The 72,089-nt window shown below is 37.9% G+C and overlaps 1 pseudogene; it reads right to left on the reverse strand.

Moving 5' to 3' along the window:
- Nucleotides 1-6,188: 6,188 nt before the first annotated feature.
- On the reverse strand, nucleotides 6,189-51,964 carry LOC123591864 (annotated as a pseudogene).
- Nucleotides 51,965-72,089: the final 20,125 nt, after the last annotated feature.

The raw sequence follows: 72,089 nt of genomic DNA on the forward strand, positions 1-72,089 counted from the left end.
ATTGGTAATTGGATTATTAGTGATGCTAAATTATTTTCAGTATACACCAGCCTATCTTATAATAAGCATATAGGGCTTGCATATTCCACAAACAACTAAAAGCTATTGATAGATTTCCAAAATACAGTGATGTTTGGAATCAAGATGTGAATGCCTCCAGAATTTGAGGAGTCAGAAATATCTGATGATTTAAGAAGGAAAAAGGTAATATTAAAAGTAAATATAGATGATATTCTCTACCACATGAGTTATGCATCTTGAAAGATGTTTTGAAACAAATCTGGGAGACTTCACATCAGCTCATTCAGGATAGCAGTTTGTGTTTCAGCAGCAGACTATATGGAGTAATCTACGGTCAATATTGGTATCAATTTTGAAAATATGTAAAAGCCATAAAAATTGTTCAGGTAGTTTTGGTGATATTTCAGATATATATAGAGACATTTTTATATTAAAAAAAATCTCAATGTCCTTGATCAGTCAATTGTTTTCTAGTAAATAAACATAAGGGGAAAAAAATAATAGTTTCTCCACATGAGAATCCTATCACAAATATTTTCAAAAAGGAATGGATTTTTATTAAAGTAAAATGAGGCTTGGCACTTACTGTTTGTATAAGTTTTCGAAGTCTTATTAAGGATATTCATTCTGGCCACAAAAGATGATACGATTCATTAGATTAGACTCCATTAGATTTAAATGATCGGAAGCTGGAGACGATATTAAGCGAAGAAAAAGTTACATGAAGCTGTTTTTCCTTTATCTCAATCTTTCAAATTTGAAGTTTCACTTTTCAATTTTTAAACCTATTAACTAAAGTCAATTATTTGCCTATAAAAATAAGATTATGAATTATTACTCAAATGTTCAAAAGAGTCTTTTTCACATACTGGATACAAGAGGAGTTTAAATAAGATTTTAGCAAAAACAATGTGGATTGGAAAGTTTAAGAATAATTTTGTGGCAGAGACAGTCTATTTAACTTGACTTTAAATTAGGCGAGAGGAAAAATACATATTACAAAGGAGGTACAGACTCCTGGTTGTTTTTGGAAGGATTTGAGCTAGCCTAAAGTACTGGTCTCTTTCAAGATCCTCATTCACAGTTCTCCAGGGAAGACTGGTAACTGGGGGGACAGATGTGCATATGTGGAACTCAGGATCCCTGGCTCTCCTTGTTATCTGACAGAACATGTTGTGTACCTGTATTCAAAGGGAACTACTGCAAGGATAAAGAAAATGTTATTAAAAATGGCTTTCTAGGGGTGCCAGCGTGGCTTATTTGGTTAGGCATCTGAGTCTTGATTTCGGCTCAGGTATGATCTCACAGTTCATGGGTTAGAGCCCCTTGTCGGGCTCTACGCTGACAGTGTGGAGCCTGCTTGGGATTCTCTCTTTCTGCCCCTCCCCCACTCGTTCTCTCTCTCTCTCTCTCTCTCTCTCTCTCTCTCTCGAAATAAATAAATAAATAAATATTTTAAAAAATGGTTTTCTGTGGGGTGCCTGGGTGGCTCAGTTGGTTAAGCGTCCGACTTCGGCTCAGGTCATGATCTATGGTCCGTGGGTTCAAGCTCCGTGTCAGGCCCTCTGGTGACAGCTCAGAGACTGGAGCCTGCTTTGGATTCTGTGTCTCCCTCTCTCTGTCCCTCCCGTGCTTTCTCTCTCTCTCTCTCAAAAATAAATAAAACATAAAAAAATGGTTTTCTGTAAGAAAATAGGCAACAGAATAACAGGGCTACAATTAAAGTTTAACTTCTCTGAATGTCACTTGTCCATAATTTTTAAATTAGAACCACTTAATGTTGTCTAGGTTTTTCTCAAAAACTGTTAAATCAACAAAAAAAAAAAATCATTATAATTTGATGACAATGTGGATGACATACTATAAAAACTGCACAGATGAAACATGTTTCAAAACACTTTATTATTATTTTTTAGTGTTTATTTATTTTTGAGAGAGAGGCCGAGACAGAGAGAGACAGAGAGAGAGGGAGACACAACTCTGAAGCAGGCTCCAGGCTCTGAGCTGTTAGCACGGAGCCCGACACAGAGCTTGAACTCACAAACCGTGACATCATGACCTGAGCTGAAGTTGAATGCTTAACCGACTGGGCCACCCAGGTGCCCTTCGAAACATTTTAAAACACGGTATGTATTTACATTTCCAGTGGAATGTATTCTAAGAACAAAAAGAATGTAAAGGAAGTCTAAAGTCTATTCAGAGTGTTTTTATTTTTATTGGTTACATGTGTATATACATATATATTTGGAACTATAATGTATATATTGTAAGATATATTAAATAATTATGCTGAGAGGCGTTTGGGTGGTTCAGTCAATTAAACATCCAACTTGGGCTCAGGTCATGATCTCGTGGTTTGTGGGTTTGAGCCCCACGTCGGGCTCTATGCTGACAGGTCAAAGCCTGGAGCCTGCTTTGGATTCTGTGTCTCCCTCTCCTTCTGCCCCTCCCCCACTTGCTCTCTCTCTCTCTCTCTCTCTCTCTCTAAGATAAACATTAAAAAAATTAAAAATAATAATAAAAATATTTATGTTGATGTATTTAAATTAAGTCAAAATAAATTTCAAAAAATAAATAACACATCTGTAGTCTTATATTTGAAATGGAAATACCAGTATGAACTCATGACTTTTTTCAATAGAATAGCATTTCTCTGCTCTGTGCAGTTTAAAGTCCAAGAAGCAGTAACAACTCAGTTGTAACTAACTCACCTATCACCCAGATGATAATCTCTAAATATCATTTCCTACAAATAAATAAGGGAGTTCTGGGGGGTGGGGTATGATGGGGGGAAGTTCCAGGCCTGGAGAAGAAAATATGCAAAGGTAACTTAAAATTATCTTGCAGTTCCAGAAAAAAAAAAAAGGATGATGTATAAAATAACCGACTCATGTCCAAGGAAACAAGAGACAGTTTATAAGCTGACAAAGACTGGAGAATTTTTAATGCAGTGATCCAAACATATCAAATATGTACAAATCCAGAATTCATAATCTTTCAAATATTCAAATAAATTTAGGCACCAACTAAAACACTATCTTAAAAGTGGTAAATAAAGTGAAAAGAGAGGCATTGGTTTTGCTCTGTTTATACTGTTGGATAACCAATAGTTAATAAGGCAAAATCTTCTTCATAAAAAGAAAATACACAGGTAATAAATGCTGGAAGAATGATAGAATTTTTATATTACTATTTTGCAGTCTCTAATGAAATAATGGATCTGGGAAATGATCAATAGTGAATGCTAAAAGCATTTGGTGGAAGGTTGATGGGGAAATTTATAAAAGAGAAATAAATCTGATGTATTAGATTTCCATTGCTGTCATAATAAATTGCCACAAATTTAGTGGCTTAAAACAACAGAAATTTATTTTCTCACAGTTCTGTAGATCAGAAGGCTAAGTATAGCATAGCTCAGTTCTCTTACCTAAATTTCACACATCAGAAATCAGTTTGTCAGCAAGGACTACCTTTTTATTATTATTCTTTTTTTATTTTTATGGAGGTTCTGGGGTTGAACCTACTTGTAAGTTCATTCAGATTCTTGGCAGAATTCAATTCCACATGGTTGTAGGACTGAGGTCCCATTTACTTGCTGGCTTTTGGCTAGAGGTCATACTCGGTTTCTAGAGGCCCCTTCTATTCCTTAGCTCCTGGTCTCCTTCCTCCATCTGCACAGTCAGCAACAGCAAGTCTGTCTCACACTGTGATATCTCTGACTCCCCTTCTGTCATCTCTCCTGCTACCTCTTCTCTCTGACCCCAGCCTGAGAAAATTCTCTGCTTTCAAGGACTCAGGTGATTGGACTGGATCCAAGATCCAATTTCATGGAATCCAGGATAACGTCTTCATCATCATTAGATTGGCAAGGTTCCTTTACAGCAGTACCTAGGTTAGTGTTTGATTGAATAACTAAGCCCAGGAACTTGAGTGGCATCTTTAGAATTCTGCCTACCACAGCTGACAATATTTGAATCTATGAATCAATCCCAATCAAATCTGATTATGGTTTTGTACACAAAACAATCAGAAACAAATGGAAACTGGGTTTTCAGTTCTGCAGGTAAGGATCTCGGAAGTCACAATTTCGATCTAACAATAAGAAAAAAGCTGAACAGCCTGAAAAATCAACAACTCTTCCTGGTTTCATAGGAGAGGAGAAGTCATAATGTAAATCACTAGATTGAAGAGACAGGTGAGTAAAGGGCTCACAAAAGCAGACTCACAAGCAGAAACTTCTTCAAGAATCAGTGCCTGGGTAGGAAAACCTGAACTCTAATCCATGAATTGCTGGAAGCTCAGCATGGAGAAGTCTGAGGGCTAAAAACTCCAGGGAACCCAGTTATCAGTGTGGGTCGGGGGGGATGTTGGCATCCACCAAACCCTGAGATTTACCTTCAGGAGCTCGACCAGGTTCCCACAGTAAATATCAGAGAAAATCCCTTCCTGCTTTCAGCAGGGGGATGGAGAAGGAAAACATTTTGAAATACACCAGAGCACTCTAAACAGAGTCTGACCTCAGCAGAAGCTAGTTAGCCAGAGCTAACCTGCAGAGGTGTTATCAGAGCCTAACTGACCTGGGGAGGGGAAACACCAACTCCAGCCAGCTGCAGCCTACCATAAAGGAGAAGGGAAATACCCAAATCCAGACGGCTCTAATCTTCTCCCACCTAAGGGGTGAGAAAAAAACTGAGAAACACTTGTACAATTCACAGTCCAGAGGCATATGCTCATTAGAAGACTGGCCCTAATCGTAGGACTATGGTATGCTTCCTCTTCCCCTACACCTTCAAGATGTATTTATAGCAATTGCTTTTATTCAGTGCATCATATTGGCTCTCAGGAAGAAAATTACAAGACTTTCTAAAAGACACACGCACACACACAATTTGAAGAGACAGAAAAGGCATCAGAACCAGACGCGGCAGGGACGTTGGAATTACCAGGTGAAAATTTAAAACACCTATGATAAATATGCTAAAGTCTCTAATGGATAACAAGGGCAATGTAAGAACAGATGGGAAATGTAAGCAGAAAGGTGGAAATCCTAAGAAAGAATAAAAAATTCTAGAGATGAAAAATGGTGTAAGAGAAATGAAAACTGCCTTTTTCCCCCTCATGATTTTAAATGCAGGCCAACGTCTACTTCCTAGGCAGCTGGGGTAGGGATGTTTGTTAAGTCGGCATGCTGGCCCATAGTAAATACCCAAATCAGTCACTGATTTGTTTACTGGTAGTATTCCTGCTGTAGATACAGCTGTGAAAAAGCAGCCAGACTCCTGCTCTCCACCAGTTAGCATACTGGTGGTCCTTACTACGTGAGTACTGCTCTCTTACCAGTAAGCAGAAGTAGTGGTCCCTGTTCGAAGAAATCTAGATTAAAAATATTCTTTGGGTAATCTAAAAACCTTCAGGAAAAGATTCGTCTTTTATTGCAAGATACAGTTTTCACTCGATGAAACTATGATATTGTGATCATGTCATCAATCAACTTTTCAGAGAGACATTTCTCTCCCTCGGGATTATTTCGCCCTAGAAGTGTGCACAGCGACGCCAGCCCTTGGTTTCTGGGGGGAAACACGATCCGCCCAGGCCCGCAGCTGCCTTCGCGCTCAAGCTCAGGCATGTGTTTGGTTCCAGGTTTATTAACTCGTCTACGTGACAGGGGGAGCCAGAGAGGACAGTCTGAGCACCCGGAGCAGGAGCGGGCCAGCGTTCCCCAGGGGCCGTCACTGGAGAGGAACAGAGTCCTGGTCACCTGCCGCCCTCCCTGCGGGCCGCCTCGCGCGCTGGCCAGGGCCTTGACCCCCTTGGTGCAGCTGCGCAGCTCAAGACGGAGACGCAGGGGGACCTCCCTGGGACGCATGAGGCCACTGCTCCACGCGGAACGAGGTCGCCTGGAGCACCTGCACCTGGCTGAGGGCGCCTGGAAGCAGGTAGGAGGGCCAGCCAGGTGTCGCCGTGAGCTTGAGGGGAGGGAACTGAGACCCCGAGAGGGGGGAGGCTTTGAAGCCATGTCGGGAACCCAAGCTTTTCAGATGTGCTCCTTAGGGAGGTTTGCAAACCTCTCACTTGCAAACCCTCCCTCGCGTCTACCCCAACGCGGACGGAGAGCTTGGCTCCTAGACGGACTCAGCTGAGATGGGGCGGCTTCCGCTGGCCTGGGCTCAGTTCACGTTGTCGTCCTTGTTGTCCCTGCTCCAGGGCTGTGTCCCCCGCAGGGTCCTTGCGCTGTTCACCTGGTTTGCGTCGGGGTGGTTTTTACTCAGGACTCTCTGCTTGGCCTTCTGGGTGTGTCTGGACCCCTGTTTTGCGCCTGAGGCCCGGGTTTGCGTTAGGCGCCTCGGTTTGCGTCTGGATCCCGGTTTTACTTCCAGCCCTGGATTGAGTCTGGGTCGAAGTTTTACTCTTGGTGACCCGTCCTTGGGACTTTGGATGCGTGGCCTGCTCTTTGGTGGCTGGCTCTAGGGACATGCAGGACTAACTCTGAGGGCCCCCAGAAGACTATGTCTTTGCATACTTTTTTTTAAATATTTATTTTTGAAAGAGATCCAGTGCCAGCCAGGTAGGGGCAGAGAGAAAGGGGGTGACAGAGGATCCCAAGCAGCTCTACAGTGACAGAGAGCCCAATGTGGGACTTGAACTCTGACCTGAGATCATGACCTGAGCCCAAGTCATGGCACCAAATCCAGGCACCCCTAGATTTGTATACTTTAAAAGCTGCTGCCTGAGGGTATCTCAGCCTTCTGGCTTCTTCACTGCCTCTCAGACTCCTGACATTACCACTTGGTAGTTGGTGAAGCCAATCCAACCTTGGTATGGGGAGGGGAACCTGTCTCCTAATATCTAAATGGTGGCTGGTTATATTCACTCTTCCTAAGTGAATCTGTAAATGGAAATGGCCAGTTGTATCATTTGACATCCATTTCCAGAACTCTGGTTACAGCTTGCCAAAGAACCTGCCACCTCCCTGCGATTCAGTTTGCTGCAGCTGGGAAGAAGCATTTGCACTGAGTCCTGCTACATCCTGACCTATTTCCATTTTACAGGAGAACCTTGTTTCTATTCCTGTAATGATTTTAACCCCTCCAAACCTCAAAATTTGGCCCTTAAATCCATCTTAAATATCATCCTACCATAAAGAGGACACTAGTTTAACTTACCATAAATAGAAGGTAACTATAAAAATTATCAAAATAAAAGCCTAGTCGTGTTATTAAAATTTACCTAAGTCTCCACATCCTCTGGATTTAGAGCCTGAGTTGCTGCTGCAAGATAAAACTCTTCTCAGGTGATGAATAGGGACAAAGTCAATCCACTGTGTTTGTTACTTTGTGTTTTTTTTTTTTTCCTATAGTCACAATCACATTCACTTACATTTATAAAAATAGCATGTTTGCTCCTTTCCCCACCCCCACTCCCAAGACTGGATTACTCAATATTGTCCGTGTTCACCTTCCTGGGGATATGCGTTGATGGGACCCGAACATCCCTAAGACATAAGGAAACTCTAGCAAAAATAATTTGAATCTTAAGGTCTATATGATTTTCTGTTTCTTTCTGAGTGTCTTTTTCATTCTTTTGCCATAAAATGGGTTCGTTGTCTCCGTATGTTCTGGAGAAAATCTGTCATAAGGACCTCACAAATTGGCCTGGCCCCCTGTTATTACATTCATGGGCTAGCTGGTCTTTTGCTTCTAGCAACTTCATTGGTTTCTACCTAATCTAAAAATAATCTTCAGTTGGCTTAGTTTTCTGATTATAGTCCTCCAATCAACAGTCAAACTTGGTAAAACACATTCTAGAACTCGCTTAACAGAGGCTCTGTGTGGGGATAGTTAGATCTATCAAAATTTAGACCTGGAAGATGCCCTGAAGTAAATGATTTCAGCTAAACAGTAAATCTAGTAGTCAGAATGGAAGACAAGAGAAAGAAAATTAATTACAAATATTTAGAGGCTACCATCAACAGACAAACATTTTGAAATCTTTGTTTAAAAAGAACAGAGGAAAGAACAAAACAGTTATTAGTTTTCTAGTGAAGGTTTTTTATTCATTTACTTTTGTTCATTTTACAGTCAGGACCAAGGCAGACCTGCATATATTTGAAGGCATTTACTTGAAGGATAAAGGGAAAAAAAGGTTGGCGGTTTTGGAAAAGAAGGCAATATGTGATCCATTCAGAGTTAGGAACGGAATAAAATGTCTGCCTACTTTAGGTTTAAATGAGAACAGACTATTGAAGCTGTGAAAAAATACACAACTCTTGAATCTCACCAGAAATACCGCATTATAGAAAATTTTTGAAAAAATATGACAAACAGTACTCACCTGGAGGACTAGAATTGACACTGATGTAATAGTGGCTGCATTTATTCAGCAGCATAGGGAAAAGGATTGTTTTCAGTTCAAATAGTACATTATTGGTTTGGTTTTTATTTTAACTTGATAATAAATATGTATAAGTATATACACATATATAGTGTATGTAATATGTGTACAATATACATATAACACATACAATGTGTATAATATGTATATACATATAGGTATATATATGTACGTAGTACACACATACACAAACACACACACACACACACACACACACACACATTGGAATGTTCAGCCATGAGAAAGAAGAAAATCCTGCCACTTGTGACATGGACAGACCTTGAGGGCATTATGCTTAATGAAATAAAGTCAGACAGAGAGAGACAAATACTATATGATATCACTTATATGTGACATCCAGAAAAGCCAAACTCATAGAAACAGAGTAGAATAATGGTTACCAAGGTCCAGGGGCTGGGGAGAAATGAGGAGATGTTGGTCAAGTGGTACAGACAGACTTACAGTTAGAAGATGGGTAAGTTCTGGAGACCTCATGCACAGCATGGTGATCATCACTAACAATTATGTATTTGTATTTGAAAGTTGCCAAGAGAGTAAATCTTATTTCTTGTTCTCACTACAAAAAAAGAAATGGTAATTGTGTGATGCGATGGATGGTTACATAATGGTATGATGGTAATCATATTGCCATAGAAAAGTGTGTCAAATCAACAGGCTGTACACCTTAAACTTGCACAACGTTGTATGTCAATTACATCTCAATAAAACTGGGGGAGAAAGATAATATGTATTGACTCAAAAGGAGCATTAGACTTTACATTAAAGTAGCTACAGATCATGAAAGTTAAAAGTATTTGAATTTTAAGTGTAAAAAATATATAGCCCATTTTGACCTTGCATCATCAAGCTGATTTGCTAATATAATATATATATATATATATATATATATATATATATATATATACAATTAAAAAGAAAACCTAAGCCAGTAATTTGAGCATTTTGTGAGCTGATCCTGAAAGCCTGGTTTTCAAGAGGTCAAGGAAGTACAAGTCATCAGATTAACTCTGTGCAGATGGGGGCACAGAAGGGACCAGACAGGTGAGAGGGTGCAGGTGACAGTCTTTTATAAGGCTCATCACTTTGACTTGTGAAGAAGAAAAAGTCACCATCTGTGCTGTCATCCTTGTTAACCTTCTACTCTGAGTGGGAAAGATAACCTAAATACTGAGAATAGGTGGATAACCACAAAGCAATATTTGCGTCAAGGCTACTGAAAATCAAACTGAGGATGAGTAACCTTGCCTCTGTTTGTCAGGCTTATTATACATATTTTTGTAGACAGTTATCGTTATGACTGAGAAACTGTTTTGTGAGAAAATACAATCATCAACTCTGACTTAAGTTTGAAACTAGTCTAATTTAAGCATTAAAATTCCATTTTTAAAAGTTTATTTGAGATAGAAAGAAAGAGAGAGAGAAATAGAACAAGTAGGGGAGGGGCAGAGAGAGAGAGGAGAGAGAACAAAGCCCAAGTAGGCTCCATGCTCTGCACTGAGCCTGATGAGGGACATGGTTGGGGTTCAATCTCACGACCATGAAATCAAAAGTCAGTTGCTTACCAACTGAGCCACCCAGGCACCCCAAAATTACACATTTGGTGTTAGTGAGCTATTTATTCATAATGTATAACTATGGCTCTTATTTTTAATATCTAAGTAATTTTTAATAACCAATAAGGGAGACAGGAAGTAATTTTGAGTTTTATGTCATTGAACAAAAAGCCAAGGGGGCAATTTTTATTAAGTTAATGTTAAGTCATACAGATTTTTTTGTTTGAGTAAAATTCTGAGAATAATACTGTCTTTTGCAATGATATGCATTTCAGGTTTATACTATTTGATTTACTTTCTCAGAACTTTGAAGTCATTCCTTGCTTTCTTCCTATCATACCCTGCTTGAAGGAAGAGAACTAATACTACTCAGATCCTCCAAGGTCTGTGTAAATATACATCACCAGTCATAGTAGTTTCTTATTTCTCTGGTGCCTAGAATTTAGTGTCAAGCCATGTGTTTGACCAATCTGTATTTCCCTGTGATTCCTATATCTTACGTTGAACTAGATACATCGTTCATACTGTTTAACTTATATATCTACCCAGTTTCCTACTTAGATTTCCTTGTCTCATCTCTAATACATATGAATTCTTATTAAATGTGTGTTTTTATTTGATAGGCAATTTCATTATCCATAGGATAAAACTGACATTTCTTAGTGAAGCATGTAAGGTCTTCTGCGATTTGACCAAAGCTGGTATCCAGAGCCTCATCTCCTTTGATTCCATCTCATAGCCCATGTATCAGCCACAGCTATTGCCTTATAGTTCTTTACATACTAGTTTCTTAATCCAGAATGTACACATTTTACCCCTCTACTCTTCCAAGGCTAATCTTCAATACCCAACCCTGCTTAGCCTACATGCCTCTCTTATGGGAAACCTCCTGTAATTTTATCCAGCGCTCTCATTGTGTTAGAGCTTATCCTCAAGTAATATCTTCAGCAAAGGAGAGTAAATTTCTTGACTCGATGCATATTGAAGATATCTGTGTTATGTTCATATTTGAGATCAAAAGTAGATTTAGATAATTGTAAAGAGGCATTATTACAGATGAGGTAATTTTTTTTTCAGATTTACGTATAGGTGTAGTGTAACTCCAATTAAGTTGTAAAGTTTAAAGAGAAGAATAAAGAATGATGTGTGTGTGTGTGTATACACACACACACACATATATATTCTTTTGTAATATATATATCTCTAAGTTGATACTCTTATTTTTTATTGTAATACTTTATAAAATAATTTATTATAAATAAACACATTTTTTTACAAAGTTTTGACTTAAAAAAATGTTTAGTAGTTTTCTTTATTTTTGAGAGGCAGAGAGAGACAGAGCACGTGTCGGGGAGGGGCAGAGAGAGAGGGAGACAGAGAATCGGAAGAAGACTCCAGGCTCTGGGGTGTCAGCACAGAGCCCGACGCGGGGCTCAAACTCAGGGACCATGAGATCATGACCTGAGCTGAAGTCGCACGCTCAACCTACTGAACCACCCAGGCGCCCCTGAAGTTTTGACTTTTATGTCTTCCTCTCCATTCTAGAATAGAAGACAGTTGTTGACAAAAATTGTGTCCTATGTTTTTTTCTGAACATAAAGCGTTGCTATAAATATTCAAATACTAAACCACGGGTAATAATAATAATTATTATTATTGACATATTTCCTCATGGTCATATTTCTTAGTGTAGATAGATAATTTAATAGAATAAAGTAACATCTCCTAAGAGATAAATTCCTAAGTTATGAGTCATAACTGAAAATTCAGTAGTAGCTTCATCTCAGATTCTGAATGTGATCTTCTACTCTTTGGATACTGTAGCAATATCATATCTACTATCTACTACGTGCTTATTTTCTGATACCTTGAGACAAATATGCCTCTTTATAGGTGTTTTACAGAAAGTGATTAAAAATATACGTAGCCTTCAAGAAGAAAATATAAACTTTTACCTCAAGATTCCCGATGAGGAGCAAACAATAACAGGGAGTGGGTCCTGTCAGACCACACGTAAGAATTTTTCAGAAGTGGGAGATATAGGCCTATTGAGGAACCAAGGTTCAGTTGGAGAAAGACAAGACACAGTGTCAAGATTTAGCAATTTCAAGTTTTCATTTAGGAAAACGTGTAGGTTTATGACATCCAGAATTGTGGAAGAGACAATTATCTCATTATTTTATTTATCTGAATATCTGTTATGCTTGCTATGAATCAAGCAGGAAAGGCAACAAGAGAAGAAACTCCGGTTCAAAGTCAGAATGGTCAGAAGTTGAGTATGTGCCCCTAGGCAACAGAGAACCAGCTGCTATGAGAGCAATCAAGGGCAGTGTTTAGGGAGTTCAATCCTCAAACGAAGTGCTTACACAATTATCAAAGCAAGGGAACATATAAACATGGGTAGATAAATCATTTGTAACTTTTAAATTTTATTTAAGATCTTTAATGTTATTTTTATGACAGGTTGATAAAATTTTGATTTTCTCATGATCATGTACTTGAACAAAGGGAAAATTCGGTGGATTTGGTCATCTGTATGTTTTATATACTTACCTTATTGGCATAGTCTTGGCTATAAATATTACTTTTCTCTAAATCCTGTTTCTAGTCTTCTCAATGCACTTAACTCTTAGGAAGATTCTATCAAAAATCATTCACATGTGTCCAGACTTCTATTTCTATTTTTTTGACCTGAAATTTCATTTGGAGATGTCATGGAGATTAAACCAAATTTAGAACCCCAAGTGATTGCCATAATAGAAAGGCAGAAGAAGAAAATAAAGAATAGTGCTCCATTCATTCAAAATGTATATTTCAATTCTTAGTAAAATAAAATATAAATACAGGTTTTCCCCAATTATAGAGCCTTTCATGTTCACACAGAGGCGTTACTCAATGTAATTCATCTAAACCAGAATTCTAGTAGTATCAACCAAATCCATTATACACACATGAATGTTAAGGCACATTAAAATTTAATTCAAATAAGCTATTGTATCCTATTTTTTATCTATTTTATTAGAATGCTTAATATAAAAATTCATAAAATTATTGAATATGTTCGTATATATTAAATTGGAATTTTAAAACTTTAGTTCTCATTACTGCCAATGAAATTTTTTTTGCTATATTATGCTACCATTCAATATATTATAGGCTAGAAAATCATTTATGTAACTGAAATATAAATGCCTAGAAAGAAGAACATGCTAAGAAAAAGATACAGAAGTTCCTGCTTGTATTTTGCCTTTTCTGGTTTGGAATTCTGATATCTAATAAAAACAAATTTTTTGATACTGTTAACTATTGAGCATAACTTTTTAAATTGACTATGTTTTATTCATTACTAAAAGAAAGTCAAAAGAGAAAAAGGTGTTATATAAATCTTTTTAAGATGTATCTTCCTCCTCTTGATGAGAGATGAACTTCTCAGTACCCTTTATTGCCTTTAATATAAATTCTGAGTCTTAACAAATGCAGTATGTTGTTTCAACCTCTTTCCTCAAGACCTTAGAGTTGAAAATGCAAATGACCAGTTCACGTAGAGCCAAACTGCAAGCTTAGATGGCATGAAAGATTCATTATTGAGTCAAGAGGGAGTGAAAATGAGAAATGAGGAGAGACAGGTAGAGTAAGACCAGAATATTCAGAGCCTTGAATTTCAGTATGTCTTCCAATGACCTATAGGCAACAGAGAACTATTAACAATGTTAGTAGTGGGTAGCATGAAAAAAAGTGATTCATGAAGATTAACCTGGTAACAGTGTCTGAAACGATGCAAGGAGATTACAGAATAAACTCCTTTTCATTTGTATGGTTATGTGAAGTCTGTGCTTTCATGACAGCATTTCCCTGTCCTGCCACCTGTTGGTCAAGTTTAAAAAAATTCTCTTTAAAGCCTATTACTGTAAAGGAAATTATAGATAAACTGAGATTAAGAAGGTAATTCTGAGTCATCCTTAGTAGCTGGAGATTCAGAGTCTTCTATCAGTATACCTGGTCTTAAGCAATTAGCTTGGAGATCACACACAGAAAGAAATCTTTGGAAGGATGAAGATGACCAAATGATTTAACGAGGATGTTAAAATACTTACACATACATCATCTTTTAGGTACAGCTATACTATGAATTTTCCATTGACTTATTTGACAAACTACAATAAATAAGTCACTTATTAATATAGATAGAATGTAAGGATGCATAGTAACCAGGAATGGCTGAAATTGACTTAGGGGAAAGTGCATTTGCTATCAGCTCTGCAGATAGTGAGCCAAGTTCACTCAAGTCAATACCACTTTATCAAAAAAGTAGGGCATTTAAACAACATACCCAGAGTTAAAAGACAAGTGACAGTTTGGGTGAGAAATATTCTCAATTCTAAGAGGAATATTTTAACATTTTTAAAACTTAATAATAATTGGGGCACCTGGGTGGCTCAGTTGGTTGAGTGTCTGACTTTGGCTGAGGTCATGATCTCGTGGTCTGTGAGTTCGAGCCCCGCATTGGACTCTGTGCTGCTGACAGCTCAAGGCTCTGTGCTGCTTCAGATTCTGTATCTCCCTCTCTCTCTGTGCCCCTTCCCCGCTCATGCTCTGTCTGTCTCTGTAAAAAATAAACATTAAAAAATTTTTTAACTTAATAATTATTAAATCTTAATAAATATTAAATCTTAAAAAAAGAAAAAAAACACTTTAATTTTTAAATGGCCTAATAATGTTAAGAACTATTTTACAGGAAAAAAATACCACCTAGTTAGCCAATAAAATATGAAAATAAATTCAACCTCACAAGTAAACAGTGCTTTGCAAATTAATACACTGATACTTTTTTCCTCAACAAGATGAAAGCATTTAAACAGATGATGATATACACATCGATGAATTTTAGTGAATGGGAACTCATATTCAGTTTTGGTTTTCAGTGTACCTACTATATTTTGCATCATACTCATTAGTTGCATAGCAAATAATTTCAGTTTCAGGATCCTAATCTATAGAATTATTACACAGATGTTCCCTGTAGTGTTTTGTAATAGTGAAAACCTTTAATAACTTAAATGTGATGCTTAAAAGAATAAGATAGATCTGTGTAATTGGCATGGAAAATCTCTATTCTGAGTGAAAGGCTGATGTAAAGTACATACAATGTGAAAGGCTGATGGTAAAATACATACAATGTTATTTCATTTCAGCTCTCAAAACCTCAAAGAAAAAATTGTATGTGCCTGTACATAGGTAACTGTATGCACATAACATATACATGTAACTATGTGTGTATTTATTATTATTTGTATATATATACACATATGTATATCCCATGAATCTACACATATAATAAACATAGGGTTCTGGGAGAAATATACTAAAATGATAATAATAAATAACAGTCATTACTATATTTTAAAAAATTTTTAGTGTTTTTTATTTTTGAGAGAGAGAGAGACAGGGCACAAGCAGAGGAGGGGCAGAGAGAGAGGGAGACACAGAATCCAAAGTAGGCTCCAGGCTCTGAGCTATCAGCACAAAGCCTAACACGGGGCTTGAACTCACAAGCCATGAGATCATGACCTGAGCCAAAGTCAGATGCTTAACCCACTGAGTCACCCAGGTGCCCCAAAAGCCATTGCTATTAAGAAATGTGGTGCAGAGAGAAGAGTAAGGGGTAATTTGCTTGGCCTGTAATGTTTGAAGTTTTCACAAGAGTGGTTCATGTGTCATTTGTAAAGTTAAAAAAAATAATGCGCTTGTTGAACAATATTATCTGGAAAGTATCTGAATCGTCCAGATTGAATACTCCATTTACTGAGGTATGTCTTAATGTAATTTTTGACCATGTGTAAGCTTTGAAAATTGTAAACATTAGGCTGAATGTAAGACCAGCAATCATTGAAGAACAACAGTATTCTCCATAGCCATGAATTAATACTTAAAGTGTTGTATTTTAAATATTGTACAATTCCACTTAGATGAGGTCTCTAAAATAGTCAAATTCAAAGAAGCAGAGAATACGCTGATGGTTGCCAGGGGCTGGTGGGCAGTGGGGAAAATGGAGAGTTGTTACTCAAAGAGTATAAAGTTTTAGTTATGCTAGTTGAATACATTCTAGATGTACACCATGTACATCATGGTGCCTATAGTTCACAGTATGGTATTGTGCATTTTGAAATCTTCTAAGAGGATAGATCTCATGTTAAGTGTCCTTACTCTCCCCTCCAGGAAACTCTGGGATGTGTTGAACATATATGTTACCCTGATTATGGTGATGATATCATAGGTGTTGACATATGAGCAGACTCACCAAATGGTATACATTAAATATGTAGTTTTTCTATATCAATTACTCTTCAAAAAAGCTGTTAAAAGAAATTTAAATACATTTAAAATATAAAATGTGCTTTCATTAATCTTCTTCCCCTTTCCTAATTTTTAAAAGTAAGTATAACAGAGATATAGATGCTGTATGTCCATCTCAATGAATGAACTATGATGACTGACCTTTACCTTACAACTGGACTGTATTACTGCATGCATCTTCTGTGGTATGCATTTTTGGAGGGAAGGAACTTCCGATTCAAGTGACTATTTTCCTTTCCACTACCTTGACTTGGAGCACATATCTGTGGAATATCTGGTTTGTTTGATGTTAGTTTCCTTCTTCCATAAAGTGTGTATCTGTGCATTTTGTCATTGGATTTGTAGTCCTAATGCCATGTACGATGATGAATCCATTCTAGTCTATCTCTATCCTTTGCCAATCATATAACCTTGAGGAATTACTTTCTCTTAACGTGAGCTTTCCCAAATGTAAAAATAGGGTTCTTTACTCCTCTAATAGGAATCTCGTGGATCATAGAATCCATCTAAAGCATCTAGCATTGTGCCTAATTGCTTTTATTAATCATTAGATAATTCACTTTTGCAACCCACTTCTTTCTTATTATATTTTCTGTCAAATACCTTATATTAATTTTTAATTGAAAAGGACCTTCATTTTTACATATATTTCAAATTAATTAAAGAACTCTTTTCCATCCATGTTACCGATTAACAATATATGTTCTTTGGCTTCTCAAAGATGTCATGGCTGCCTGTTTACCAGCAAAGACCATTTGGGCTGGGCTGTTTCCCAAAATGTAGCCCCTTAGAAATTAGCTTGCTCTAAATACTGTTTTTTAAGCATTTGAGTTTTTATGACAAAATAAACTAATGCAATATAATTACAGATTTGTGAACTATCCTCAAATAGACATACCCTGAAATAGACATTTTCTCTGCTTAATGTTATTTTTTGTCTTCTTTTTCTTAAAACCTAAGAAGCTGATTGAAAAAAAAAGAACCAATTCACAGGAATATCTGAAATTTCCAAATAAGAAGTCAGAAAAATGCAAATGTTATTTTTCATAATATTACTTTTCTAAAATTACACATACTGCATAATCAACAGTTCATTTAGCAGTCTATAATAATAGCTATGTGCTGTGTTTGAATAAATGTATTACATTTGTACTTTGCGTATTTCTGCAATTTCCAATTTCAAACCATCTAACTTATTTGATCATTAGCTTTCCCCCTTTTATTGACTAAGGAAATTTATTTTTATTCCCAGTGAAAGTGAAGAAAAATGAAAACAAATATGCTTATTTCTCCCTTTCTGTCCATATTTTATTTTATTTTTTAAAAGATGCAATCAGCAGAAGTTTTTCTATTTAGGAATTTTAGGTGCTGACCACCATCCACCTTTGTCCTTTACCTCCTGAAGCTCTCCATCCCAAATTCCATTGTTAAACTACAAACATAAATGGGTTCCTAATGACAGCAAGTTTCCTTCCTTCTTATTTTCTCTCTGTAACTGTCGGATTTGTGTTGAATGCAATTTAATATGTTAGACCCAACTAACAACATTAAATCCCTATGCAAGTGTCATTACTTGGTGCATAGTGTAGTTGACAGAATGGACTGTGGAAAGGTTCAGAATATAATATTTTCTTCACTGGTATTGTTGTCATCAAGCTCATATATATACAGTAGCAAGGCAATATTTCAGCCAAGATTGGAGGAGTGCCTCCAATCTTATCAGCCACTCGTTTAAAATGAAGTTGCACTAAGTTCTGTCCAGTGAAGTAAATTCTCCAACAAATTTACTCCAGAGGATATTTGAAAGCATGACATTTATGTGGAAACTTATCATGAGTACCATGCGGTGTTTCTGGTTCATTGGATCCCCAAGCCACTGAAGAGGCTGATAAGCAAATATAGCTAGCCATAGTATAAATTCAAGATTACCTTCTATGAGCTGTGATTTAAAATAATTACTCAGGCTCACACTGACCTCATCCTGCTCTGACTTCTTGTTTCACTCTGACAAGGAGAGCTATTTTCTGCATTTTCCTGGATCACCATCACATATCATAAAATAAAGGCTAAACATCTTCAGCTATGTTCCAGGAGTAACAATAATTGTAATAATATCTAAAAGTAAATATTCATTGTGGTCCACATACTGTTCTATGTCCATATGTTAATCCATTTAATCCCCACAACAGCCCTGGGAAGTGGGTACCTTATTCTCTTTCTGCAGACAGTGAAACTTGGACACAGTTTAATATTTTGCTCAAGGTCATTAGAAATAATATGCACAGAAGTTGAGATCCTAAGCAAAGCATTATGGCTCCAAAGGCAAGTTCTTAACCACTATGCTATACAGAAGGGGGAAACATTTTTATGCCAGTAATTCTACCAACTTGTTCTCTCTTCCTCACACTAGGTTCTTTGTCTGCTCCCACGTGTGTGTAGTCAGAGCACCAAAGTCAGGGTTTAGTCCTTGTCTACTAGGGGTAGTCATCAATCAAGTTGCAGGCAACAGAAATTAACTCTTGAAGGAAAGCAGTTTTCTGATATTGCAGAGTTCACACTATTGCCAAAAAATACTTTAAGAGCCAAGTTCTTAAAAAATATATATATACACACATACGAAAAGATGAAAAAGAGCACATGGTTCCCCATCCCACTAACATCATGCTTTGTTCTGTGACTTTCTTTGGGCACAGGAATGTAATTGGAATATTTTTACACCACTTCTGAGAAATAGCTTTAAAAAGAATTGCTTGATTCTACCATCTCTCTTTTCTCTCTCATAAATTCAGCATGTCCCACATAGGGACTATTCCTAAGGTGCAAAGCCCCAAAATAAATGCTTACTGTGTTTGACTTCTGAGATTCGAATTTGTTTAAGCGACATAATTTAGCTTAAACTGAGTCATCTTGGGGCGCTCAGTAACAAACAGAGCCATGCCCAAAATGGCGTGACAGTGTCAGTTCAGTGAGAATATTGTTTCTGTTCTACAAAGAAAATGAACTTAAAGGCTGGTCCACTGCCACCATTGCCATTCAATACTGAATCCCAGTCGTGGCACCCTTGCCATCATCGTCTCAGAAACAGGATTTGTTGTTGCCACAGCCACTGTAGTCATGGATTGTACACGGTTCGTGTTTCTTCAGTTCTTGATTCAGTGTCTGGGAGAGAGGCATCTGATTACTAGAGTCTAGGACTAGTACTTTTGCCTCGGGCATGAGGTTATCTAGGAAGGCAAATATCTAGGTTTTTCAGGCTTTATGGTAGGCTCTTCTCATCAACATGCATACTGAGGAATTGCTCACATAACGGAGAATCTTGACATGCATCAGAATCTCCCAGACGTCAACTACCCCAATTAAGGAAGATTGAGGTCCTCTCTCTCATTCTTTTTCTTTCTCTCCCTCCCACTCCCTCTCTTTTTCCTTCTCCCTTTTTCTCCTTCTATTTATTTATTTATTTATTTATTTATTTATTTATCTATCTATTTATTTATTTATTTATGAGAGAGTGTGTGTGTAAGTGAGCAGGGGACGGGCAGAGAGAGAGGGAGAGACAATCCCAAGCAGGCTCTGCCCTGCCAGCATGAGAACCTGATTCAGGGTTCAAAGCCACAAACCATGAGATCTTGACTTCAACTGAAACCGAGAGTTGGACGCTCAATCGACTGAGCGAGCCATCCAGGTGCCCTACTCCTTTCCCTGTATTATTGCTTTTAATGCATGCATGGAGTTGTGGCCACCATTTTGTAAACTTGAAGGACAGCATAAAGAAGTAAAAACAGGGCACCTGGGTGGCTCAGTTGGTTGAGCATCTGACTTCTGCTCGGGTCATGATCTCCAGGTTTGTGAGTTTGAGTCTCACATTGGGCTTGCTGCTCTCAGCCTGTCAGTGCAGAGCCTGCTTCGGACCCTCCATCCCCTGCTGTCTGCCCCTCCCCTGCTTGCACAGTCCCCAAAATAAATAAGAAAAAAAAAGGGAAGAAAAACCAGAGGTACCTGACTGGCTCAGTGAGTTAAGCATCCCATTGTTGATTTCTGCTTAGGTCATGATCTCTATGATCCCTGTCAGTGCAGAGCCTGCTTAGGATTCTCTGTCTCCCTCTCTCTCTCTGCCCCTCCCCCACTTGCACATGCATGTACTCTCTCTTTTTCAAAATAAATAAACATTTTTTAAAAAAATAAAAAAAGCCAATATGTTAAGGATGGTAGGGCAGTAATATGTAAAGATCTCAGTTCCTTGAGTATATTGTTTAACAGCTGGGTAACTACCATCTAGTCTATGATACTCCTTAATTTAACAATAAATTTCCTTATATTTCAAGCCACTATTAGTTACATATTTTGTTAATTGAAACCAGAAGTATTCCCTTCTAATACACATGGCAAGCATGAAACCATATGAAAGAAAATAAATGTATTTATTATTTTATTAGAGGGGATTTTTGACATAAACTTTGGGAAGCTCAGTGAAATAATCCTATCACACAACATCAAGAATATTTATTTAGAGATGAAATTTCCCCTATACGTTTATTACCAATGTATTTCTAGAGCATACAGTATTTAACATACTGTGGCTTTTTTCTCTATAAGCTTATTTTCCATAATTTTGTGCTGATCACCAGTTGCATGGAAAAATTCACATTTCTTTTTTTTTTAATATGAAATTTATTGTCAAATTGGTTTCCATATGACACCCAGTGCTCATCCCAACAGGTGCCCTCCTCAATGCCCATCACCCACTTTCCCCTCTCCCCCAACCCCCATCAACCCTCAGTTTATTCTCAGTTTTAAGTGTCTCTTATGGTTTGGCTCTCTCCCTAACTTTTTTTTTTGCCTTCCCCTCCCCCACAGTCTTCTGTTAAGTTTCTCAGGATCCACATAAGAGTGAAAATTCAAAATTCTAATTGAATTGTTAATTTTTTAGTAGACATTGTGTCTTTAATCTCCAAGGATTGATATTCATTAGCCTCTGATTATAATGGCATGTTGGAGTTACTGTTTTGAGGGTTGAAGTCTGATTTTGCAATTAATTAGCTGTTGATCTTAAGTTATTTGACCAGAGCTTTATGAATCCATAGATTAAATTGTACCCTGGATATTTAAATTTCTAAGTATATGCTGAAGCTTTTCTAGCATTAAAATATCCTAGGCTTCCCTCAAAAGAAAAGCATCTTATTTCAATAAATAGTTTATAATATTTTGTTTCTCATAGGTTTTTAAACTCTTGCCTCTATTATTTTCTCTTTTGTAGGAAGAAAAACACTTAAAAGAGTATCTACTAAAGAGAAAAAAATAAATTGCAATGAATATTATCAAAATTAATTTATTTATAATTATACGTGGATGACAGTATGCAGAAATCAAAGAATTTATACAAATAATGAGTTTTTCCTTCTACTGTCCTCAGTATAGCCCCAAAAAACACTTATACATACAAATATTTATTAACTTTGGTACTTACTTTCCTCTTAAAAAAGAGGGATATCTGAAAATAACGTCAGAGAATATTGTCTGCACTAAATAGCATTTAGAACATAAGGTTGCTGGTAACAGAATTAGGAATGATCACATTATTTAGGCTATTCAGTGCGAAGCATGACTCATGCACATCTGAGATGCTTAGAGGAGACTAGCAGGCTGTTTATGAAATTGATACCTAAATCTTAGGTAAAAAGTATGTTTCTATTTCTATTCTCAAATACTGTCATTTTGGTCAATGGAGAACTTGTTGGATATTTAGAATTTCAGCTGGCTTTAATTTCTTACTGGTGAAATAAATAGCTACTCTTTCCTCTCAGTGTTTATCCATATTCAGAACTAAATTATTTAAATTCAATTTTAATGCTTGATAATTTAAGCAAATTAGGCTATTCAGAATTAAATCTGATTACACAATCACTGAAAGGTAATATCATAGGCAGCTTGGTACAACCCATAAAATAATTCTTTACAAAGAAACTGAAACTTTAATTACATGTGTATATCATTTCATAGTATTATCTAAATTGTTATACTCTCCTTCACATACAATTCTAATTTAGCTTCAGTATCATTAAATGTTTTCGACATTCATTTTCTAGTGTTCCTCAATTTAAAATTTTTGTCCTATATTAGTATAAATGTTACATAAGCATATACTTATTTTTACCTTCCTTATTCCTCAAAGGTATTTAATATTTCCCTAATGTCCTTCCACGAGAAAACTGAATAATAAACAGAGACCAAAGGAATCATTTGGAATGTGGTACGTGCTTACTTCATTTTTGGTGATTGAATCCGAACAGTTTTTAAGCCCTACCACATCCCCTTCATAGTGGATACTTTCTCTTTTAGTGTTGGTGGGAAGCTCAAAGCATGCAATCCCTGGCCTGCGTATACGTATCCTCACCCCAACTCTGCTCCCTGTGAAAGTATAGCCAGTCTCCTTTGGACTATCTTGGAAAATTTTCATACCCCAGAAAGCCTCAATATGTTAAGTGATAACCTCTTTTATACCTTCCTGGTGTGTGTGTGTGTGTGTGTGTGTGTGTGTGTGTGTGTGTGATCATTAATCTCAACCTGAACCAAATGCTAAATGGGGTGTCCATCCCGTCTTTGTGAATTGGCTGCCATGGCTAAAACCGTAAGCAGTTTGTCTACGCAATGATCCCCGCCACTAGTCATCATTATTCTTTCAGTTTGATTTGATGCCCAGTGGCAAACATGATCTTTTAGCTGTGCTTCTCTGTAGTTGAGTCCTACTGAGCTTCTTGTAACTTAATAAACTTATGTTAGAAGTTTTTATAATTGACATTTAAGGACAGGAGTTTAGGAATTGGCCCTCCTTAAAATGGTCCTGAGTTGAGTGTCCTGGCCCAGACATTTAGAATAGGAGTAAGAGGCTTGATGCTTTTTAAAGTGGCCTTGAGTTGAGTGTCATGGCCCAGACTGTGACACTTAAAGACAGGAATATGGGACTTGGTCCTTCTTAAAGTGGCCCTCAGTTGAGTGTCCTGACCCAGACTATGGCCTTCAGGTACAGGAATATGGGACTTGGCTGTGTTTAAAGTGGCCTTGAGTTGAGTGTCCTGGCCCAGACCATGACATTTAATGACAGGAATATGGGACTTGGCCTTTTTTAAAGTGGCCCTGAGTTGAGTGTCCTGGCCCAGACCATGACATTTAAGCAGGAGTATGGGACTTGACCCTCTTTAAAGTGGCCCTGAGTGAGTGTCCTGACACAGACCATGACATTTAATGACAGGAATATGCTACTTGGCTCTTTTTAAAATGGCCCTGAGTTGAGTGTCTTGGCCCAGATTATGACATTTAAGGACAGGAGTATGGGAATTGGCCCTCTTTCAAATGGCCCTAGGTTGAGTGTCCTGATCCAGACTGTGACATTTAGGACAGGAGTATGGAACTTGGCCTTCCTTCAAGTGTCCCTGAGTTAAGTGTCCTGGCCCAGACCAGGACATTTAAGGACAGGAGTATGGGAGTTGGCCCTACTTAAAGTGACCCTGAGTTGAATGTTCTGGCTTTGTGTCTTTGATTGAATTGTATATCTCAATTCAGTATAGGTTATGATTGATGCTAGGGTTATGAGAGCAACTCTTACCCTGTGATTGCTGATTATTTGTCTAAACCAGACATAGGCTCCCATTTGATAGACTACTCAGAGGAAAAATGGGTACACTGGATGGTTGCTTGTGTGGATGAATAGTCAGCATGTGGCTTGCTGAGATCACATTTCTAAAAGCAAATGGCCTAATAGAACCCTACAAAATGCTTCTGCTGTTACTACCGCCTATGCCTCTATGACCAAAAGAGATATTCTGATCCTTTGGGTTTTAGAGAAAATACCCAAGGCACCCCTGTGGCACAGTCACAGGGTTCATTCAAACTTGGTTGGAATTCAGGATCCTTAAACTCTATAAAGCTATTATTGCCATGAAGGAAACCCCTAACCCTGATGATACTGATTTAACAATCTTTGGAGGAAGAAACTTCTAAATATTGGAAGGTTAGGGAGAATGTCCCCTGTAATAAATCCAGTACTACAAAGGCAGTCTGTTCAACTATGGTGATGATGATGATAAGGGAGGAGAAGGAAGAGGATGAGGAGGAGAAAGAGAGTAACAACAATAACAACAGGAAGAAGGAGGAGGAGAAGAAGCTATAATCATTGCCTGTATATAGAGGAAGGCAACAAAAAACTAAAATAAAAGTCCAAAATTTGACCTTTTTGGAAACCCAAAACTTACTAAAGTAATTTATAACAACAAAAAGATAAAATTGCACTGATTGACCTTTATGCCTCTACAATGTAGGTTCGGAATTTACATTGGCTGAAATGCACCAACTGGCAAACCTTAAGTGTCTTAACTGATACCAGGGCTCAAGTTACATTCATACCTGGGCTTCCACTAAATTTAAATTTAAATTGGAGGTGTTACCAAATTTAAGTCTCACCTTAACTGTTGGCACTATTGCTTTTCCTAAAATTCCCCATGGCCATAACACCTATTACTCTACAATGACCCATCATGGGGTAGTGCATGATCATTCTGACCCAAAGAATGGTACATTTAAATAGTTAAGCTGTTACTAATTAACGAGCTTGACAAAATGAGATCTGCCATGGACCTCCATTTGCCACCCCCAACCCAGTTAAAATAGTTAATATGGTTCAATATAAATTAAAACAGGCCTTAAGGATTGAAAACCATTATACAAAATTTTGACAAGGGATGGTTTTCCTGACCATTTCTTCAATTTAAAGCATCATTTTACCTGATCTCAAACTTGGAATGAATGAATGGAGACTCATTATGGATTATAGCCACTTTTATAATGTGGTTTCCCCCATTAAGATACTCATGTCCAATATTATTGAATATACTGACTCCATCCAATCCGAAACTGGTGAACACTTTGCAGTTATGGATTTGGCTAATATTTTCTGTTCCCTGCCTATTTCAATAGTCTATTAGCTACAGGTTGCCTTTAAGTTCAGAGAAACACAATGCACCCTTACCTGCTCACCCATGGAGTACCTCAATGCCTTGCCATCTCGTACAATCTTTATAGGAAAGAACTGAACGCTATTCAGATTTCTCCAGGAGCACAGGTATGACATCACATCCGTGACACCATTCTCCATGGATTCTTTTGGCAAATTCATTCAGGGCATACAAAAATCACAAAGGAGTTTTACCAAAACACGTGCTGTTGACCCACCCATAGTACAAAGCCCGACCATCTTGTTTAAATTCCTAAAAATTATTGATCAGTCAAGTGTTGCTTCATCACTGACACTGTCAAGAAACAAAACAATATTTATCTACTCAGTATAGCAATGTTAACACAAGCCAAACATCTTTCAGGCCTTCTTATTTTATAAGTTTTACGTAAATCCATTTAGGCTGTTACTTACAAATAGCCCATTTTGAATGAGGTATCTTACTATTAAAGGCTCTAGAATCCATCCAAATTGCCATACAATAGGCATTCCCCATAATGTCTCCCGGGGCCTCCTTCACTGTGGAAGCTTTAGCAATATCCTCTAATGCCTATTCTGGATTGACCCTGATGGCAACAAATGTCCTTTGGACTTCCGGAATATAAAGTTCCCATGGATGTCTGCAGTACATACCTTTAGAGCATCTGTTGTTGGCTGCATACTGAGCTTAGCTAGGTTCTATGCTTATAGCTAGCTGCTCATTAGGCCTTAGGTCATGAAAGCAGCACCATGTATGCTTGGTTCAGCCACCAAAGTCTTCCTCATGAAATGAAAAATGTACCTACAAGGAAGAACTAAATCTGGGTCCTCTGACATATTCTGGATGCAAAGGAATGACCTTCTTGTCTCTAGTCCATTGTCACATACATGATGCCATGGAAAGTCAGTCTTTCTCCCACCCCTCTACCTGGGCAGCCTGTTGAGATTAAATGGATGAATAGTATAGCAGGCAATTTTATACTTTACATATGGCAGCAACATTCTCATACATGATGGAGTTTGCTGGAGCTGCTAGTTTTCATCCCTTAATAGGAATATCTCTAACCAGTGATGGAACCCAAAGGCTAGCACCATTGACTGATTTTCAGACAGTTATCTTAGCACTAGATTGGCCCCATCTGTATGTTTTTATAGATTCTTTGGCCATTGTCAATGGTCTGGCCATCTGGTCCAGTCAGTGGCAGCAATAACAATTCTTTATCCAATGTTGCTATCTTTAGGAAATAGAATTCTTGGAAACACTGTACTCACAGATATGCACAATAAAATTCAGAGTCACACGTGTCTTTACCCATACTGAAATCACGATGCAAGGCCTCATCAACACCTGAGTTTAGACATTATTGACGGTGAACAGGGCACTCCTTTTACTTCTTAAAATATGTGTTAAGTTCTTAAACAATACGTATATTGGAACTTTTACCTCCCTGTCAGCACTAGGATACATATCTCATAGGACAATACCTGTGTTAAACAGGTTAAAATTCAATTAAATGAAACTTAGCACATGTTAGTCATCAAGCATTGAGGTGAATTATAATAAAGAATCCAAGTCCTTTTGTGATATTTTATGACTGACAGCTTTCAAGCCCTACCACTCCTGTTCACCTTCTCCTCCACATCTGGTTAATTGTATGAGGTAGCCTGGATGATTTCTCCTTTGGCACCAATGGTGAGTTGAAATCATGCAAGCCATGCAAGGTTTGTGAGAAACATCGAGCCAAGCCCACCCTAACCACCATAAAAGAGGACCCCATTTCCTTTCCCCATTCTCCAAAGTCATTTTGGGACCACCCTTGGATGCCACACTGCTTTTCCCAGAAAGACTTATGTCATGAATACTATTTTTACCCTATTTCACCTTATTTGTGTGAATACATGGCATCTGGTGGCATGCTAACATTGAACTAAATTTTGATTAGGGTGATCTATCCTGCTTTTATGGAGTGGCTACAATGGAAATACTGTGCATCAAATGTCATTCTTTATGCAGAGAAAAAATCAAATTTGCTTTCCTCAAAAATATCTAAGGCAGCAACCACAATGGTTATCTGTTTATCCTAGTGACTCCTAACAGTCCACATCACTGAAAAACTGATTGCTGTTGTGGATAAATATTTTTGCCCAAAGAGATAAAATAAGTTAATAACAAAAACAATGACAAAAGTGTTATTGTTTTTGTCTGAACCACAAAAAGTATACTTAGAAGAAACGGTTTGTTGGTATCTTGTTCTACATTATGAAAATTGTTAACTTTTATTTTAATGCTTACTTTGGTTTTAAGTACATTATAAAAAATTTTGGAAGCATTCACTTTTTCCTCTCCAATTATAATGAGTACAAATAATGATATTTATACAACAGTTGCTTCTGTTAATGTGTTTCTGATCCTTAGAAGTAAGCATATTATTTGCATGTCTATCTTTAGAAACATTTCCATTCCCCAGTTAGTCATTAATCAACTGGTACCCATGAGAGTATGACAGCAAAAAAGAAAAGAAAAAAGTTGGATGATTTTGTTATTAACAATAGTGAAAACACAATATAGCCTATAAGATTAAAACCATATTTTTTCTTTTATTTATTTTTTTTTTAATTTTTTTTAAAAATTTTTTTTTCAACGTTTATTTATTTTTGGGACAGAGAGAGACAGAGCATGAACGGGGGAGGGGCAGAGAGAGAGGGAGACACAGAATCGGAAACAGGCTCCAGGCTCTGAGCCATCAGCCCAGAGCCCGACGCGGGGCTCGAACTCACGGACCGCGAGATCGTGACCTGGCTGAAGTCGGACGCTTAACTGACTGCGCCACCCAGGCGCCCCTCTTTTATTTTTTATATTAAAAATAATTTATTGCCAAATTGGTTTCCATACAACACTCAGTGCTCATGCCAACAGGTGCCCTCCTCAATGCCCATGACCCACTTTCCCCTCTTCCCCACCTCCCATTAGCCCTCAGTTTGTTCTCAGTATTTAAAAAGTCTCTTATGGTTTGCCTCCTTCCCTCTCTGTAACTTCCTCCCCCCCCCCCCCCGCCACCGCCATGTACTTCTGTTAAGTTTCTCAGGATCCACATATGAGTGAAAACCTGTGATATCTGTCTTTCTCTGCCTGATTTATTTCACTTAGCGTAATACTCTCCGGTTCCATCCACATTGCTACAAATGGCCAGATTTCATTCTTTCTCATTGCCAAGTAGTATTCCATTGTATGTATAAACCATATCTTCTTTATCCATTCATCAGTTGATGGACATTTAGGCTCTTTCCATATTTGGCTATTGTTGAAAGTGCTGCTATAAACATTGGGGTACAAGTGCCCCTATGCATCAGCACTCCTGTATCCCTTGGGTAAATTCCTAACAGTGCTATTGCTGGGTCATAGGGTAGATCTATTTTTAATTTTTTCAGGAGCTTCCACACTGCCTTCCAGAGCAGCTGCACCAGTTTGCATTCCCACCAACCGTGCAAGAGGGTTCTCCTTTCTCCAAATTCTCTCCAGCATCTATAGTCCCCTGATTTGTTCATTTTAGCCACTCTGACTGGCGTGAGGTGGTATCTCAGTGTGGGTTTGATTTGTATTTCCCTGATGAGGAGCGATGTTGAGCATCTTTTCATGTGCCTGTTGGCCATCTGGATGTCTTCTTTAGAGAAGTTTCTATTCATGCCTTCTGTCCATTTCTTCACTGGATTTCTGTTTTTTTGGTATGGAGTTTGATGAGTTCTTTATAGATTTGGGATACTAGCTCTTTGTGCAATATGTCATTTGCAAATATCTTTTCCCATTCTGTCAGTTGCCTTTTAGTTTTGTTGATTGTTTCCTTTGCAGTGCAAAAACTTTTATCTTGTTGAGGTCCCAATGGTTCATTTTTGCTTTTAATTCTTTTGCCTTTGGAGATGTGTCAAGTAAGAAATTGCTGCGGCTGAGGACAGAGAGGTTTTTCCTGCTTTCTCCTCTAGGGTTTTTATGGTTTCCTGTCTCACATTCAGGTCCTTCATCCATTTTGAGTTTGTTTTTGTGAATGGTGTAAGGAAATGCTGTTGATTCATTCTTCTGCATGTTGCTGTCCAGTTCTCCCAGCACCATTTGTTAAAGAGACTGTCTTTTTTCATTGGATATTCTTTCCTGTTTTGTCAAAGATTAGTTGGCCATACTTTTGTGGGTCCAATTCTGGAGTCTCTATTCTATTCCATTGGTCTATGTGTCTGTTTATGTGCCAATACCATACTGTCTCGATGATTACAGCTTTGTAGTAGAAGCTAAAGTCTGGGATTGTGATGCCTCCTGCTTTGGTCTTCTTCCTCAAAATTACTGTGGCTATTCGGGGCCTTTTGTGGTTCCATTCGAATTTTAGGATTGCTTGTTCTAGCTTCAAGAAGAATGCTGGTGCAATTTTGACTGGGATTGCATTGAATGTGTAGATAGCTTTGGGTAGTATTGACATTTTAACAATATTTATTCTTCCAGTCCACGAGCATGGAATGTTTTTCCATTTCTTTGTATCTGCTTCGATTTCCTTCATAAGCTTTCTATAGTTTTCAGCATACAGATCTTTTACATCTTTGGTTAGGTTGATTCCTAGGTATATTATGATTCTTGGTGCAATTGTGAATGGTATCAGTTCTTTTATTTGTCTTTGGGTTGCTTCATTATTAGTGTATAAGAATGCAACTGATTTCTGTACATTGATTTTGTATCCTGCGACTTTGCTGAATTCATGTTTCAGTTGTAGCAGACTTTTGATGGAGTCTGTTGGGTTTTCCATGTATAATATCATGTCATCTGCAAAAAGTGAAAGCTTGACTTCATCTTTGCCAATTTCGATGGCTTTGATTTCCCTTTGTTGTCTGATGGGTGATACTAGAACTTCCAACACTATATTAAACAACAGTGGTGAGAGTGGACATCCCTGTTGTGTTCCTGATCTCAGGGGGAAAGCTCTCAGTTTTTCCCCATTGAGGATGATATTGGCTCTGAGCTTTTCATAAATGACTTTCATGATGTTTAAATATGTTCCTTCTATCCCAACTTTCTCAAGGGATTTTATTAAGAAAGGATGCGGTATTTTGTCAAATGCATTTTCTGCATTGATTGACAGGATCATATGGTTCTTATCTTTTATTTTATTAATGTGATGTATCACATTGATTGATTTGCAAATATTGAACCAGCCCTGTAGCACAGGAATGAATCCCACTTGATCATGGTGAATAATTCTTTTTATAAGCTGTTGAATTTGATTTGCTAGTATCTTGTTGAAAATTTTTGCATCCATATTCATCAGGGATATTGGCCTGTAGTTCTCTTTTTTGCTGGGTCTCTGTCTGGTTTAGGAATCAAAGTAATGCTGACTTCATAGAATGAGTCTGGAAGTTTTCCTTCCCTTTCTATTTTTTGGAACAGCTTGAGAAGAATAGGTATTATCTCTGCTTTAAATTTCTGGTAGAATTCCCCAGGGAAGCCATCTGGTCCTGGACTCTTATTTGTTGGAAGATTTTGGTAACTGATTCAATTTCTTCACTAGTTATGGGTGTGTTCAAATTTTCTATTTTTTCCCATTTGAGTTTTGGAAGTGTGTGGGTATTTAGGAATTTGTCCATTTCTTCCAGGTTGTCCAGTGTGTTGCCATATAATTTTTTGTAGTGTTCCCTGAAAATTGCTTGTATTTCTGAGGGATTGGTTGTCATAATTCCATTTTCATTCATGATTTTATCTATTTGGGTCGTCTCCCTTTTCTTTTTGAGAAGCCTGGCTAGAGATTTATCAATTTTGTTTATTTTTTCAAAAAACCAACTCTTGGTTTCATTGATCTGCTCTACTGTTTGTTTTAGATTCTATATTGTTTATTTCTGCTCTGATCTTTATTTTTTCTCTTCTTCTGCTGGGTTTGGGGTGTCTTTGCTGTTCTGCTTCTATTTCCTTTAGGTTTGCTGTTATATTTTGTATTTGGGATTTTTCTTGTTTCTTGAGATAGGCCTGGATTGCAATGTATTTTCCTCTCAGGACTGCCTTTGCTGCATCCCAAAGCATTTGGATTGTTGTATTTTCATTTTCATTTGTTTCCATGTATTTCTTAATTTCTTCTCTAATTGTCTGGTTGACCCATTCATTCTTTAGGAGGGTGTTCTTTAACCTCCATGCTTTTGGAGGTTTTCCAGACTTTTTCCTGTGGCTGATTTCAAGTTTCATAGCATTGTGGTCGGAAAGTATGCATGGTATGATCTCAATTCTTGTATACTTATGAAGGGCTGCTTTGTGACCCAGTATCTGATCTATCTTGGAGAATGTTGTAGTGCACTTGAGAAGAAAGTATATTCTGTTGCTTTGGGATGCAGAGTTCTAAATATATCTGTCAAGGCCATCTGATCCAATGTATCTTTCAGGAGCCTTGTTTCTTTATTGATCCTGTGTCTAGATGATCTATCTGTTGTTGTAAGTGGAGTATTAAAGTCCCTGCAGTTACCACATTCTTATCAATAAGGTTGCTTATGTTTGTGATTAATTGTTTTATATATTTGGGTGCTACCGAATTCAGTGCATAGACATTTATAATTGTTAGCTCTTCCTGATGGATAGACCCTGTAATTACTATATAATACCCTTCTTCATCTCTTGTTACAGCATTTAATTTAAAGTCTAGTTTGTCTGATATAAGTATGGCTACTCCAGCTTTCTTTTGACTTCCAGTAGCATAATAGATAGTTCTCCATCTCCTTACTTTCAATCTGAAGGTGTCCTCAGGTCTAAAATGAGTCTCTTGTAGACAGCATATAGATGGGTCTTGTTTTTTTATCCATTCTGATACCCCATGTCTTTTGATTGGAGCATTTAGTCCATTTACATTCAGTGTTATTATTGAAAGGTCTGGGTTCAGAGTCATTATGTTATCTGTAGGTTTCATGCCTGTAGTGATGTCTCTGGTACTTTGTGGTCCTTGCAACATTTCACTTACAGAGTCCCCCTTTGGATCTCTTGTAGGGCTGGTTTAGTGGTGATGAATTCCTTACATTTCTGTTTGTTTGGGAAAACCTTTATTTTTCTTTCCATTCTGAATGATAGACTTGCTGTGTAAAGGATTCTTGGCTGCATATTTTTCCTGTTCATCATATTGAGGATTTCCTGCCATTACTTTCTGGCCTGCCAAGTTTCAGTAGATAGGTCTACTACTACCCTTATGTGTCTCCCTTTGTATGTTAAGGCCCGTTTATCCCTAGCTGCTTTCAGAATTCTCTCTTTATCCTTGATTTTGCCAGTTTGACTCTGATATATCATGCAGAAGATCGATTCAGGTTACATCTATAGGGAGTTCTCTGTGCCTCTTGGATTTCAATGCCTGTTTCCTTCCCCAGATCAGGGAAGTTCTCAGCTATGATTTGTTCAAGTACACCTTCAGCCCCTTTCTCTCTCTTCTTCTTCTTCTGAAATTCCTATGATATGGATATTGTTCTGTTTGATTGCATCACTTAGTTCTCTAATTCTCCCCTCGTACTCCTGGATTTTTTTATCTCTCTTTTTCTCAGCTTCCTCTTTTTCCATAATTTTATCTTCTAATTCACCTATTCTTCCCTCTGCCTCTCAATCTGTGCTGTGGTCACCTCCATTTTATTTTGCATCATTTATAGCATTTTTTAATTCATCATGACTAATTTTTAGTCCCTTGTTCTCTGTAGCAATAGATTCTCTGCTGTCCTCTATGCTTTTTTCAAGCCCAGCAATTAACTTTATGACTATTATTCTAATTTTTTGTTCAGTTATATTGCTTAAATCGGTTTTGATCAATTCGTTAGCTGTCGCTACTTCTTGGAATTTCTTTTGAGGAGAATTCTTCCGTTTCTTCATTTTGTCTAGTTTTATGTCCCTTATGCATTTTTTTTTTAATTTTTTTTTCAACGTTTATTTATTTTGGGGACAGAGAGAGACAGAGCATGAACGGGGGAGGGGCAGAGAGAGAGGGAGACACAGAATCGGAAACAGGCTCCAGGCTCTGAGCCATCAGCCCAGAGCCCGACGCGGGGCTCGAACTCACGGACCGCGAGATCGTGACCTGGCTGAAGTCGGCCGCTTAACCGACTGCGCCACCCAGGCGCCCCCCCTTATGCATTTTAAAAGCTTGCTGTGTGCCTGTACCTGTGAGCACTGCTATATTAAAGGAGGATCATACACTGTCCAGGGCCTGGCCCTTCAGGAGGTGTTTTTCTGGAGATTGTTACTTGCTCTCTGTTCTGACTTCGGTTATTTTATTACCCTACTCATAGTGATATTTCTTGTGTGGCAGGAAAAATTTTCTTTACCAAATATTTCTTTGTCTCATCTTCCTGTGATCTGCCTTCTTAGCTTTTGTAGTGCCCAGACTCCCTCTCCCTTTCCTTAGCTCAGGATGGTATAGTATATAAGGCTCAATTGCTTGCTGTCTTTTTGGAGTCTCATGTCTTTGTGGGGCTCCTGTACATAATTACAGTGTCTTTTCTACCATTAACTTGACTGACTATTGTGTTTCATCTGTGACTAGTTCTAACTCTAAAACCATATTTTAGTAGTTTAGAATGTTTTGGTTAACAAATTGGGGTAAGGAAAATGCCTCCACCCCCACCCAAGGAGTCTCAAAATGCAGTGATCAGTGCAATTTTCCTGTTTTTATCTCTTCTCCTAATAAGTCCAGAAATGTGTGGTGCTTCGTTGTGTCCCAAAAGATATCCCTGCTGTTTTTTATCTGACCTTGATGAGAAAGGAACATCATAATTAACTATGTGAGTCTTAATTGTATGGGTCCCTTGAGAAAGGAACTCAGGATTCCTCAGTTTTTTCTAGAAGCTGCTTATTCTAGAATGAGCCTCTTTGTCAAAGAGTCATTGAACTTCTCACACTGTAGTAAAGTTCTAGAGCTGAATCCCATTAGCACTTAAGAAATTTGTTTGCTGCTGCACTGTTGGTCAGGTCCTATACCTGCTGCAGCAGTTGGAACTTACAACCACAAATGCAAGATGAAGTCCTGGGGCAGGCTTCCCACTCAGAGCATTTCTTCCACCCCTAGTGTGAAATGTTGCTCATACTACAGGAGTGTTTCAAGATGTGAAATAATATAGACCCCCCCCACTTTGGGATGATGTTGCGCCAAATGACACCCCATGCCCAACTGACTTAAATCCTAATATTAAAAACAAAAAGCAAAACCAAAAAGACCTGGCTTTGCTCACACTGTCACATTTTCAGAGTAAAGTCTGTCTGCTGAATGGATTAGGTGAGCTCTCTACCCCAAAATAACCGTCCTGTTCTCTACTCAATGCAGTAGCAGTCCTGCCTGTTCCACTTTTTTCTCCTCCCAGAGGATTTTTTTTCTTAATTATGTGGGTCTATTATCCTCCCACCAGAGTGGGATTACAAATACCTAGGATCTCAGGGAGAAATGGTTGAGAACAGGTAGTCTTCAACTCCAAGGAGACCTCTTGTCTCTTCAAAATTCTCCATGTTTACCCAAGACGTTTGGATCTCCTTTAACCGAAAATTTAAAAATATTACCAGTAGTTCTTTCAATGACTAGGCATTTAAACACCATGAATTCAACTGGATTCCACTTTTAAACCATATTATAGAATGCCTCAAAAATAAGCAGTCAAGGATATTGTCTATACATTGAAATTATTAACATGGATTTTGGAGTTCTGAAAATATTTTGTTATTCAATCTTTATCATTTATTGAGTAAATAGAAAAAACCAAAATTTTTTCTTATTTTTTATGGCTATATTCTCTAGGAAACTTGGCAATTTGTATGCGAAATTTCTAGACATTCTTAATTAACTACAAATTGTGTGGATTCCAGGCTAAGGGGTAACATTAATTTTAATAAAACTAATAATATAGGCTGTATAATACTTGAGGAAAAAATAACTTGCCTTTTTTTTGTGGAAAAAATATATTAAAAGTCTACATCACCTACACATGTGAGATAGTCAACAAAGTTGAATTCAATGAAAAATATCCAGTTAAACTATTTTTTCCTGTTTACATGGTATCAGCTGGCTTTAACTGTTTAACTTACATGTATATTATGCAGTAGACTGCTTCATAACATGTTATGAGTGAAATACTTTTAGTAATCTTATTTTCCCATCATTGTTTGAGGTGACTGAAAAGAAAAATCTTAACTTTTAGTCAAACATAGTACTGTAAATTAGAATTAGGAGTAGCATGTAGTCTGTAACACTATTGTTCTCCAACTATAATGATGGATATATTAGAAGCTAGTATATTTTTAATACCTTGGAAGTTTAAGGTTATAATTAAAACCACACCCACAAGAAACATTGTTATTAGTCTTGCATACAAGGTGAATTAGTTGATCAGAAACAAATACTTGCAATATTTTCAAATATGGCCTGTGTTTCTTTATTAAGTTACTCAAATCTAATACCTACTCTGTATTTAACTTATTTCTGCATTCTTAGAAGATAATTTTTTTGGCTATTATGATAGTATGTAATTAAGTGCTACACATTTGGCATATCTGTTTGGTAACATTCTTATTATTGTAAACATTATTGTGTATATATATAATATAATATATATATATAATATATATATATATACACACACACACACACTTGTATGTTTTGTATATTTATACTTTTCTTTTACCTGTAAAATTATAAATTTGTATCTAGTGAAAATGTATATTCTGAGTAAAATAAGATAGCATTGCTAAATTCTTTCTATTTATAGTTTTCTTTGGATAGAATTCTATTAGTAAGATTTTAGTGTTTCTTTTAAATTTTTTTAATGTTTATTTTTTGGGGGGAGGGGCACAGAGAGAGGGAGACAGAATCTGAAACAGGCTCCAGGTCCACACTTTACAGCATAGAGCCCGATGCAGGGCTCGAACCCATGAATTGTGAGATCATGACCTGAGCCGAAGTAGGACACTTAATGACTGAGCCACCCAGGTGCCCCAAGATTTTAGTATTTCTGCCCTCGTTCTTGCTATGTGCATAGCCTATCTCCACTCATTCTGTTTCAATGTCTACTCTTCGGTGAAAATTTCTCCAGGATCCTCATTTGGAATAAACCATCCTCTATCTCTAAATATACCACAGGACATCTTTATCTTTATTGTAGAATGTTGTGTTCTTTCTAGTTATCTTGTTGTGGACATGCCTATAAATCATACTGTGAACCATGGACTATGGTTGACTCAGCTTTGAATTCCTCACATTAGTAAATAATTCCTAATAGTTGAGTTGAAATCAGAGCCAGTGGTACAACTGTTTTTAAGATTGTCTTAAACTTGAATAAAGGTAACCAGCATTTCTGTAGAAAGGGTCATTGCAATTGGATTTCAGTTTCAAACAGGGACGTTCATAAACATAAGAGCATATTTTGCCTCATTGATTTACCTTCATTGGGTCAGGAAAAAATGGTAGAGGGTAGGAGGTGAGAGCAGTTACTAATATAATCTGCATATATTTTAGCTCCTTATTCTAAGTCGAGGTAAAGTTTTTATAAGGCTCAATATAATTGTCATCTCATCTGAAAAGTACATCCTTTTTATACAGTGCAAATAAACATGAGATGTTATCTAACCTAGGGAAGTTAATTGTAGCTGTTTATGTCCATCCACATCTCACATTAATATTACTATTAAAGCCTTTATCATTACTTCCAGTTTATTTTTTCTGAGATCTTCAGGGATAAAGAGTGCCTTTATCTCTCAGCTTCCAGGACTTAACATAACACGTGGTCCATTCTGTATACTCAGTATATTTTTGTAGAATAAATATATAGTCTTATATGAATTGCAAGACTGCCACTTGCGATTGTAGGCCTCATGCTACTCCCTGATGAATGTTGCCATTGCATGTGGCTTTAAAAAGCTGTACATTTATTATAAATGGAAAAACAATATTGTCAATAAATTAATTTTCACTCTTGAGGATATTGCTCAAAGTATACATGAAAGTTAGGTCATAAGTATTTATAAGGTTATTACAGTAATGATTTGGTTTGACAGATATTGAGTTAAAACTGTCATCTTTATTCTAATAAATGCTTCTCAGACAAATTTAAAGAGGAATTAGCTGCTATTGTTTTTTGAACCTTGAACAGTAGAATTAACATTAGTTATATAGACAAAATTGAACAGAAAAAAATAAAACCTGTTATTTCACTAAACTTTCATCTCAAAACCAGAATATTATTAACAATAATTCATGCCATTGTTAATCATAAAGTTGACAGTAATAACTAACAGTTTGCTCATGCTAATTCCTTAGTTCCCCAGCAAGTTAGTTGTAGCCTATTCCCTGTTTTTAGAAGAAAAAAGTAGTGGTAGATTCTTTGTCCATGTTACATAGTAATTAGCTAAGCTGGGATTTGAACCCATCTTTATTTTTCTATAATGCCTGTGGTATTAGATCTGCACTGAACATTGTTAATGCTGACTTACATTCAATACCTTACATCTGATTTCTCAATATGCTTTAATTTGGACATAGGACCTATTATTATTCAAAGATCTTACTATTCCTCATCTCCATAACCTTACTGAAATAATGCCTTGCATTTCATTTTCTAAAAGAACCCTACATACCAAATAATGCCCACCTTACTTTTAAAAGGTCATTCCTGATTTTCTCAACTGGATTTGAAATATCTCTTTGAGTACTCAGAATTAAATATTTTATTCTTTTATGGCACATATGAAATTCTGTTTTCTCTTTAGTTATTTGCATGTTCGTATTCTTCCTTTCCCCAGATCATAAGCTTCTAGACCCAGGAATTATCTCTTGTCAATCTTTGTAGCTACTGTGTTACCTGGCACAATAGAGTAATAATATCTTGTATTTGTAGAGTCCTTTGCAGTTTATTAAATATTTTTCAAAGAAGTCTTGATAATGTAAAGAATAATTTTATCAAAAACAGAACTTTTCAAACTGATACGACCTGCATCTAAAATGGTGTGCATATAGAATCCAATCATCAGGCAGAGAATTGAATTGATTAACTTCTAAGGCATCTCCCCTAATATTCTACAGGTTGATCCTCATGACAACTTTGTGAAGCAAGCAGAAAAGCCATTTAAAAGACATATTTAAGAAAAATGACTTATTTTTCTACTGGATTATTAATACCCTAGACACCAGAATATGAGTGCCTCAGAGATGCTTAAGTCTCTGATCAGGATATTTATGTAGATTGTCTAGTGACTGCTTTTGGCAATCATCTAGAATAGTGAGTTTCACATTATTACTATGGAGTCAAAGGACCTGGTGTGATGCACAAGGAACAGGAACATGCCGAAGGCTCCAGGACCCCCACTAATTAATAGAAATGTAACTTTATTAAATTTATTGGAGTTGTTGGCAAAATTTTTTACTTGAAAAAAATTTTTTTCCTCAAGGGAAATAAAAACAAAAAAGAAGGAAAGAAGAGGGAGAGAAGAGGAAGGAGAGGGGAAAAAAGGAGAAGGAGAAAGAGAAGGAAAAGAAAAAAGAAGGGAGGAAGGAAAGGGGGAAGGGGGGGGTAGGGAGGTATATGCATTGATCTAAGGACTTAAAGGCATAAGGGAGAAGAAAAACTCTGCTAAGTTTTCCTGAAAAATGATGACTGCAAAATTAAGACTATTCATACATATAGTTGGGGTAAACATGTAAAGAAGGAGACAAGAATAAATGTTCCACCTAGGAGATACGTATATACTTACACTTAACTTTTTGCTGGTGTACGAAATGATAGCCGGGAACATATCTTTTATTGGACAATCAGTTTTAAGCATAATGTGCTAAGGACAGAGACGGAGTGTGGGAGCTGAGTGCTAATTGCCTTTTCTGACTGCTTATTCATTGTCAGAAAAAAAGGGATATGTACTACTCCCTTTCTATTACCTGTTAAAAATCTATGTTGTGAGGATGTACCAGAAATTCAACTCCCTGAATTAGAGCAAAGAAATAAAATACTCTGACCTTTAGAATGGTTTTTCATTTTTGAGTGACAAGACATTTCCTTTCATTACTTTATCATAGCTTTATATTCCTTAGGTTTATTATACAGGAGTTTAACTTTTTAATCATTTTTAGTGGGACTGTATTTCTCCTGGGAATAGTCAGGGAACAGGCACATTCAACCTGTCCTTGAGGTTAGAAGTTAGGGGGCTGACATAAAGGTGAGGCGTGAACTGTAATGCTAACCAGATACAGGGTAACCATGAGTGAAACAAACCTGGTTTGTATGACCTCCAAAGAGAAAGACATCTAGAACTTGAAAAGCCTGCCAAGAAACAACATAACATTGTGGTTAGGAGCTTGTTTTCTGGAGCAGGACTGTCTGTGTTCTTTAATTATAATCCGCATCCTACTACTTAACCACTCAGTGCTCCAGCATCACCATTTGTAGAATGAGGATTATGAACTATTTCCCTTATAGATTTGTTGTTGATTTAATGAGAAAATCCCTGTAAGCAGCTTCAAATAATACCTGAGTACATACCAAATGCTCAGAAAATGTTAGTTGATATTATTATCATGGGCTGCCTTAATACAAAGAAATTAACACTTAAAATAATAGCACCCATTGTTCTCCAGGTATATTCAGATGAGGAAGTGGAGGTGAAGATTTTATCATAGGACCTGAGAAATGTTAATTACGCATAAAAATTTACTATTGTTGTTACTGTAATAGTCCGATTCCATGATTCCATTTTTGATGTTTGACTACTGGCAGCTTTTAAGTCCTACCCCTCCCTGTTCCCTTTCTGCCCCACATCTGAACAAGCTGATAAGAAAGCCCCCTTGCTACTCCTTTCATTGATAGCAGGGCATGCCAAGCTCAAAACTTGTACAGGAATGCTCACCCTGGGTCTGCTCCCTACTCACTATAAAAGCAGAAAACCAATATTCTTCCTCTATTTTCTTAAATAATTTTAAGAACAACTTATTAAGTCTGCCTTTCTCTTCCCAGAAAGATTTTTCATGTGAGAAAAAAACAACAACAATAGCAACAACAACAACAAAAAACTTTCATAGTCTATTGGTACAAATGGGGCATCAATGGTCTGGGCATCCTAACCACATTTTAGGTGGACGTTCATCCTGCTTCTATAGAGAAGCAGCCTCATGAGTCACGTGACCACTTAGGTCATGTGAAGTAAGAATATTTTTGTGAAGTATGGGATTCAGATAAACTGTATCTGAAATATCCAAGGCATATTGAAGGAGAGAAAAATAAGTGTAATACCACAGATTACTTTTTTAGCTGTTTTAGTTAGGAAATTTGATAAAGTATCATCGGAAGTTCTTTGTAAATTGTAAGCAGGAAACTATTTCAGTGATCTTCTTTATTTACCCTTTCTGGTTTAATTTTTTTTGTGTGTGATTATAATGCACGTACTCAAGGTTTCTTCTTATATATTATTTTTCTTTTTTCTTTTTATTATTATGTATGTGTACTCCTTATTCTCTTCATGTCCATTATAGTCCATTAATATGGACTATGTTACTTCAAATTTAATTTTTGTAAAGTTGTTCTCACCAATTTATCTTTATAGTTTCCCTGTACCAATGTTTTTTTAATGGTTTTATTTTAGGTATTTTGAGAGAAAGTAAGCATGGGGAAGTGCAGAGAGAGAAGGGGAGGGAGAGTCCCAAGCAGGCTCTGCACTGTCAGTGCTGAGCCTGACATGGGGCTCGATCCCACGGCCGTGAGATCATGACCTGATCTGAAATCAAGGGTTGGTCGCTCAAACTACTGAGCCACCCAGCTGCCCCTAGTTTTTTGTTTGTTTGTTTTTGTTTTTTAAGTAGGCTTCAAGCTCAGCATGGAGCCAAACATGGGGCTTGAACTCACAACCCTGAGATCAAGACCTGAGCTGAGATCAAGAATGAGTTGCTTAACTGACTGAGCACCGAGGTGCCCCTATTTTGTTTTGTTTTGTTTTGTTTTGTTTTGTTTTGTTTTTTGTTTTGTTTTAAATAGAGTTACATTTTGGTTTATCAATGCCCCTTTTCATTCATCTTTTGATGTGTTTCTCTTCTGTAATAGGTATCATATTTGCTTGTCATTTGAAATGTGTTATTACAATAACTTTATAGAAGTTATTTATATAACTTTATATAAGCATGTTGAGACTTTGTTTTTATATTTTCAGTCTTTGTCTTGGCATCTGATAATCAACATATAAGTTATGTCATCCATAAGCAAACCTCAGAAATCCTGTTATGGTATGCTTATTCATTTATATATCCAGATGCCAGACATACTCCTTTCTTCAGAGACTTAAGTTATTTTTCATCAAAATGGATTTTTATTCTTCAAGAATAAATAAAAGATTAATAAATCATTGTAGCTTTTATTTCAAAGGATGTAACTATTGATTGCCATTATTTGGAGTCACTGGACTTAGGTAGTCACTACTGATTATGAGGAAGTAAAACCTGAACAAAATTAATGGACTTGAGTATGTTTTTGTGTGTGTTGTTACCTGCCCCATTTTGTTTAGTTGGGACGTTTAAAAATGAACATACTGTTTTTCTTCCAATACTAATTAAAAAAAAAAGGATTTGAAACTGAATTATTTGAGTTTCTTACAGTTTTTATTAATTCTATAACTTTATAGTTTTTAGGTTTTTTACATTATCTTGCACTTTATGTGACTTTTAAATAAATAATACATACTCTGTTCCTATTTTACACTTAATAAATGGAAAAGTGAAAATTTCTAAAAGTCAAGGATTAGAATGAAAAGTTGATCTCTCAATAGTTAATTGGATATAGTTTGATCATCATTTGTGTTTTTCTTTATACTGAGTATGTGTTCCATCAGTGACTCAGTTTGTGCTTTATAGTGCCTTGTTGGTCCTCAGACTGAATTCTATAATAAAAGTGACTTGAAGTTTTTCTGGGGGAAAGTGAATTTATATGCACATTATTTATTCTCTACCTCAAAAACAGCAGAAATGGTCAAAAATTCCATTTTTATCACTGTCAACTATATTCACTCACAGTGGCACTGTTCATTCTTGGCCTAGCCCCTTTGCTGCTGAACTGTCATTGTATCTTTTCCCACTTCTCACAGAGTTGTTAAATATAAGCTCAGTGAAAGAATGCATGAAAATTTGTTTCAACCTCTCAACATTTTAATGTTGTTTTGTTAGTTGCTCTCAGTCAAAACATGTAAGTTGAAATGATGTGTTGTTGTAACATGGACAAGTTTGTGTAGAGTGGATAAAGGCAGAGTGTTTCTAGAACTGCTATGTACCCAAGGACCTCTTCACAGGAAGATCATAGGAAAAGAAAATGCCAGGACAACTGACTGAAGTTGAGAGGTATTGTAAGAATGGGGCATGAAATAGGGCATTATGTCACAGATACTTATATTTCTATTGATTGATTTATTTCATTAAGGTATAACTTAGATATAGTGAAGCATATAGATCCCGAGTATAAGTTCAATGAGTTCAAATGTGTATAATGGTATAACTAAAACACTTCTCAAGATTCACATTTCATCGCCTGTAAAAGTTTGCTCACACCATGTCTTTATCATTCCCAACCCACACCCCACCCCATGTCAGGAAAACACTCTTCTAATTTTGTTCAGCACTTAGATGAATTTTTCTGTCTTAGGAAAAGTTCAGTAAGTTCAATACTTCTAATAGAAATATCTTGTAATTGGTGAGGTTACCAGTTAATGAAATTTGTTTATCATCTTGATTTTCTTGCATAATATTTGCTAAGATTATGGTTACATTGTTTCAGTTTGATGTGCTTGATTTTTTTGAAGATCTATAAACTGTTATCTTCTGTATATGCCAATCCTTGAAGGCTGGATATAGGAATTTGGTAGTGAAAAATCAGACTCTATATTCTCTGTGACCTTTCGCAGGGGATCAGATCATTGGTATGTGTGTGAAATAAGAAGTGTTACACAGTAGGTGTTTATCCAATGATGGTCCATGGACACTCTGTCAGGATTATGGACCACGCTTATTAAAATTCAAATTCCTGGGTCTCTTACTGAATGAGAAACTCTAAGAACTAGGAACACACTGCTATTTTTTTAAAAGTGGTCATCACAAGTAAGTTGCACATACAAATATTGACTCAAACAAAATTTCTTAGTCTCTTAGAGTTTTGATGAACTAATCTGAGCTTATCAGTGCTTCCTCAATGAGATAGGAAACCCTTGAGACAATCCCTGGCATACAGTAAAGCACAGCATATATTATCCAATTTTGCTATTGTTTTGTTTTTTGTTACAAACACCCCTGCTTAAAATCCTTGAATGTTCTTTTGTTGTTTTGGTGAAAAGAAATAAAGTTTGTAACATGATCTCAACCCTATGTCTGTCTTTACCCACATCTCTAGATCAAGCACTCTTACTTGCTAAGCTTGTTTTCTAAGCTCTAAGTATTTGAACAGGCCAGATTTCCTCCCAGTACATGGCTTCTATAAGTGCTGTTCTCTTACCTGGAACACTTTCTGCTCTCTGGACATACCAGTTCAAATTCTTTTTCCTCAAAGTTCCCCGAACACACCTCCCCTAAATAAGTCAAATGTCTTTTTTTCCCCCCAAATAAGTATCACTAATTACATAGTCTTCTGATACTATAGCTATTTATATTTTAAAGCGTTTATCATAATGCCAGTTTTATACTTGTATGATTATATGAATAGTGTGCCTTATCTGCATATGACTTAATGGATACTATGTCTAGTTTTGCCAACTACTGATAAGTAGTAGATGATTAAAAAAATAAGAGACTGAGGTGCTTTTTGTTTTGTTTGTTTATTTGTCCTAAATTAAGGAACCAAAAAGACTCATATTATTTTCTTGTTTATATCATCTTTTATTACGGTCTATGACTATACTTACGTACATTAAACCATTACAGAATTCAGATTGTAAGACGCCCAAGTCTCCCGAATTAAGGTACCTATTGTACTTTGCTCTGTAATTTCAAACATTATAACATGAGAAGTCAAGCTGCCAACTTAGTATTAAATTTGAGGCTTACGTTGTAGAATAAATTAAGTACTTCAGAAATCTCAAGTCAAAACATTAACAGGCTAGAGGTTGTACCAATACTCTTACCATGGTTTGATCATCACTTGATTTATTCTTGTTACTTAATTTTTTATTTACAAATCAAAATAGAATTAAAATTTACTTTTGGATGCTACAATAGAGCTATGAATGGAAGAGACAGATCCACTTATTTGTTGTATCTCTGCACATTTATCTTGCTTTAAAATGATAATCTTTTGTGATTTAACCTTCTTACTAAGTAGTGAATATTTATCTGTGCACAATCCATTTCTTTCTTTTTTGTTAAAGTTTATTTACTTTTGAGAGAGACACAGACAGATGAGTGGGGTAGGGGCAGAGAGAGATGGAGAGGGAGAGAATCCCAAGCAGGCTCCATGCTGCCAGCACAGAGCCCGATGTGGGCCTCAAACTTACAAAACTGTGAGATCGTGTTCTGAGCTGAAACCAAGAGTGGGACACTTAACCAACTGAGCCACCCAGTGGCCCCACGTGCACTATCCATTTCTCTTCCTTCTGGGATTTTCTATAGAGTCAGTGGTGCCATCACTGAACAGTTCTGAATGTGTTTCATTAGGTATCTTTGTCGTGCATGGAGTATTCTCAAAGATCACACTTTCATTTTTGGCTCCCATGGCTCATCCTAAAGCTGTTAAAATTCCATCAGGTTGATCCACCATAAACTTTGGATCTTCTTCAATCAAGTACGTAGGTGGTTTCAAGCATATCTATGAGGTCCATCAGCAGTGGGAACCACTTGTTTTTCTTTCATCTTGTAGACAGTGTGTCGACTTTTGGCTATGGCAGGACTCCTTTTCTTATGGTCCTTAACTAAGTCAATTTTAATAAAAAGGGTAACACCGCTGATATTGCCAATGAAAGTGTGTTTAGCCTTCAGTAACTCAGTAAGATAATTCCCTACTCTTGTGACATTTCCTTGAAGGTCTTCACTTATAATTACATCCAGGATGACCAAATCAACAGCACAGGATATTGGATTTCTTCCATACAGTATTGAAATACTGTGGTCCAGAGCTGCTGATGGTTTCTGCAATATCTTTGGTTGCTACCATTCATTCCATTGGGTAGCCGTTGCCTGTTGGTTTTCTCATTGTGATGATGTCCAGAACAAAGTCTTAGCCATGCATTTGGAAAGTGTTTCTCAGCTTGTAGAAAGCCTCAGCTTAATTTTTAATTAAAATTTAGAGCATGCCAGATAAACTTAATTATTCTAATTTCCCATCCTTTAATAAAACAAGTAGCATAGCTTTTCATTAACAATGGCCATTTACACTTGTTGGGATGAGCACTGGGTGTTGTATGGAAACCAATCTGACAATAAATTATATTTAAAAAAACAAGGGCCATTTAGGAAATACAGCTATTTTAGGTATAGAAGATAAGTTTTATTATTTTGAATTTGGGACCTAAATTTGAGAAAGGTAAAAATCAAAAGATTGTCAAAAGAAAAATAAATAGCATAAGCCACAGGTATCCAAACATAAGGTACAATATTCAATAGGTGAGAAATAGTTACACATAATATTTTAAAATACACACAAACACACACATGCACATATACACTCCACAAACACACACATGTATGTATACACTCTGCAGTAAGTGACTATATTAGGAACTTTTAACTTTTACAAAATTCAATAATAGTTATCAAAGGTAATTTACATCATATGACTTCACTCACTCATGTGGAATTTAAGAAACAAAACAGATGAACATAGGGGAAGGGAAGGAAAAAAAAGATAAAAACAGAGAGTGAGGCAAACCATAAGATACTCTTGAATACAGAGAAAAAATAGGGTTGCTGGAGGGGTGTTGGTTGGGGGAATGGGCTAAATGGGTGATGGTCATTAAGAAGGTCACTTATTGGGATGAGCACTGGGTGTTATATGTAAGCAATGAATCACTAAATTCTACTCCTGAAATTAAGAAAAAAAGATAATTACAAATGTGTCAAAAAGTACAGATAATTAAAAATATATTTGTGATAAAAGAAACTGTTTTTTGGACACAGAAAAATTATATTTAACAAGGAGAAAACTAGAATTCTACTTCTTTTTTTTTGTTTGCAATCATACATTGAACAATTTATAGTAAAGGAGTCACAAGCATTTTTAATCCCTTGTGAATAAACCTATCATATCTAGCCAATTTTGTTAAATTTTAAGTACATTTCATTGCTTCTATCTCATTATTTTCACTTACCATAAACCCAGGCACATGAAAATTCATTTCATTCGTACCTTTTGCACTTCTTGTATGTCTTCAAATATATTTCACTATTTTCTATTATATTTTGAAACAACCACACTGTCTCCCTTTAAAAGAAAATATTCTCTTTTAATCTCTTCTTTTCCTGGATAAACCAATGAATATCCATTCCTCTGCCTATATACCCTGATACTTAACATACATTTTTTTTACATTTCTTCAAAATGAACAGGTATGTAACATGACCCAAATTTTAGAAACAATATATTTTGATTCATATGTAAATATTGAAATTTATAATTCAAATTGTAAGATAATTGTCTTTTTTAAATTCTGTTTTTAGTTTTTAATATATGCTCTCTTAGCAACTTTTGAATATAAAATACAGTGTTGTTAACTGTAGTCACCATGTACATTAAATCCCAAGAATTTATTCGTCTTATAACTGGACATTTGTACCCTTGAAAACTTTGTCTGCCACTCCTGCCTCTGACAACCACCAATCTGTTCTCTCTAGGAGATCTGTTGATTTAGATTACACATATAAATGAAATAATATATCTTTTCTTTCTGACTTATTTTATCAAATCCTTCTGACATCCTTCTATTATACTTCTTTTTATGGCTGAATAATATTTCATTATATACATACGTGTGCGTGTGTGTGTCACATTTTCCTTATCCATTTTTGCACTGATGACACTTAGGTTGTTTCCATGTCTTGGCTATTGTAAATAATGCTGCAGTAAATATGGGAGTGCAGACATGTCTTCAAAATAATGATTTATTGTCTTTGAGGTACATACCCAAAAGTTGGGTTGCTAGACCGCATGGCAATTCTATTTTTCATTTTTTGAGGAATCTCTATACTGTTTTACATAGTAGCTGCACTGGTTTGCATTCCAACCAACTCTGTACAAGTGTTCTCTGTTCTCCACATCCTTACCAGCAGTTGACATCTCTTGTCTTTTTGATAATAGCTATTCTAATAGGTGTGAGGTGATATTATGGTTTTGATTTGCATTTTTTTTTGTTTTTTGTTTTGTTTTGTTGATTAATGATGTTGAGCACCTTTTCACATATCTATTGGACATTTGATTATCTTAGGAAATATGTCTCTTCTGGTCCTTTGCCTATTTTTAAATCAAGTTATCTGTTTGTTTTTTTGCCACTGAGTGTAATGATATTTTTACAGAAGTAGAAAAAGTTCTAAAATGTGTATGGTAGCACAAAAGATCCCTACTAGTGAAAGCAGTCCCGAGAAAAAATAGCAAAGATGGAGGCATCACACTTCCTGATTTGAAACTGTTACAAAGTTATAGGAATCAAAAAACAGTATGGTATTGACATAAAAAAGACATAGACCAACAGAGTAGAATTAAGAACCCAGAAAGAATCCGTGCATACATGGGCAACTGATCTTTGACTAATATTTGGCAATAGTGGAAAAAAATTGAGTCTAGTCGATAAATGGTGTTGGGAAAAGTGGATATTGATATGCAAAAGAATGAGACTGGGCCATATCTTACACCACTCCCCAAATTTATCTCAAAATGGATTAAAGACTTACAGGTAAGACCTGAAACCATAAAACTCATAGAAGAAGACAAAAGGAAAAAGGTCCTTGACTCGTCTTGCCAAGGATTTCACAGATATGACAGCAAAAGCATAAACAACAAAAGCAAAACTAAACAAGTAGGACTGCATCAAACTGAAAAGCTTCTGCATAACAAAAGAAATGACCAACAAAATGAAAAGACATCCTGCAGAATGGGAAAAAATATTTATGAATCATATATCTGCTAAGGGGTTAGTATCTAAACTATACATAGAACTCTTACAATTATTAGTGTTATACAAAGCAGAATATCATATACATTATTTACAATTAGGAAGAAGATATACAGAGTTGTTTTAAAACTCCTATTAGCGGGGCGCCTGGGTGGCTCAGTTGGTTAAGCAGCCGACTTCGGCTCAGGTCATGATCTCGCGGTCCGTGAGTTCGAGCCCCGCGTCGGGCTCTGTGCTGACAGCTCAGAGCCCCGAGCCTGTTTCAGATTCTGTGTCTCCCTCTCTCTGACCCTCCCCCGTTCATGCTCTGTCTCCCTCTGTCTCAAAAATAAATAAATGTTAAAAAAAAATAAAAAAAAAACTCCTATTAGTAATGCTAATTTTTAAAAAGAGCCTTCTACTTATCAGAAATATTAAATTAACTTTTGTTTGCACACATTATGAATCCCTGTATTCACAAATCGTAATTTTAAAAGACTCTTTAAATTATGTTTTTAAGTTCTGAGTGTCACAGTTTTCTTCTTATATCTAACCAAGATTAAGGCTATTAGCTTAACTCACTAAAGTTTAGAATGCTTTTTACAGAACAGAAATTTACTATCTAGTTTTTCATGGAGCTGTTTTGGAGAGAAAAAAAAAAGCTATATTTGGAGAGAAAATATTTAAAGCGTAGAAAGTTAAACATTTAAATTTTTTCTTTATTTTTTGTTTTAAATTTATATAAACCTAAAGAATGTATCAGTTCAGGGGCGCCTGGGTGGCGCAGTCGGTTAAGCGTCCGACTTCAGCCAGGTCACGATCTCGCGGTCCGTGAGTTCGAGCCCCGCGTCGGGCTCTGGGCTGATGGCTCAGAGCCTGGAGCCTGTTTCCGATTCTGTGTCTCCCCCTCTCTCTGCCCCTCCCCCGTTCATGCTCTGTCTCTCTCTGTCCCAAAAATAAATAAACGTTGAAAAAAAAAATATTAAAAAAAAAAGAATGTATCAGTTCAAATTTGAGCTCCAACAGGTTGTAAGAAAACTTAAAATCTGATTCATTGAATGCTTGTTTTATGGAGCCTCTCAAATGAAAAAAATTTGTTCCTCTGTCACAGCAATTCTAAATTAACCTCAGTAAAACTATGCCAGTTAGAGAGATTTGCATGTTAGCTAGGATTGTAACATGAAACATAGATAAAGTAGGGTTTTAGTCTGGAAAGAACACAGATTTAAGAAACTCCATGATAACTGTAATAGTCAACAAGGATATAGTTGTGAAACCACATGACTTCAGAAGCTGGCCAAAGACTAATAGCTTGAAGAAGCCTCTAGCCCTGGCAGAGGGAATTAAGTAAAATATTTTCAAGACCATAAGGACAATACTGAGGAATGTCTTTATAAGGTGTCAGAAAGGTAAATTGATGTAACATTTGTCCAAAGGACATTAGTGTGATGCACTACGGTAACATGAGATTTTGAAACTGTCAGCTTCTAATCCACTTGAAAGGCCAGTTTTTCGGAATTCCGTCTCCTGCCCTTTGGACTTGAACTTTTTTTATTTACTTATTTATTTTGAGAGAAGGAGAGAGAGAGAATCCCAAGCAGGATCCATGAACCATGAGATCATGACCTGAGCTGACACCAAGAGTCTGATGCTTAACCGACTGAGCCACCCAGGTGCCCCTGAACTTCAACTTGTAATGTAGGGGTCAGCAACTTGCAGTGAGCATGCTAAATCCAGACCGTTATCTGTGTATATAAAATAAAGTTTTATTGGAACACAACCTCTTGCATTTATTACATGTCATCTGTGGTTGTTTTCATGCTGCAGCGCAGATTGGAGTAGTTGCAGCAAAGACTGTCTGGTCCACCGAGCCTAAAATATTCACTTTCTGTCCTTTTACAGAAAGACATTTGTTGAACCTTGTTAGGAGACATAAAGCCTTAGACATAATAGATAAGTAAAGAGGATGTTTAGTGGCACATGAATGTTGTGGAAGGTCCATACAAGGGAAAATGTATACAAATTTGTCCAATGACCAGGAAGCATGGACTTATCTCAGGACAGAGAAGAAAACCTAATACTGAGAACTCTGTGAAATTGTTGGAGCTCAGATTAAAAATAAAACTTCATACTCATGGACAAGGTGGCCCTCAGGAGAGGGAGACTCAAATATCTCAGATGTGCACACCATTATAGGGTTGAGCTTCCTGTCAGAATCAGTGGGGGACTTGGCTGGATATTCTTTTTTTTTTTTTTTTTTTTTTTTTTTTTTTTTTTAATGTTTATTTTCGGGACAGAGAGAGACAGAGCATGAACGGGGGAGGGGCAGAAAGAGAGGGAGACACAGAATCGGAAACAGGCTCCAGGCTCTGAGCCATCAGCCCAGAGCCCAACGCGGGGCTCAAACTCACGGACCGCGAGATCGTGACCTGGCTGAAGTCGGACGCTTAACCGACTGCGCCACCCAGGCGCCCCATTGGCTGGATATTCTACTTGCCAAGCTTCAGCAGCCTAAGGCCATCAGGAATATGCTAGTGTTAGGTTAATTAGCTTGCTACATCAAAGAAAAATGCAAACTAGGAGGAACCATGAGGACTCTCAAAATGGGGGAGTCAGGGCAGGTTGTTGATAGCATTTTGAATGCTGAAATAAGTCACAAGGTGAATTCACAGGGACTGAATGGATTTTGTAAAATACGTAGCTACTGGAAGATGGGTAGTCGTACCTTTTAAGTATATGTCACTGTAGAGTTATTATCAGGGTAGATGGTCTTTGTTTTAGCATGGACTGTGTGTGTCTAAATAAACTGATGCTGAAAGGTTTATGCTCAGATAATTTATCTAGCATGTCACGCTGGTATACAGTTTATCTGTTTTGTGAGCCCTCTTACAGTTTTGGAAATATGGTTTCTGTTTCAAGGTCCAGGATAAGAACATGCATTGGAGTAATAAACACCACATTCAGATTTGTAGATGCAATTGAGAATAGGTACAGCTTTTATTTGTACTTCTTTAAAATGGTACAGCTTAGTTTATTTTTTTAAGTTTATTTATTTTAAGAGAGAGAGCACACTTGAGCTGGGGAGCAGCACAGAGAGAGAGGGAGAGAGAGAATTCCAAGCAGGCTCCATGCTGTCAGTATGAAGCCAGATGTGAGGCTTGATCCCGCAAACCGTGAGATCATGACCTGCACCAAAATCAAGATTCTGATGCTCAACCAACTGAGCCACCCAGGTGCCCCAGTTTATATTTTTTATAAGGTGCCCTTCCTCCCTTGATCTATGAACAAGCACTGATAGGAGTTGAATGGAGTTACCAAACATGAAATGCTCCTGCTATGATCTCCCCCTCCATCTTCCCCTCTGACATACTCAGCATTATCCCACTACATTCTGCTTTAAACTCCAGGGAGATTCTCAGTGTTCTTTTTAGCCTGACACCTCCAAAAGCCCAGGTATTCCTAAGTATGTATTATGTTTCAGACTGTAGAATGTGAGTTTACAATACTTTTCCACATGATCATTTCTTATACCTTAAATGCTTTTTTTTTTTTCCTATAGCTCTTACCATCATCTGACACAATATGCATGTCACTGATTTCTTTTTAAAGTTGGTATCCCCTGTTTTGGTAGGCAGATTCTTTTTTTAATTTTTATTTCGAGTGAGAGAGAGAGCACACACAAGCCAGCGAGGTGCAGAGAAAGAGAGGGAGAGAAAGAATCCCAAGCAGGCTCCATGCTGTCAGCACAGAGCCCAACATGAGGCTTGATCTCACCAACTGAGAGATCGTGACCTGAGCTGAAATCAAGAGTCAGAAAGCTTAACCGACTGAGCAAACCAGGTGCCCTGATATGCAGATTCTAAGGCAGATACCCTCTTCCTAAGATTTGTCTGTTGGTTATTTAATCAAACACAATGTGGGTACTGCTGTGAAAGGATTTTACAGATGTAATAAAATCTCAACTAAGTTAAGCTGAACATAAAAGAGATTATCCATCTATCCAGGTGGAATTGACTCAATCAGGTAAGCCCTTTAAAAGCAGAGTTTTCTCATGGGGCGCCTGGGTGGCTCACTCAGTTAAGCATCTGACTTTGGATCAGGTCATGATCTCACATTCCGTGAGTTTGAGCCCCACGTTGAGGTCTGTGCTGACAGCTCAGAGCCTGGGGCCTGCTTCAGATTCTGTGTCTCCTCTCTCTGCCCCTCCGCTTTTCATGCTCTCTCTCTCTCTCAAAAATAAATAAACATTAAAAAAAAAAGGTGGAGTTTTCTCTGGCTGGTAGCAGAAAGGAAAGACAGAGATTTTCAAAATGAGAGAAGAATCTGGTGTGCTGTTGCTGCTTTTGGAGATGGAATGGGTCATGTGCAAGGAGCAGCCACAAGGAGCTAAGTGTGATCCTAGACTGACAGACAATAAGGAAATGAAGACATCAGTCCCACAAGTGTAAGAAGATTCACTTTGCTAACAGCGTGAATGATCTTGGAAGCAGATTACTTTCCAGAAACTATAGATAAGAGCCCACCTCTGTCAACATCTTATTTTTTTTCATCCTTGTGAGAACCTAAGTAGAGGTCCCAGCCAATACCAGTCAGACTTCTGACCTGAAGAACCAAAATAATAAATGGGTGATGTTTTCAGCTGTTATGAGAGTAGAGCTATTTTTCCCCATTTTGTTTATTGTTATCTCCTTGGTGCCTAGATTGTGCCTGGCATGCAAGAAACATATCAGAAATAATTCTAATTAGCCTGTTAAACAAAACACTTTGAATGATTTGAGACTGTTTTAATCTGTAGACTCACTCTAGATATTTAGCTGTAAGTCCAGTTGAGTAAAGGATTAAGGGTTAAATGTTTGAAGAGATCATCTAAAAATCTTATATAATCTCTGGTAACATTTAAAAAAATTGTAAAGGCATCAATGATACATTTACAAGTGTTTAAACTTTTTTTTAAGATGAATTGATTGCCAGACAATGAATACTTAATTTAATGCATGTTTTAGTGCACTTTATGTGACACAAATTAATTTGCAATAGAGGCAGGAAACCTATCTCTAAGGTAATTAGTCATGGTCAAATCTTAATTATCTCCTTAAAAAGGAAAACAGACTTATCAAGGTATCTACTAAGGTATTCTTGAGTGGTACTCTCTTATTTATTAATAACCATTTTCACTAAAATAAAACATTCTATGGTATATGTTTTAACGTATGGAGTTTGGAATAATGACACCCATTTTGAACACCTTAACCTCTGTGTTCCTTCCAGTCACACCACAAGGTACTTTTATTTCTATACATGAGAAAAATGAGCCTCTGAAATATTAGGTAACTAGCTCAAGGTCAGAAAAATTGAATTGGTAAGGCTAAGATTTCAGCCCAGGTAGATGCATAACATGAAGATCCACGTTTGTCCTGTTGTGACATACTGTCAATCAGTGATGTTTTGTTTATTAAATGCATTCATAATTATTATGAATATATATGAATATATATGAATTTACATCTGTGTCTGAATATTTGCACAGTGTTCGTAACAGATTTATTGAGTATTAACAAGATACAGCCGTCATTTTCCTAGACAATAATTTTATCTTGGAAACTTTGTTAGAAGGACTGGATTGTGTGAACTTCTGTCATGAGGGCAATAATCAAATTGGTAAAACAAGTGCAAAAGGGAGTTAACTTTGATCAACAAATGGACTGAACAATTTTAAAGCAATCAATTATCAATCGGTTGACATTTGTTTTCCTTTCTTTCTTTCAAAACACATTTATTGAGAGTACCTCATGTGCCTGGCATTGTATTCTATGCTAAATTCAGCATGACATTTGTCCTTGGGATTTGGGGAGCTTTGAGACAGGGATTTGAAGTGATCTATTGACAGAGAGCTAAAGCTGAAAGATGAGTAGGTATTAGCCTTAAGAAGGGAAGTTTAGAGGGAAAAAAAGACCAAAAGTGTGGGAATATTCTAAATGACAGAAAGTAAATGAAAAGGATGGAAAATTAAGCAGATCTTGCTTTTTTTTTTTTTTTTAAGGAACTGAAAGGAGTGCACTGTTGTTGGATACTAGAGGCCATTGTGTGGGAAGGGAGCACATGGAGGCAGAGATTTAAAAAGGATGAGATTTGTGTATGCAGTACCTTCCTGGTCACGTTAATACAGTTGAAATTTATGTGGTGCCACTGAGGGGAATGCAACGAGTAGGTTTTTTATTTGTTCATTCAGTCATTCAACAATATTCACTAAAGGCTTGTTTTGTGAGCTGTGTGCCAGGTGCTGGCTCATGGGTTAGGAGCTAGACTGCAGTGAATTTGTCATTGTCAGGGCCCTTTCCCTCATGGAGCTTATTATCTGGATTGATGGTTTTGAAAGGTCATTCCGCTGCAACATAAGTAATAAACTCTAGCAAGAAAAGACCTGATAGAAGGAGCTGCAGTGGGTAGCAAACGGGAATGGTTGCCTGAGCTAAGGATTCAGGATCTAGCAACAAGGAAGTTGGGGGCAGAAATGGAGCTGTATTGGATGAAGGAGGCATTTAGGCCCCAACTCCTTTTTGTAAAGTTAGAATGAGATGGAGGGAAGATAGTGTATATCTTTGTCATTGTATTTCCAGTCCTCGTCTACTAACGTAACCTTGAGTCTCAATCATCATCTTTGCTACATCATTGATATTAAACATTCTTGATTTCAGAATGTGCCCAGCGTTTGCTTAATCATTAGGACTAAATTTGATGGTTTGGGGTATTTTTTCCTGATTTTCAATTCACAAATGAATACTATTTACTGAATAATGAATACCTTAACTTTTTGGACGTTTTTTCTTTTGGGCATTACAGGGACATAGTCACATTCAATTAAATACTGCATAGCATGTTAGTGAGTGGTTAGTGAATCTCTCTTTCCTCCGGAATATCTGCTAATCTACTCAAAAATTTGTAATCAACTGATGAATGGATAAAAAAAATTGTGGTTTATATACACAGTGGAGTACTATGTGGCAATGAGAAAGAATGAAATATGGCCCTTTGTAGCAACATGGATGGAACTGGAGAGTGTTATGCTAAGTGAAATAAACCATACAGAGAAAGACAGATACCATATGGTTTCACTCTTATGTGGATCCTGAGAAACTTAACAGAAACTCATGGAGGAGGGGAAGGAAAGAAAAAGAGGTTAGAGTGTAATCACTTCCCAAATTGACGATATACTTGTTATGCCCAGAATTCGTGATCCCCAAAGACCACCAGGGAGCCGAATCTGATGCAAAAGCAAAGAGCCTTTATTTGAGCTAGCTCGAGCTCAATCCCCTACCTGCACCGACACAGTGGTGAGATACTGGGGAGAGAGAGCAAGTTTCAAAAGCACAAAGGTTTTATTGGGGTCTAGGGGCAGTTGATGAGGTAATGGCTGTGGCCTCAGCCGATTGGCTGGGGAAGGGTTGTGGCCTTGGCTGATTGGCTGGGGAAGGGTCGGAGTCCTGTTACTCAAGGGGAGGAGGCGTGGTCAGCCGGTGTAGGTCCGCCCCTTCATTCCCCCCTTGTCATGTAGCTTACGGACCCAATCATGGGACCGGCTGCATTTATGGTGACAAGGGGAACAGAGTTTGGAGGTTTATGCAAAGTTCTGGGAACCGAGTGTCCCTGGGGTGGCTCTGGGAGGTCTGATTAAGTATTGTCCCTGAGCTGGTGTCTGTGATCTGTCAGGTGATGTTTTGGGGGGCATGGGGACTCCCGGCAGCATGAGCAATGACAAGCAGAATTAACAGAGTTACCAATATTAGGTAGGTCGAATGTGCTGTAGCTTGAACTTGAGAGGGTCCGGATTGATGGTCCATTGCGTGACGAAGTCCTTCCGGATCGAGGAGGGGTCCGCTGGCCAAACGTGGGTGTGATGGACCCAGGTTGTGCTGCCGTCTACTTTGAGAGCAGTGGGGGTTGTCAGTACCACGATGTAGGGTCCCTTCCAGCGCGGCTCGAGGGTCTCTCGGTGGTGCCTCTTGACGTAGACCCAGTCTCCCGGCCTGTACTGATGAGGTGTCGGGGTCGGGCCAGCCTCGTAGATGGCACGGAGGCATCGCCAAATGTGCTCGTGCGCCCTCTGGAGCCCTCTCAAGGAAAGAAAAAGTTCTTGATCTTTAAACTTAGCAAGAAGGGTGGGAATAATAGGAGGTGGCCTGCTAAACATGATCTCGTAGGGAGTAAAACCCTACTAGTGTAAGGAGTGTTCCTAACCCGGTAAAGGATATACTGTAGGAGAGTTGCCCAGTCCCCGCCAGTCTCCATGGTTAATCTGGTAAGGGTCTCTTTTAGGGTTCTTCTATTCATTCTTTCTACCTGTCCTGAGCTCTGGGGCCTATAAGCACAATGTAATTTCCAGTTTGCCCCCACCGCCTTGGCTACTGCCTGTGTAACCTACGAGATAAAAACTGGTCCATTGTCTGATCCTACCATGGCAGGAAAACCATACCTGGGTAAGATGTCTTCTAGTAGCTTCTTAGCCACCATCTGAGCCATTTCATACTTGGTTGGGTATGCCTCCACCCAGCCAGAGAAGGTGTCTGTAAATACTAAAAGATATTTATAACCATACTTTCCTGGTTTGACTTCAGGGAAGTCGACCTCCCATTGGGATCCCATCTGGTGCCTCTGAGCCTGGTTCCTTTTATATTTGATGTGGCTCTCACGTTGGTGAGTTGGCAGGTCTTGCAGGCAGATACAACTTGCTCTAATATTGAGACTCCGAGCCGGTCTGGCAGCACGAGCTCCTTGTTAGGTGTATACCACCATCCCTTTATCTCCTGGGCCATGGGGAGTTTCTTGATCAGCTGTAACTCCTCCTGGGAGTATTTGGGCTGGTCTGGTAAAACTGGGTCTCCCAAGTTCGGTAGTTGTTAAGCCCTTTTCTAGCTCCCAGCATCAGCGCCTTGGTGAGGGCTATGAGTTCTGCTCGCTGGGCTGACATTCTGGAGGGTAGAGCCTCTGCCCATACAGTGTCCGTTTTGGTGACCACCGCTGCACCCGCATACCTGTGTCCATCTCGCACAAAGCTGCTGCCATCAGTGAACCAAGTAGCCTCGTCATCGGGGAGGGGCTGGTCAGTCAGGTCCATCCGGAATCCATGTATTTGTTCCAGGATTCCCGCACAGTCATGTAGTGGAGCACCTAGGTCAGGGTCGGGCAGCAGGGTTGCAGGATTGAGGGCTGCACTGGGGTGGAACTGCACTCGTGGAGGGTTGAGTAGGAGGCTCTGGTACGTGTGTTGCTCATCCATCTATCAGGAGGCTGTTTTAGAACCCCTTCAATGGCGTGTGGGGTCGTGATCCAGATCTCCTGTCCTAGGGTCAGTTTGTCTGCTTCCTTGACCAGGAATGCTGTCGCCGCAATAATTCTTAGGCATGGCGGCCAGCTGGCAGCCACTGGGTCTAGTTTCTTGGACAGGTAAGGCACTGGGTGGTTCCAGGGGCCTAAGGCTTGAGTTAGAACCCCTTTTGCTATTCCCTTATGTTCGTCTACAAAGAGGTGGAAGGGCTTCGTAATGTCTGGTAGGCCCAGGGCTGGGGCACTTAGTAGGGCCTTTTTTAGAAATTTTTTTTTTCAACGTTTATTTATTTTTGGGACAGAGAGAGACAGAGCATGAACGGAGGAGGGGCAGAGAGAGAGGGAGACACAGAATCGGAAACATGCTCCAGGCTCTGAGCCATCAGCCTAGAGCCTGACGCGGGGCTCGAACTCACAGACCGCGAGATCGTGACCTGGCTGAAGACGGACGCTTAACTGACTGCGCCACCCAGGCGCCCCAGGAGGGCCTTTTTTAACTGATTAAAGGCAGTTTCTTCTTTTTCAGCCCATTTAAATGTTTTCTCCTCTTTGGTAGCTTCATATAGGGGCCTGGCGATCTCAGCAAAACCTGGAACCCAGAGGCGGCAGTAGCCAGCTGATCCTAAGAATTCCCTTACTTCTCTTCAGGAGGTGGGAATGGGGATCTTTAGGACAGTTTATTTTCTGGCATCTGATAACCACTGCTGTCCGCCCTCCAGGATATATCCCAGGTAACTTACCCTCTCCCTGCATATCTGAGCCTTCTTCACGGATGCCCAGTACCCTAAGGCCCCCAGGGTAACCAGCAGGTCCTGGGTCCCTCGCTCACAGTCTTTGTCCGTGTTGGCAGCAATCAGGATGTCATCTACGTACTGTAGAAGGGTGAGGCCAGGGTGCTCCCTTCTGTACTCACCCAGGTCCTCGTGTAGTGCCTTGTCAAAGATGGTGGGCGAATTTTTGAATCCCTGAGGCAGACGTGTTCAGGTGAGTTGCCCACTGTAGCCCTCCTCCGGATTATGCCACTCGAAGGCGAACAAGGGTTGGCTCTGGGGTGCCAGCGGCAGACTGAAGAAGGCGTCCTTTAAATCTAGTACAGTATACCAGACCCTGGAGGGCGCCAAGGAGCTCAAGAGAGCATATGGGTTGGGAACAGTTGGGTGTATGTCCGTGACCCTCTTATTTACTTCCTGGAGGTCTTTTACCAGTTGGTAGTCATTTGTGTGAGGCTTTTTGACTGGCAGTAAGGGGGTGTTCCAGGGAGACTGGCAAGGAACTAGTACCCCTAGGCTTTGTAGTCTCCGGATGTGTGGCTGGATCCCCTTCCGGGCCTCCTGAGACGTGGGGTATTTTTTGATCCTTACCGGACTTTCTCCTGGCTTGAGCTCTACCAGGAACGGGGTCCTGTGAGCAGCTAGTCCTATCCCCCCTGTCTCTGCCCAAACCGAGGGGAATTCTTGTAGCCATCTGCCTATATTATCCTCTCTCGGGAGCGCCTCCTCGTGGTGGCGGTATTCATCCTCCAGTTTCATGGTCAGGACCTGGATGGGGTGGCCCTTGCCATCGGTGACCTGAGGCCCCCCTTGTCTGGAAGTTATCTGAGCTCCAATCTTGGTCAGTAAGTCCCGTCCTAACAGCGGGTAGGGGCATTCTGGTATTACCATAAAGGAGTGGGATACCTGTCCCGTCCCCAAATCTACTGTTCTTCGGGTAGTCCATGAATACTGGCTCATACCAGTTGCCCCTTGTACCCAGGACTTCTTGCTGGCTAGTTTTCCTTGTGGGGTGCGGAGGACCGAATGTTGTGCTCTGGTGTCGATGAGGAAGTCAACAGGGGTCTCCTCCACTTTAAGAGTTACCCTGGGTTCGGGGAGAGGGTCCGAACCCCGACTCCCCTAATCACTCAGTTCATCTAGCTCTAGGACTTTTACTCGATCAGTCTTGCTTCCCTTCCTGCCGGCCCTTTTTGGACCATCTCGGGCCCAATGCCCTCTCTCCTTGCAGTATGTGCACTGATCTCTCTGCAGCCTCTGCTTCCCCCCCTTGGTGGTTCCTTTACCTTTTCTTGTGTCATCTGCCAGCTACCAGAGACAGCGGTCTCGTTCCTCGGGGGAAGTCAGCAGTTGTAGCTAGTAGTATTCTGGCCAGGTCTCGAGTCCGCTTACTGCTGGCAGCCGCCATGGCGCGAGCCTGCTTGTCCTCAGGAGGTTCCCAGTTATTATGTACCTTTTCGACTACCACCAGTAAGTCCTGCAGACTTTTTTTCTCCTAGTCTATCTATTTTCTGTAATTTTCTCCTAATGTCTATGGCCGATTGGTTTACAAAGGCCATGATAACAGCTGCCCTGCTTTCTGGAGCCTCTGGATCCATGGGGGTATAGGTCCATGATCCGTTCTAAAAAGGCAGCTGGAGATTCATCTTTTCCCTGTTGTACATTTCCTACCTTGGCCAAATTGGTTGGCTTTCTAGCATCCATTCGGAGACCCCCCATTAGAGTCTGGCGGTAGACCCGGAGCCTCTCCTTACCTTCTGCTGTGTTGAAATCCCACTGGGGCCGAGTTAAGGGGAAGAAGGCATCTATCTGAGCCTGGTTGGTGGTGGGATTCCCATCTGTGCCTGGAACTAGTTTTTGGGCCCCATTGAGGATTCTTTCTCTTTCTTCAGTCATGAACAGTACCTGCAAAAGCTGCTGGCAATCGTCCCACGTGGGCTGATGGGTAAAAAGAACAGAGTCTAATAAATCAATAAGCCCTGCCGGTTTCCCGGAAAACTTAGGCTTCTGAGCTTTCCAATTGTAGAGGTCACTAGTGGCGAAAGGCCAATAGTGATGGGGCTGATTCCTCTCCGCGTCTGGGGGTCCAGTGGCTTGCAGGGGCAGAATAGTGGAGTCAGCAGTGGAGGCAGATTGCTCCCTCTGAGCCCTTTGTCTGGTAAAGGGCGGGCTTCCCACTGGAGCATTTCTGCCTCCCGCTCTTGGAACAGCGTCTGCCTCCCCTGGAGGGGGAGGATGGTGTTCTTCCGGAATTCTAGGGGGTTATACGGGGAAGGGAGGGGTGCTGAAGGCTGGGTAAGACTTTTCTTGTTTTCCTTCTTCTTTGTCCCCTGCAAAGCAAGAATAGGTTTTGGCTCAGGAGGGAGTGGGGCTAGGAAGGGCTTAAGCCAAGAGGGTGGGTAGAGGGGTAGTCTGAGTCTGTCCCATAACGTCTGTCCAGTAAGTCCACAGAACAAAACAGAGAAACACAGAAACAGACAAACAGAGGGCCGTTAGAAACAGTCTTCCAACTCTGTGGAAGCAAAACAGAAAGCTAGCTCAGACCTTTGAGGGGATTCCACGTCCCTCCAAAACCGATGAGGGGATTCCACGTTCCTCCTAAACCGAAAGCTAGACGACGGCCTCACGCCGACTGGTGGGAGCGACCTGCCTCGTCTCAGACCTTTGAGGGGATTCCACATCCCTCCAGAACCAACGAGGGGATTCCACATCCCTCCAAAAGGGAGGATCAGAACATCTTCCAAAACTCCCGGCCCGTGGTCCTCCAGTGCGTCTACTTAGACAGCGTTGGGCACTATTAGGATTTCAGAAATGAGCTCACACAGAAAAGACAGAACAAACAGACACTAACCGTGGCCAGTCAGGCTCTCCGGGTTGGGGGTCCCTCGGGGGTCTTGGGGATCCCGGGCTGAGCCCCCAAATGTTATGCCCAGAATTCGTGATCCCCAAAGACCACCAGGGAGCTGAGTCCGATGCAAAAGCAAAGAGCCTTTATTCGAGCTAGCTCGAGCTCAATCCCCTACCTGCACTGACACAGTGGTGAGATACCGGGGAGAGAGAGCAAGTTTCAAAAGCACAAAGGTTTTATTGGGGTCTAGGGGCAGTTGGTGAGGTAATGGCTGTGGCCTCAGCTGATTGGCTGGGGAAGGGTTGTGGCCTTGGCCGATTGGCTGGGGAAGGGTCTGAGTCCTGTTACTCAAGGGGAGGAGGCATGGTCGGCCAGCGTAGGTCTGCCCCTTCATACTTTAGTAACCATTTGTGCATTTTTTTTTTTTTTTGAACTGTGCAATTTGTTCTTCTCTATAGGTTCTGTAATACTTCATATGTGAATGCTGGTACTCCTTCACAGTATTTAAAACAACATATTCAAATAGATGTTTGAGTTTTACCCCTACCCTTGAAAGAGAAAGTAAATAAATTTGCTTCTTCTCTGTTTTTCTTAATTTTTAAAGTTTTATTAAGTTTATAGAGGGCATGCTTTTAAAATTACATTTTTGGCTTTGAAAAAGGAAATATATTCAACAATCTAATAATTTTTAAAATATTAAAGTTAGAACATAATTATAACTTGTAAAATAACTCATTCTTCCACCAGACTCTTGAAACAAAAACATAGACCCTTTATTCATACTCCTGTTTCCAGGTCCTCATTCTTTTGGGAAAAAATGATATTTGGGAATTTGAAAGGTTCCACCTTTATATTTAGATCTGACAGAAATTTAAGAATAAATTCTATTCTTAAGCCCCCTGACAATTTTAAATATGTCTACACTTAATTTTATATTAACTGTGTGTAGCTTGTTAATACATCTGATGGAAATCACAAGATTCTGTTGTGATATATTTGTATTTAATTTTTGTTCAGATTATTATTATTATTTTTTTTTTTTAGTTTGGCTGTCTATTCTTCTAATGTTTGTTTATTTTTGAGAGCGAGAGAGAGAGAGAGAGAGAGAGCGGGTGAGCATGAGCAGGAGAAGGGCAGAGAGAGGGAGACACAGAATCCGAAGCAGGCTCAAGGCTCTGAGCCTGGTCAGCGCAGAGCCCGATGTGGGATTCAAACCCACGAATTGTGAAATCATGACCGGATCTGAAGTCGGACGCTTAACCAACTGAGCCACCCAGGTGTACCTGGCTTCTATCTTAAATGCTATACATTCAAATTTCAGTACCATTATACTAAAGATCATGTAGAAAAAGTTGAACAGTTTTGGAGGAAAAAAGAGAACTATTTCTTTAAATTGTCATAGTACTTTAAAAATCTTAACTGTGTAACATTTAAAGTGTATGACAGAAACGTTTGATATTTCTTAGACATCCTAACATCACTCCCATTTCTAATTTGATGAACTTCTTTATACAAAATTCCAACCTTATTTGCCCAATCCATTTTTTCTAACTTCCTTTTCTTCTTATTTTTAACAATATACTTAGCACTACAGTTGCATAAATGGAAAATTTAGAATAAAAATCCTCAACCAAAACTTCCATTTTGCGCATTTCATTTTGTGTCAGACAATTCAGTTTTTACAAGTATTTATAGCCTATAGTAATTAATTTAAGCTAACAAGTACCTTAAAAGATCAAATATTTTAAATTACTAATAAAAACAAACATTTAAAACTATTCCTATTTACAAAGTTGGACTATTCTATTTTAATTTTCATCTTGCCTTTAACACTTTGAGGGAAAAGTTTATAAAATAATCTGAAGATTTACATTGGGAAATTAATGGATATTTATGGATACTAAAGAGTAGCAAGGAAAAAGTCTTCTTTTCTGGATAGTAGTTTCTAAAAGAGTATATTTCACCTGTTCCTCTGGTATTAGTTCTATGATAAAATTATCCTTGTAGAAAGTTTTTATGTAATTCAGCCAGGCTTTCCTTATAATTTGTAAGAAGATGCCTTATAACTGAAACCTATAATTTATGTTTATGATTTATGTCAAAGTCAAATACTTTTCTATTACTTTTAAGAGTCTTAAACATTTTCAGTATTAAAAAAATGTATTATTTTCCCATTCAAAATCATTTCTGCTTTTAATATTCAAGCACGATAGGTAAGTGGTTGTTCTCCAAAGAAATTAACAGCTACGGATTTAAAATTCTGTTTCATTTTTTTCTTATAAAATCTTAATATTATCCTTTTGGCTTTATGGAGGTGGACCATAAAATTGGCTGATAAACAAGTTAAGAAGTTAATTTTACCTTTATGTGTAAAGGTAAAATTTTCCAGATAAGGAAAAATCAGGCTTCATTAACTATGCAGATTGTATGACTCTTCTCCATATTGCATGCTCTCGAACATAGAGGGCGCTGTTACATTGACGAAAACCACCATTTCAAGCAGTGATGTTTACAGCTCCTTTTAATGGCGAGGCCATCAGCTCCAATGTGTTTCATGACTGCTATGCATTAATCATTTTGCCTTTCTCTCAGTAAATATCTTTTTCATAATGCTTTAATGAAGTTCTTTCCATAGGCTTTTATCTGAGATAAGTAAAGATGTGAATGTGAATGCATGGATGTATTTATGGAAAGCATTAGCTCATATGTTCAATGCTTCATGGCTTCCCGACAGTACCACTCTTAATTTTTAACACGTATAATATATCGTGACAAAAATCAGTCAACATGAGTCACTAGACATTAAATATTAAAAATTATGGAAAGACTGATAACTTGCTTTGACATTCTGGAAAAGCACACATTTTGTCACATTCATGCCAGGAAACGGAGACGAATATATTTAGGCTGAGTGATGAACAATATTTCTGGCAATACATAAAATAGCTCCAGTTAGTTTTTATGTTGATCATTCCAAGAAAAAGAAGGTTGTTTAAAATATTGTGATTTTGGAATGCATTGATCTTAAAACTTTTATGTAGCTCGTTTGAGAATAGAGATATCTAATCAAAGAACAGGTAGGATACCTGTGGATGTTTTCTAAAGTGAGAACAATCAGAAGAAAGGCACCAAATTATCAATTTAGAATACTATTCACTTCTCTCCTTAAAGCTATTAATGTTTTACTCATTCTTAAATGCTGACTTCACATGTTACCACCTGCATGGCTGTTTTCCTATGGTAGAATACTCAGAGATTGGCCCAGATCCTGGGAATGAGCCTTAGCATACAGCATATATTTTTGTAATGATTAGGAAATATAGGTATTTCCTATATTTATCATTTGGCTTTATGTGCAATAAATGCTAGGCCAAAAAAATGTAAACAATACATGTATCAAGAGACTTAAGCATGTTTGTATGTTTAGTTACTCTAACCCCATTGTCTAGAATCTCTATTCAAAATAATGTTCTGAGAGAGTAAAGATACCCTCAGGAAGAAACAAAATATTTTTGCAATTCTAGAAACATCACAAGTAATTAAGAATGGTAGACTACTCAATGTGGTATCATAGAGATAATATATATTGTATGTTATATATGTATGTTTGTGTGTTTTAGTGGTTAAAAGACAGATTCTGAAGTCTGAGAACTTGGGTTCAGATTCCAACCCAATCATTCACCAGCTATATCATCATGGAAAAAGGATAATCTCTCTGCCTCAGTTCACTCATGTAGAAAATAGATATGAAAACAGTCTTTAAAACTACATTCATAGGATTTTTGTAGGAATTAAATGATGTGGCCCCAGGTAGAATGTTTAAAAGTGTGTCTAGATCATATTAAAATGTTGCTAGTGTTATTTTTGTGGTTTTTCACAAAGTGGTATTTTGTAACAATATATTTGCATTTACCAGCACCTAAGTCTTAACCTCTATCTACATACTCTACAAAGGAAAGATATTACCAAAGCAAACTTTAAAAAGATGAATTGGTGTGTGTGTGGTGGCTTTTGAGAAGGACGAAAATGAAGGAATGCTGACCAGTTAAAAATATACTGCAGTACTGAAATGAGGTCATATTAGAATATTCAGTCATGTCTTACCTCTGTCTGCAAAATATAGAGACATCAAAAGTACCCATCTATTATCATTTGGTCTTTTTCTCCATGTTGTACTTTAATTATGATGTCTGCATATCATATCATAATGTTCCAGTAGTGAGTTCTGTGGTGTTTTATGTGTCTTTTGATGGGAAGAGATAGGAATTCTCAATTTAGAAATCCCATCACTACAAAGTTAGCCTTCTACCGGTCACTGAAAAGGTTGCTTTTCATTATAGTTATATCGGTCTATCTATCTATCTATCTATCTATCTATCTATCTAGATATGGAATTTCGTCATGTAGTCTAGATAGATAGATAGATAGATAGATAGATAGAAAATGAAATTTCAAATCATTCTGCTTATCTTTTACAACTTACTCCTCACCTCATGCTACTCAGCCACCTGGTGTCTGTGCTGTCGTTTGGACACTAAGCGTCTCTCATCATAGGGCTTTATCTTGTCCCACATTTCCCAGCTTGTCAGGGAGCCAGTGTCATTCATTCCGATCTGCTTAAATGTCACCTACTAGAGAGGGTTCCGATAACTGCATCTATGAAAATATTATCGCCATCCCATAACTCCAATTTTTTTAATTTTTAAGTATTGCATTTTATCACAAACATAAATTATATCTACCTAAATTGTGAATGTCTGGGAGCTCCTGGGTGGCATCTGACTCTTGATTTCTGCCGAGGTCATGATTTCACACTTTGTGAGGTCAAGCCGTGCATTGGGCTCTTCACTGACAGTGTGAAGCCTGCTTGGGATTCTCTCTCTCCCTGTCTCTCCTCCCCTCTCTCTCTCTCTCAAAATAAATAAGTAAACATTTAAAACAATTGTGAATGTCTGTCTTCCCCCACTAGTGTACAATTCTACTGAAGCATGAGCTTTGTCTGTTTGCTTTTATGTCACTTGCCCCTAGAATATGAGACTAGTCAATTAAGACATATTAAGAGGCTGACTGATTATGACCAGTAATTTTTTTGTTCAAACTCAGATGAAATTTCTATGCAATTTGAAACTGTGTAAATTGTAACTAGGTAAACTGGTGTCTTCTATAGATAACATCAACCAAGCATACTTTAAAAAGTTGCAGTACTATTGGTAGCATTTCCCAGTATTTACCTACACACTGTTCTTAAGGGGGGAATTGAGCTGGATCTCATCATTGAGATTATGCAGCAACTGGTGAGGGTCAACATAAGCATCAGAGGAAACATAAAAATTAAAAATTGCTCTAAAAACCAAACAATGATTTGTTCCTATTTTTAAAAAGATTAGTATATTTAGAAATAAAGGGGGAAATGACATTTTACCTGACCTAAATCTTAATTTATATACTGTTCTAATTATCTGATGACCATTTTCTGAGTTGAAAAATAATTATATTTCGGATTATGCCACTACAATAAGATTTCTTACTTTGTCTTCTGGTTAAATGATGTGAGCTGTGCAAACAAAGTGAAAAATGCTAGTGCCCAAGTGACTACTCCTGTGTATTGATATTTTATGGTCTTTCTTTAGAATAAAACAGTATTTCTCTCTGAGGGAATATGTCATAAATATCAAAGCCTTAGAGACCACCCCTTTAGACTAAAAAGCCCTCTTGGCTTTCTAGAACAGAAAATAGTGACATAATCAGAGAATCTCAAGTATAGAAATACAATTGGAAGCATTATTCCCTTGATTCACCACATTCTTAAATCAAAATAGGGCTTTTGTTTCAAAGTATGATCTTTTTGTTCCATTTCCTATGTGGAATCCTTGTTTCAATAACTAAAGCACTCTTTAGTGCTTGAACTATTAAATAATTGAAAACGTTTTTTTTTTAATTTGTTTAGTTTGAGACAGAGAGAGACAGTGTGAGTGGAGGAAGGGCAGAGGGAGAAACAGAATCCCAGGCAGGCTGCTCACTGTGAATGTGGAGGAGCCCAACGCGGGCTTGAGCCCACAAAACCATGAGATCATGACCTGAGCCGAAACCGAGAATCCAATGCTTACCTGACTGAACCACCCAGGCACCCCTAATTAAACAACGTTTAATGATGAATGAAAATAAAGGCAACATCAAGTCAGTAAATCTTCATAAGTGCATTCAGAGACCTGTGAAGAGAGTTGCCTCATGCTGTATCTCTGTAAAGATAGGGTACCAAGGTTTGAAGACATTGACTTTGGAACCAGAATCCCCCACATTCAAATCTCAGCTCAACCACACACTAAGAGTGTAATCTTTGGCAAATTACTTAACTCCCTCTCATCTTAATTTCCTTATAAATAAAACAGGGATTAATAATAATACCTGGACATAGAGGTTATCTAAAGAATTAACTGAATAGAATATTTGGTTCATTATAATCATATGAAAGTGTTTTTTTTTTTAAGTATTTAATATGGCTTTTTTTATCTCTACAGAAATTGCCAATTATTTTGGGAATATGAGGTTGTTTTCATCATTTATCTTAGCCAGTTAATTTGAAATATTTCCATATGATGGTTCACTCTCTGTTTCCAGCACCAAAAAAAAAAAAAAAGGAAAATAAATATTGTATATAATTCATTCATTACAATAAATATACATGAGTATCACTGAGTCTATATTTAAAGGATGTCAGTGTAAGAGTCATAAGTTATCCCTATCCTGCTGATAGCTTGATAACACATCGGGTCTTCTTTAACTACTCTTGAGCCTATTTCCATGGTGACATGGTCATGACCATTGTAAATATTTACTAACCGTACTTCATGCCTAATAGCAAGAGAAGTTCTGGGAAGGACGTGGTAGTGGATATAAAAAAATGTTTTTGCTATATTCATTGTCCCCTAAGGAATAGAAGAATATTCAAAATACTATTTATTTTTCAGAAGTGCAGGTTAATTCAGTTAACATTATTAATGTTATATTTTATGATATTTATTCTCACTTACTAATGAATTTTCAGATGCCTTACAAAACTGAGAAAGTCCTTCATGAAACTTAGTGAGCAGCCTCCTTGGGGGAAATGATCAGTTTACAAGTGCTTTTTTAAGAAGGAAGTATCATACTGTAATTGGAACTTTAATTGATGCCTTGATACCCATACATTGGTAAATAAATGGCCTGCTGCTGAAAATAGAAAGGTATTTACATGAATGAAATTTGCATTATTTATTTAGGTTCTTCATAATATTTTACACTCTTAAACTCTTTTCTACCTCTCTCTTCCTCTCCCTCCTGAGCACACACGAGCATGCACACACACTCACACACACACACACACACACACACACACTCATCTGATGTATTCTGAACAGAAAATCTAAATGGTTTATTCATTGAGAGAGAAGCCACATAGGAGTATAAGGTCTGAAAAATTCACTCTGGAATCGTATTCAAACATGGTGCATGTTCAGTGCTTATATGATGTTTGTTGTGAATTAGCTGCAGTTAACTACAGGACTCGAGTAGTACCTGTTAACAGCTTTCCCCCTTTTATTTTATATCCAGCTGTGCTTTCCAAGTCGGTTTCATATAATTGGCAATTTTTCTTTGAATATGGAAACAAGAGTTAAAATCACAGTATACCTCTGCTATTGGCACTTTGCCATTTGGTGTTTATTTTACATCTTTTTCACTGTGAGAAAAATCTGATGTATAACCAATAAGTAACTTGCTGCATGTACTTTAAGATGAATCCTTCATGGAGCATTTCCTTTTGCTTTACTTCCATCGTTCAGTATGTGCCCTTTGTCTTTGCTCCTGGTAATATGAGTCCTACATGTATTTGGTGTTCTGGTTTTGGTTGGTGGGTTAGATGACTCAGTGTTATCAGAATTTTTCTCAGCATGTTCACTGCCTCGAGTTTTTCTGTCAGGTTTTTCTAAAATATTTTCTTTACATTTTTTTAATTTACTTTTAGAGAGAGAGAGTTGAGTGAGAGAGAGAGAGAGTGAGGGAGGGAGGGACAGAGAGAGAGGGAGAGAGAGAATCCCAAGCAGGCTCTTCATTGATAGTCTCTGATCCAGAGCTTGAACCCATGAGCGGTCAGATCATTACTTGAGCTGAAATCAAGAATTGGACATTAAACTGACTAAGCCCCCCCCCCCCCAGGTGCCCCTAAAATATTTTTAGCAATAAAAAAGAAAAGCAAAAAATTTGAAGGCAAAATTGGAAAAAGCTAAAGTTAATCTTATACAAATACTTTGCACAACTTATTTAAATTATTCAAGTTTATTTCTGCATTAGAATATGTGAAACCAGAGGGCAGGCATAGAGTTAAGCTGTGTGCTGTTTACTAACTCAGCTGTCTACTGACTATCATAGCATGTTTGTAGAGATTAAGGAAAGGAAGAATAATAAAGGTTAAGTATATAGTAATTCCATGGTAATTGTCAAGACCTTAAATGTCAGATAATGTAGGTGTATATGTCCAACTTTGTAGCGATTGTTCAAATGTGATCAGATTGTGTAGTTGGACATGAAGCCTGCAATAAGTGCCCATTTAATAAAAAAACTCATTAAAGATAATTCTTTTTATATCAATCAGAAATCTTAGATATAAGAAATTAAAATTAAACCTGGCTGAAGTAAGCAAAAATTGAGTATATTAAAAGATCATTGGTGGCAAAAAGAATCACTGAATAGCCTCTAGGTGAAAGTCAGAAAATGTAAACATGGAGTCCCATCCAATGTTAAGACAAGTTAAGCCTGCTCCGTCATGGCTGAGGACTAGACATTACTTCCAGTGCCCTGACTCTAACCTTTCAGATTTGTTTACTGGAGAAACCACTGCCAGAAATGACTTTCTGCAGCAATACTTTCTTGGACCATTAGCTACAGATTCTAAGACCAGGGCAGCTGTATGTTTTGGCTAAGTCTAAGGCATATTCTGTGCTTTAAAAGCACGTGATCATGAAAATAAGTACAAGCTCACCTCATTTTATGGCACTTTACCCTGCTTTGCAATTATTGATTCCATTTCTTACAAATTGAAGGTTTGTGTCAATCCTACTGCAAGCAAACTGATTGGTGCCATTTTTCTAACAGTGTTTGCTTACTTCATGTCTCTGTGTCACATTTTGGTAATTCTTACAACATTTCACTTTTTCATTATTATTATGCTGGCCATGGTGATCTTTGGTCAGTAATCATTGATGTTATTGTCATTGTTTTGGAGTGCCACGAATCATGCCCATATAAGATGGCAAACTTTGTTTTCTATTTTAGAAATAATTTACATGAAAAATTTTTAGAAGAATTGAAAGCACATTAACATTAATAAACTGTTGCTTAGTAATGAGCATTTCATGTAGAATGGGCTATTCCTTCTTCATCAGATGTGGGTTTTTTTAATATTTCAAGTTTTTATTTAAATCAATTAATATATAGTGTGTTTTTAGTTTCCAGAGTAGAATTTAGTGATTCACCACTTATGTATAATACCCAGTGTTCATCACAAGTGCCTCCTTAGTACTCATCACCCATTTAGCCTATCCCTCCTCCTACCCCCCTCCAGAAACCCTTAGTTTGTTCTCTATAGTTAAGAGCTTCTTATGGTTTGTCTCCCTCTCTTTTTTTCCCCTTTTCCCATGTTCAGCTATTTTGTTTCTCAAATTCCACATATTTGTGAAAGTATATGGTATTTGTCTTTCTCTGACTGACTTAGATCACTTAGCATAATACACTCTAGTCCCATCCACATCATTGCAAATGGCAAGATTTGGTTCTCTTTGATGGCTGAGTAATATCCCTCTGTGTGTGTGTGTGTGTGTGTGTGTGTGTGTGTGTGTGTGTGTGTAACCTCTTCTTTATCCCTCATCAGTAAATGGGCATTTGGGTTCTTTCCATAATTTTCTATTGTTGATAATGCTGCTATAAACATTGGGGTGCATCAGCCATTTTTGTATCCTTTGAAAAAATACCTAGTAGTGCAATTCCTGGATCATAGGGTAGTTCTATTTTTCACATTTTGAGGAACCTCAATACTGTTTTCCAGAGTGGCTACACCAGGATGCATTCCCACCAACAGTGTAAGATATTTCTGCTTTGTCCAAATCCTCACCAACAACATCTGTTGCTTCCTGCATTGTTAATTTTAGCCATTCTGACAGGTGTGAGGTGGCATCTCATTGTAGATTTGTAGTTCCTGATGATGAGTGATGTTGAGCATCTTTTCATGTGTTTGTTAGCCATTTTTGTGTCTTCTTTGGAAAAATACCCATTCATATTCATGTCTTCTGCCCATTTCTTACCTGGATTATTTAGTCTTTTGGGTGTTGATTTTAATAAGTTCTTTATAGATTTTAGATACTAACCTTTTATCTGATATGTAATTTGCAAATATCTTCTCCCATTGCATAGGTTGCCTTTTAGTTGTGTTGATTGTTTCCTTCACTGTGCAGAAGATCTTGTTGAAGTCCCAAAAGTTCATTTTCGCTTTTGTTTCCTCAACGATGGTCAACTTAATAGATAAATGTTGTGTATGTTCTGACTACTCCACCAACTGGCTGTTCCCACATCTTTCTTTCTCTCTCCAGCCTCCCTATATCCTGAGACATAACAGTATTGAAACTAGGTCAAGTAATAACTCTACAATGGCTTCTAAGTGTTCAAGTGAAAGAAAGAGTCACATGTCTCTCACTTTACATCAGAAGCTAGAAATGACTAAGCTTAATGAGGAAGACATGTTGAT

Source organism: Leopardus geoffroyi, chromosome B4, assembly GCF_018350155.1.
Source record: "Leopardus geoffroyi isolate Oge1 chromosome B4, O.geoffroyi_Oge1_pat1.0, whole genome shotgun sequence".
NCBI classification, from domain to species: Eukaryota; Metazoa; Chordata; class Mammalia; order Carnivora; family Felidae; genus Leopardus; species Leopardus geoffroyi.